The sequence below is a fragment of the Molossus molossus genome, unplaced genomic scaffold (genome assembly GCF_014108415.1).
Source record: "Molossus molossus isolate mMolMol1 unplaced genomic scaffold, mMolMol1.p scaffold_m16_p_14, whole genome shotgun sequence".
In the NCBI taxonomy this organism is placed as follows: domain Eukaryota; kingdom Metazoa; phylum Chordata; class Mammalia; order Chiroptera; family Molossidae; genus Molossus; species Molossus molossus.
The window spans coordinates 88,001,616-88,073,704 of NW_023425349.1; the positions used below are offsets into that span (position 1 = coordinate 88,001,616).

The window sequence follows — 72,089 nt, forward strand, 5'->3', positions numbered from 1 at the left end:
AGACCTGAGTAAGGAAGACAATTTTTGCTCATTTGGGAAATGCAACAATCCAAGTTGCCAGGGGCACAATCATAGACTGACACTGCTCCAAGAATGACCATGAATCTGCCTGACCTCAAATGGTGGTCACAGCTATAAAGCTCCTGGACTTCCAGATCTGGGTCTCCCATACTGTGCCCTTGGCGTGAGCACCACAAAAAGTGGAGCTGTACATATTCAGGACACTTACCAAAATTTCTTTATGTGATAGTGCTTTGAGTGTATGAAACTGAAAATAATATTGTAACTTACTATGGGGACTCACTCTTAGGATTAACAATGTAGGCATTGGCTTTGGAGTATTAACAAGTTATCAGAGAGCTAGAAAAATGGTGTCAGAGTGAATGGAAGCTACACAGATGATCTCCCAGGACCAAACTGAAATTACAACTAAAATAAAGACAAATGGCCAGGAAAAACCAACAGAAGAGCAGCTGGAGAGGGCCTGTATACACAGGGACAGAGAGAGGACACCAAATCAAGCCTGGTAGGAACTGCAGAGGTGTGTGGGGGCAGGCTGGAAGCTCACAGACAGCACCTGAGAGATGTGTGCACTTCCCACTGAAAAAGTGGGTTTTTAAAAAGCATCAAATCAGCTACAGCCACTCACCCTGAGCTCTGGCAGAGGGAGGGTGGACGGGACTGGAATCGTGTGGAGAGAGTCCAGGGCTCCTGGCTCAGGAGAGAGCCAGAGGGGTGGAAACTGGGAGTTCTGTACTGAATCACTCCCTCACAGGACAGTAGCCATCTTACTCAAAGAGCCCTTGGAGAAGCAACAACCCCGCCTGCAGAAATTTAACACCACCAGGCCAGGCCAGGAAATGCAAATTAAGGCTCATTAATATCTCAATTTAATGAGCAAGCATGTGCCCCACTAGCTGTAAATCCTCTTACAGCTGAGGGACTTTTTATAGTCAGCTGAGGACTGCAAATAAAAGCTCATCAAGTAACTGAGACTAATAGTCATCAGGCAAAAAGCTAGAGGATAACTGAAACTTTCCTTGGCTTACAAATCTACCCAGGAAAGTAAGACTTGATAGTGGTGTTTAACATGGGACCTCCCACACTCATCCAAGCCCAGTAGAGGGAGTCACTACCAGCAGAACACCAACACCCACAGGTAAAATTTGGCAGGCTTCAAAACCCACTGAGAGCCAGAATGGTGAAACAAAGAAGCAAATCCCAAATTAAAGAACAAAAAAATTTGTCAGAAGATGAAATAAATTAAAGGGAATTGAGCAAGATATCACAGGGAGAGTTTAGAGTAATAATCATAAGGAAGGTCAACAGTATGAGTAAAGATATAAAAGCATTAAAAACCAACCATTGGAAATGAAGATTGACATAGCAGAAATAAAGAACATATTTGAAGGAATAACCAGCAGAATAAAGGAAACTGAGGACTGGATCAGTGAATTAGAAGATAGGATAGAAAATATCACCCACTCAGAGAATCAAAAAGAAAAAAATCATTAATAAACAGGAAGACAGCCTAAGAGAAACTGTGAGACAATATGAAATATAAAAACATCCACCTCATAGGAGTGCCAGAAGAAGAACATGAGCAAGGGTTAGAAAATATATTTGAAAATATAGTGACAGAAAACTGCCCTAGCTTAGTGAAGGAAAAAGGCATACAAGTTCAAGAAGCACAGAGAGTAAGAAGTAAGAAGAACCCAAAGGGGCCCACACCAAGATACATAATAATTAAAATGCCAAAAATTAAGACAAAGAGAGATTCATAGAGACAGTAATAGAAAAGCAACTGGTTACCTACAAAGGAACCTTCATAAAGCTATCAGCTGACTTCTCAACAGAAACAATACAGGCCAGAAGGGAATGGCATATAGTAATCAAGGTAATGAAGAACAAGGATCTGAATTCAAGACCACTCTATCCAGCAAGGCTATCAGTCAAAATAGAAGGTAAAATAAAGAGCTTCCCAGACCAAACAAACAAACAAACAAACAAAAAAAAAAACAAGGCTAAGGGAATATATAAGCATCAAACAAGCCCTCCAAGAAATGTTAGAAGAAACAGGACATTCATAAGGAACAAATATGCAAATATGGCAATAAATAAATACATATCAATAATAACCTTAAATGTAAATGGATTGAATGCTTCAATTCAAAGACACAGAGTAGCTAAATGAATAAGAAAGCATGATATATATATATATATATATATATATATATATATATATATATATATATAATGTTGTTTAGAGGAGACCCATCTCATGATAAAAGACTCACATCAGTTGAAAGTGAAGGGATGGGGAAAAAAAATCTTCCAACAAATGGAAAAGACAAAAGAGCTGGGGTAGCAACACTCATGTCCAATAAAATACACTTCAAAATGAAGGCCATAACTAGAGACAATGAAGGCCACTACATAAAGGGTCTATCCAACAAGAGGACATAACCTTGGTAAACATATATGCACTGAATATAGAAGCACCAAAATACATTAAACCTTCTGGAGGATGTCAATGGAGAAATTAACAGCAATACAGTCAAAGCAGGGGTCTTCAACACCACACTGACATCAGTGGATAGATCCTCTACTCAAAAAATTAACAAGGAATCAGAGACTCTAAATGATGCACTAAATCAAATGGAGTTAATAGATATCTACAGAGAATTACATGCCATAACTGCAGAATTTGCATTCTTCTCAAGTGCACATGGGACATTCTCAAAGATAGAACACATATTAGGACAGAAACTAAGTCTCCAAAAGTTCAAGAAGATAGAAATCATATCAAGCATCTTCTCAGATCACAATGGCATGAAACTAGAAATCAATTACAGCAAAAACATTCAAACACACAGAGACTAAATAGCATGTTATTAAACAATGAAAGGGTTACCAAGGAGATTAAGGAAGAAATAAAAAACTTCCTGGAAACCAATGAAAATAAAAGCAAAGCAACACAATGTCTATGGAATGCAGCAAAAGCAGTCCTGAGAGGGAAATTCATAGAACTACAGGCCTCCCTCAAAAAACAAGAATAATTTCTAATTGACTTTGTAACCCTACACATTAAAGAACTAGAAAGTAAACAAGAAGAAAAACCCAGAGCTAGTAGAAGGAAAGAAATAGTAAAGGTCAGAGTAGAAATAAATAACATAGAAACAACCAAGCAAACAAAAACAATTTAAAAGATCAATGAAACAAAGAGATGCTTCTTTGAAAAGATAAATAAAATTGATGGACTTTTAGCCAGACTCACCAAGAAACAAAAAAAGAGGACTCAAATAAACAAAATCAGAAACAAAAGAGAAGTAACAATTGACACCACAGGAATACAAAGGATCATTAAAAAATACTATGAACAACTATAAGCCGACAATTTGGGCAATCTATGCGAAATAGATATATTTCTAGAAACGCACAGTCTCCCAAAATTGAACTAGGAAGAGATAGAAAACTTGAACAGACCAATGACAACAAAGAAAATTGAAGTTGTAATCAAGAAACTCCCAGGAAACAAAAGCCCAAGCCCCCATACGGCTTCATGGGGGAGTTTTACCATACATGCAAAGTAGAATTAACATCCATTCTCCTGAAACTATTCCAAAAAATCCAAGAAGTACGAAGACTTCCAAACTCATATTATGAGGCCAGTATAATTCTTATTCCAAAACCAGATAAAGAAACTGCAAAGAAAGAAAACTACAGGCCAATATGCCTGATAAAAATAGATGCCAAAATCCTTAACAAAATATTATCAAATTGAATACAGCAATACATCAAAAAAAATTATTCATCATGATCAAGTGGGATTCATCCCAGGAATGTGAGGATGGTACAATATTTGCAAATCAACAAATGTGATACACCACATAAACAAAATGAATGATAAAAACCATATGATCATATCAATATATTGAGGCCAAGAAAGCATTTGACAAAGTCTAGCACCTCTTTCAGATAAAAGTGCTCAGCAATGTGGGAATAAATAAATCATATATATATTTTTTGTATTGGATATTTTATTTTAAAAAAAAATTATTAATTTATTTTTGTTACAGATGTTTCTCCTTTATTCCCTCATTGACACCCTTCTCCCCATCCCTCCACCCTGTACCTACCTTTGTTGTCCAAGTCCATGCATATAAGTTCTGTGGTTTATCTCCTCCCTCCCCCTACCATCCCCTCTTCTGAGGGTTGTCAGTCTGTACCCTACTTTCACGTCTCTGGGACTACCCAATTCCTCAGACTGTTATGTTTATTATATTCCACAAATAAGTGAGATCACATGATACTTGTCTTTCTCTGTTTGGCTAGTTTCATTTAGGATGATACTTTCCAGGTCCCTCCATGTCATCTCAAAGGATAAGAGATCTTTCTTACAGCTGCATAGTACTCCATTGTGTATATGTACCACAGCTTTTTTATCCATTCGTCTGCTGATGGACACTTGGGCTGTTTTCAGACCTTAGCTATTGTAAATAGTGCTGCTACAAACATAGGGGTATATATAGTCTTTCTGATTGGTGTTTCAGGCTTCTTAGGGTATATTATTAGAAGTGGGATCACTGGGTCAAATGGAAGTTCAATTTTTAATTTTTTGAGGTAACACCATATTGTTTTCCATAGTGGCTGCACCAGTCTGCATTCCCACCAGCAGTGTACTAGAGTCACCTTTTCTCTACACCCTCGCCAACACGTGTTGTTTGATGTGTTGATGGCAGCCATTCTGACAGGTGTGAGGTATCACTTCACAGTTGTTTTATTTATCTCTCTGATGATTAGTGATGTTGAGCATTTCTTCATATGTCTCTTGGCCATTTGTATGTCCTGTTTGGAGAGGTGTCTATTCAGCTACTCTGCCCATTTTTTAATTGGGTTCTCTGTCTTCCTTTAGAGGAGTTGTATGAATACTCTATATATTTTGGAAATTAACCCCTTATCTGATATATTACTGGCAATTATGTTCTCCCATGCAGTGGGTTGCCTTTCCATTTTGATGCTTCTTTCTTTTGCTGTGCCAAAGCTTTTTAGTTTGATGTAGTCTCATGTATTCATTTTTTCCCTTTGTTTCTATTGCCTTAGGTGATGTATCAGTGAAAATTCTGCTGCGTATGATGTCCAAAATTTTGTTGCCTACATTTTCTTCTAAGATGCTTATGGATTCATGGCTCACATTTAAGTCTTTTATGCATTTTGAGTTTATTCTTGTGTATAGTGTAAGTTGATGGTCTAGTTTTATTTTTGTTCATGTAGCTATCCAATTTTCCCAACACCATTTATTAAAGAGGCTGTCTTTACTTTATTGTATGTTCTTGCTTCCTTTGTCAAATATTAATTGAACACAATGTCTTGGGTTCTCTGTTCTGTTTCACTGGTCTACATGCCTGTTCTTGTGCCAGTACCAGGCTGTTTTGATTACAGTAGCTTTGTAGTATAACCTGATATCCGGTGTTGTGATCCCACCTACTTTGTCCTTCTTTTTCAAGATTGCTGTGGCTATTCGGGGTCTTTTTGGTTTCATATGAACTTTTGAAGTATTTGTTCTAGTTCTGTGAAATATGTCGTTGGTATTTTGAAGGGAACTGCACTGAATCTATAGATGGCTTTGGGTAATATGGACATTTTAATGATGTTAATTCTTCCAATCCATGAACAAGGTATGTGCTTCCACTTTTTTATATCTTGATCTATTTCTTTTTTCAATGTCCTGTAGTTTTCTACAAATAGGTCCTTTACTTCTTTGGTTAAGTTTATTCCTAGGTATGTTAAGTTTTTTTGCCATGATGGTAAATGGGATGTTTTTTTAGTTTCTCTTTCTGTGAGTTCATCAATGGTGTATAAGAATGCCATCGATTTCTTTCTTTTATTCTTTTTTTGCATTTTATTTTATTTTTTATTTATTTTATTTATTTTTTATTAATTAATTTTTGTTACAGTTGTTTCTCCTTTTCCCCTCACTGATTCCTGCCTCCCCCTCCCTCGCTGCCCTATCCCCAGTTTGTTGACCATGTCCACTGTTCATGCATACATGCATATAAGTTCTGTGGTTTATCTCTCCCCCACCACCCTCTCTTCTGGGGATTGTCAGTCTGTACCCCACTTCCACGTCTCTGGGACTACCCCATTTCTCAGACTGTTATGTTCACTATATTCCACAAATAAGTGAGATCATATGATACTTGTCTTTCTCTATTTGGCTTGTTTCATTTAGGATGATACTTTCCAGGTCCCTCCATGTAGTCTCAAAGGATAAGAGATCTTTCTTTCTTACAGCTGTGTAGTACTCCACTGTGTATATGTACCACAGCTTTTTTATCCATTCGTCTACTGATGGACACTTGGGCTGTTTTCAGATCTTAGCTATTGTAAATACTGCCGCTACAAACATGGGGGTACATATATTCTTTCTCATTGGTGTTTCAGGCTTCCTAGGGTATATTCTTAGAAGTGGGATCACTGGGTCAAATGGAAGTTCAATTTTTAATTTTTTGAGGTAACACCATATTGTTTTCCATAGTGGCTGCACCAGTCTGCATTCCCACCAGCAGTGTACTAGAGTCCCCTTTTCTCCACACCCTCACCAACACTTGTTGTTTGATGATTTGTTGATGGCAGCCATTCTGACAGGAGTGAGGTGATACCTCATTGTTGTTTTAAATTACATCTCTCTGATGATTAGTGATGATGAGCATTTCTTCATATGTCTCTTAGCCATTTGTATGTCCTGTTTGGAGAGGTGTCTATTTAGTTCCTCTGCCCATTTTTTAATTGGGTTCTCTGTCTTCCTTTAGTGAAGTTGTATGAGCACTCTATATATATGGAAACTAACCCCTTATCTGATATATCATTGGCAATTATGCTCTCCCATACAGTGGGTAACCTTTCCGTTCTTATGATTGTATCTTTCGCTGTGCAGAAGCTTTTGAATTTAATGTAGTTCCATGTGTTCATTTTCTCCTTTGTTTCTATTGCCTTAGGTGATGTGGCAGTGAAAATTCTGCTGCGTATGATGTCTGAAATTTTGTTGCCTACAGTTTCTTCTAGGATTTTTATGGATTCATGGCTCACATTTAAGTCTTTCATCCATTTTGAGTTTATTCTTGTGTATGGTGTAAGTTGATGGTCTAGTTTAATTTTTCTGCATGTAGCTGTTCAATTTTCCCAGCACCATTTATTTTTATTTTTTTTATTTTCATTTTGCTTATTTATTTATTTTATTGCTTTGAACTTTATTTGAGAAAAACAGAACATAAACGTATCAAAAGAGCATACAGGTTGACAGGCTGGGATGTTCAGCAATTGCTATTGGGGGTTTTGAAGCAGGGCTAAACCCTTTACTTGGCTCCAGGCTGCTTGGACTGCCCAGCTTCTGGGCCCCCAAGCTGGGCACCAGCCTTGAAGGTGACAGGGATGGTAATCTTTGCTGACTGGCTGGCTCGCTGGTTTGGCATTGGGGCCTCCACCATGAGCGTGCCCTCAGGGGACAGGGAAAAAGACACCAGGGTGGGGTCCACACGAGGGGGAGCGTGTATTTTTAAGTGAAGCACCGGGAAATGTAACCATGTTCATCCCTTCTCTTCGTGCTTGCTGGTGATTTCCACCACGCCGTCCTTGGTCTGGACCATCAACTCCTGGAGGGCAAAGTGGCTGACATTCAGGGACAGTCGCCCAGGTGCAGTCGGCTTTGTGCTGGATCTCCGAGACACCGTTGCTGAGTTGTCCACTGAGCACGGCTGTAGGCGGGCGTGGTCATCTTTAGGGTGCTCTCCACGGTGGCCATGGTGAGTGGGCTCACGTAGCCCAGCCAGCCGCTGTGGCAGAAACACTGGGACCATTCGCCAGGCATCCACCGCCTTCTGAAGGCCTGCTGGAAGAGGCATCTGTGGCTTGGGTAACCAGTCGTGGAAAGGGTCCCAGATAGGGCTCTGCAAGAGCGAGAACGGCACGTGGCACTGGGTCATGCTGGCTCGGTTCCTGCGCTTCTGGCTGAGGCTCAGAGAAATGTCCAGCGCTGGAGCCAGCAGCACTTTTAAAGCTTTGCCTACTGCCTTTTAAAGTGGAGCATAATGAAAGGTTATCTCTTTGAGATCTATGACCAGGACTTACTCTCCCAGAATACCCAAGTACGTGGACAGTGGCTTTGATCATTTCCTTCTCCTCTATATTGAAAGGGAAGCGAATGCCTAAAAAACAATAAGCTTTCTAGAGGCTAGGCTTGTGTGCTTTATGGATGGTATGGAATTTGCCTAAATTATTTAGGTCTTTGTCTTAACATAAATGTTACCAAGGCATCTTTGTGGTGAAAGAAAGGTTTTGGAAATGTCTGCATAAATCTTAAAACCTTTTTGATCCAATCTGATTAACCTGTATCCTTTTTCAAATGAATAGATACATGGAATGATCCTTTTTATATTAGGATAATGGTACTGTGTTGCCCTCACCTGGTAAGGACGAATAGACTTTTTCTAAGATCACTCTGGCTTCCGCTTGGCACATAATCACCCAAACATTTTCTGTTCTTTATCCTGTTACAACACTAAAAACTTACAAAAGTCTACTCTTGCAAACCTTTTCTCCCCCCATTTTCCTCCTGGTAATCTAGATTACCATAAATCTCGGTTGGGATAAAATATAGTTGGTTAGGCAACACTGATAATTGTGCAAGATTATATATATATATATATATATATATATATATATATATATATATATATATATATAATTTTATTTAAATGGAGTTTGGCTTAGGGAGAGATAACTTTTTTTGATTCCTTATTTTTGGGAGGGTGAGTTTCATCCATATTTGTGGGTATGTATGAAGAAAGGTTTGCTCTCTGCTTCTTCCTATCCCAATCTGTAACTGCTCCCTGTTCTACTATAGTCTCTAGAACTCCTGGTAAATAATCTCCCCTATATTTCAGCCACTTCATAATATATTCTTTCTTCTTCCTTAATCTCAGCTGAAATGTGATTCCTCCCTGAGAGCTGTTCTCTAGCTGCTCATTCTCAGGTGGTGGGTTAGTGTTGAAAACTGCTTCAATCCCCTGGTGCCACTTTTCATTATTCCTTCAGCATCATAGAAATGCATTGATTTAAGTCTTATGCTTTCTGGTGATACACTTCCTATCCTTCCTCATTACTGTCATCAATGCCATTTTTGGGCAAGCCTCCCTCATTCTTTAAATAGGTTAGCATCAAACTACATGTTAGACCCATCCATCACCTTCCCAGCACCATTTATTAAAGAGGCTCTCCTTACTCCACTGTATGCTCTTGCCAACTTTGTCAAATATTAATTGAGCATATTGCCTTGGGTCCATTTCTGGGTTCTCTGTTCTGTTCCACTGGTCTATATGCCTGTTCTTGTGCCAGTACCAGGCTGTTTTGATTACGGTGGCTTTGTAGTATAACCTGAAATCTGGTAATGTGATCCATCCAACTTTGTTCTTCCTTTTCAAGATTGCTGTGGCTCTTCGAGGTCTTCTTTGGTTCCATATAAACTCTAGAAGTACTTGTTCTAATTCGGTGAAGTATGTGGTTGGTATTTTGATGGACATTGCATTGAATCTATAGATTGCTTTGGGTAATCTGGACATTTTAATGATGTTAATTCTCCCAATCCATGAACAGGGTATGTGCTTCCACTTTTTTATATCTTCCTCTATTTCTTTTTTCAATGACCTGTAGTTTTATGTGATTAGGTCCTTTATTTTTTTGGTTAAGTTTATTCCTAGGTATCTTAATTTTTTTGCAGCAATGGTAAATGGAATTGGTTTCTTAGTTTCTCTTTCTGTGAGTGCATCCTTGGTGTATAATAGTTTATTCCGAGGGTGCTGCTCATAGCTGAGACCACTGCTGTCCCTGAGATTCCAGCCCCCCTCTCATACTTCCTCAATCCTACCAGGATTGATTCAGTGTCCCTGGTTATATGGTCCTTGCAAGCTGCTTTTCTGTTGCTTTTCCCCAATGATTTGTCTTTATTTTAGTTGTAATTCCAATTTGGTCCTGGGAGATGGCCTGTGTAGCTTCCATTCACTCTGCCGCCATTTTTTGGTGGATCATATCTTGACATAATAAAGGCCATATGTGAAAAACCTACAGCCAACATCATACTCAATGGGCAAAAACTAAAAGCATTTTCCCTTAAGAACAAAAACAAGACAGGGCTGCATACTTTCACCGCTCTTATTTAACATAGTACAGGAAGTCTTAGCTACAGCAATTAGACATGAAGAAAAAATAAATAGGATCCAAATTGGAAAGGAGGAAATGAAACTGTCATTATTTGCAGATGACATGATGCTGTACATAGAAAACCCTAAAGACTCAATAAAAAAATCTACTAGATTTAAAAAATAAATTTGGAAAAATAGCAGAATACAAAACTAATGTCAAGAAATCAGTGGCATTCTTATACAAAAACAGTAAACTCACAGAAAGAGAAACTAAATCAGCAATTCCATTTACCATTGCAGCATAAAAATTAAGATATGGAGGAATAAATTTAACCAAAGAAGTAAAGGAACTATTCACAGGAAACTACAGGACACTGATAAAGAAATAGAGGAAGATATGAAAAAGTGGAAGCATATACCTTGTTCATTGATTGGAAGAATTAACATCATTAAAATGTTCATACTATCCAAAGCAATCCATATATTCAATGCAAACCCCATCAAAATACCAATGACATATATCACAGAACTAGAAGAAATTCTCCAAAAGTTTATATGCAACCAAAAAAGGCCCTGAATAGCCACAGCAATCTTGAAAAAGAAGAACAAAGTAGGAGGGATCACAATAGTGTCTATCAGATTATACTACAAAGCCACTGTAATCAAAACAGCCTGGTACTAGCATGAGAAAAGGCATATAGATCAATGGAAGAGAACAGAGAACTCAAAGATTGACCTAGGATATTATGCTCAATTAATATTTGACAAAGTTGGCAAGAGCATAGAGTGGAGTAAAGACAGCCTCTTTAATAAATGGTATTGGGAAAATTGGACAGCTACATAAAAAAAAAAAAAAAAGAAAGAAAGAAACTAGATCACCAACTTACACTATACACAAGAATAAACTCAAAATGAATGAAAGACATAAACATGACTTGTGAACCCATAAATTATAGAAGAAAATGTAGGCAACAAAATTTCAGACATCACACGCAGAAGAATTTTTACTGATGTAATGCGTAAAGCAAGAGAAGCAAAGGAAAAAATGAACATATGGGACTACATCAACCTAAAAAGCTTCTGCACAGCAAAAGAAATAAGCATCAAAATGGAAAGGGAACCCACTATATGGGAGAGCATAATTGTCAATAATACATCAGATAAGGGGTTAATTTTCTAAATATATAGAGTATTCATACAACTCAACAAAAGGAAGACAAAGAATCCAATTAAAAAGTGGGCAGAGGACCTAAATAGACACCTCCAAACAGGACATACAAATGGCCAAGAGACACATAACAAAATGCTCAATGTCACTAATTACCAAAGAGATGCAAATTAAATGACCTCACACCTTCCAGAATGGCTGACAACAAATTCTCAAACAACAAGTGCTGGTAAGGAGGTGGAGAAAAGGGGACTCTTGTACACTGTTGGTGGGAATGCAGACTGGTGCAGCCACTGTGAAGAACAATGTGGTGTTTCCTTCAAAAATTAAGAATGGAACTGCCATTTGACCCAGTGATCCCACTTCTACAAATATACCCTAGGAAGCCTGAAACACCAATCAGAAAGAATATATGTACCTCTATGTTCATAGCAGCACTATTTACAATCGCTAAGATCTGGAAACAGCCCAAGTGTCCACCAGTAGATGAGTGAATATAAAAGCCATGGTCCATATACATCAATGGAATACTACACAGCTGTAAGAAAAAAAAAATCTCTTATCCTTTGACATGACCTGGAGTGACCTGAAGAGGATTATCCTAAGTGAAACAAGCCAATCAGAGAAAGACAAGTATCATACGATCTCACTTATTTGTGGAATATAATGAATAAAACAAGTTGATGAACAAAATAGACCCAGAGACATAGAAGTAGGGTACAGACTGACAAACCTCAGAAGAGGGAGATGGAGTGGAGGGAAGAGATAAACCACGGAACTTATATGCATGTATGCATAACCAATGAACATAAACAACAATGCTGGGGGAGGGGAGGTGGGATCAGGATGAGGGTTTCAGTGTGGGAAATAGAAGAAACATCTGTAACAAAAATTAATTGCTAAAAAAAATAAAGTAAAAATAAAAAAGGGATTGTAGCCCTGGCTGGGTGGCTCAGTGTGTTGGAGCATCCTCCCATACACCAAAATTGTGGGTTTGATTCCTGTTCAGGGCACATACATAGATTGCAGTTTCCATCCTCAGTCAGGTGCATAAGAGGAAACTGATTGATGTTTCTCTCTAAAAGTAATAAACATCCTCAGGTAAGAGGTAAAAAAAAAAAAAAAAAAGAAAGAAATTACCACATGATTGCCTCCCTCCACATTGTGTTGTACAGTACCTGGTTTATTGAAATTAGTGTGAGACCAATTTTAAATAAAAAATTATTTTAGATCCAAATTTGTAATGTATCTTAAATATTATGTAAAGTCTTTTATCTTTAGATTAGAAATTACTTTATTTCCAGCAAAATGTTGATATAATTTTTTTTTTTAAATAAAGGGAATATGTTTTTATTTTCTTTAAGTTTTGATATCCATTTTGTCTGGTAATATATAAATGTTAAAAAAGGGTTATACAATTTACACTAGGTGAATCTTATTAAAAATAAAATACAGATGACCATAGAGTCTGGAAATAGTAATATCTTTTCATTTATTATTTATTTTTAATCTCCACCTGAGGACTTTTTTTTATTGATTTTTAGAGAGAGGGGAAAATGGGAGAGAGGAGAGAGAGAGAGATATGATATGAGAACATCATTGGTTGCCTCCCATATGCCAGAACCCAAACTATGTGCCCTGACTGGGAATTGAATAGAGACCTTTTGTTGTAAGGGATGACGCTCCAACTACCTGAGCCACACCAATCAGCACAGTAATATTTTTTTTCGTAGATTGAGCCTCCTGTTTTCTCATTTTTAGGTAAAGAAGCAAGTTTATTCCATGAAAATTAGACATACAAATTGTCTGCGGCAATGTATGAGAGATGAAAATGCAATGAGTGATGGAATGTTGTTTCAGTGCACATTGTTCACTGCAATTTTGCACAGCTTATTGAACTGTGAATTCCTGGAGGAGAGCACCCCATTCAACATGTCATAGTAACAAACTACCTATGGGCATTTTCCATGTTTCCACACTTTCTGCCCACCCTTAGCAACTTTAATTTCAATGATGAAAGAATAATTAGTTATCTCAACCCCATTAGAATAATCAAGTTGAAAAAGAAATTTTCCTCCATGAACTTTCCTCTAATTGACCCATTTTGTTCTGATGAATAAATGTAACCAGCATATGTTACACTGTAAAAATGATCCGATGGAATACTCAATGATAGCCATGACCACATTCCATCATTTTATGATTTGATGACTTAAGGGAATAGCATAGAAAAATTGATAGTTATACATTTATTAATTATGGAGAACAGAAAAATGATTATATTTTGTTGAAATGAATAGGCCAACAGAGCCCTGGTGTCAGCCCTGCTCTTCACAGAGAAAGGTCTGAGAGGCCATCATCCTGCTGGCTAATCTGAGATTTCACCAGTGGCTCGTACTTGACAATTGTCATTTAAAAAGATTTTACCAAGGCAAGGACAACAGGTTGCTTATTAGCAGTGAGAAATGCATAGTCTCATCAGAATGCACCTTTTGGAAAGTGCTGGATATATAATATGTGAGGCCTTTTACTGTTTGTAACTGTCACACAAAGGCTGATGAAATGCGCACTGCCTTCGATCAGATGTCAACGCTGCCCCTCCTCAGTGCCTTCCTTAGGCTGTAGTCCCGCAGCATGGACTAGGGGATATATTTTGTAATATTTCAAAACTATTTTAAGCATGTGTCCTTTTTTAGCTTTGTAATTAATACAAAATTGATGCTATCTATCTTAGAAACTGTGCATTTCATAGAATTATTTTTTTAAAAAAGAATGGCTCATTTTTTTTCCTCTGGACTGCAGGCCAGTGCTCTAACTGCTGAGCAAAACTGGCCAAGGCTGACTCATCCTTTTAAATATGTTAGCTGAGCTTTAGGACTGTGTCAATTCTGGAACATGTACAGTAATATCTGAGGGTATTACTACATTTTAAGGAATAAAATACTTAAGAAGTATAATTTTTCCAGACAATATAGTAAGAATATTGCCAGAATTTGACGTATTTGTGAGAAATCCTCATGAATGTTAGTTTGTTAAAAAATAAAAGAACCACCACAAATCTGATGCAAGCTGTTAATGTGCAGAAGCTGTGCTAGTGAGCTGGCCCCTGGAGGTGCGCGTGGTCCAGAGGATGCTTTCCTGGTGTATTTCACTCCTAGAGTCCACTTACTGCAAACAGTATGATGTCCCAAAGGAAACAAGCCACATAATGTTCAGGTCTTGTCCCCAACAAAATCATCTGGCTGGACAATAACTAAATTGGACAAAAGATATATTATCCCATCAGACACTGAGTGTTTAAAAATGTGTGATTCTTCAGCTAATGAAAACCTGTGGAACTGTTGATTGACAAATCTACACACGGAATTTGCAATTTTGTGTTCAGAGGCGATGATACTACAAAAGAACAAATATTCCCAAGCAGACACCCCACTGAGTGTCATACTGACAACGTCTAGTGGCTCGAAGATCTCAGGAGGCACAGCTGACTCCTCTTTGGTGCTGCTAGTTCGCTAATGGTTTTATATTTCCAGGAAGGACTTTCCAATGGGTGATGCTCAGGATCCCGAAGAATGGGTGTGAGGTCTCTGTGCCAGGTCTCTGTGAGGCAGTGGGACGTCACTGTGTCCTGTCTCTAGACGAAGTCTCTCTGTGAGGTTTCTGGGAGGTGTCTGTGAGGCCACATGTGGTCTCTGTGTATTGTCTCTGGGTGAGATCTGTGTTAGAGAGATGCTTGGGAGGAAGTCTCTGTGAAATGTGGGTGGGGTTTTAGTTTGATGTCTTTGTGGAAGGTGCCTGTGAGACGTGTCTGTTGGGAGATAGCTCTGTGAGGTCTCTGTGAGTTGTGTCTCTGTGGAGAGTGTCTTCGAGTCATCTTTGTGTGGGAAGTCCCTGTTAGGAGGTGTCTCTGAGGTCTCTGTGTCACCTCTGAGAGGTCTCTGTTGGGAGGTGTCTCTGTGAGGTCTCTCTATGTTGCCTCTGCTGGGAGTGTCTGTGAGGTCTTTGTTGTCTCTGTTGGGAGGTTTCTCTGTGGAGAGTATCTCTGTGATATCGCTGGTGAGAGGTCTCTGTTGGGAGGTGTCTCTGAGATCTGTGTCTTTCTGCTGGGGGATGTCTCTGTGTGTCATCTCTGTGAGAGTGGTCTCTGTGAAAAGATCTGCAAGGACTCTCTCTTTATGCTGGGAGGTGTCTCTGTGTGAGGCCCCTGTGTGGGTCTCTCCATAATTGACCTTCCTGTACCTCATGGAAGACTGAGTGGCATCAGCAGGGCAGAGGGACTTGCTCCTTCCTGTCTCATTTCCTCAGTGTCCCTGTCAGTCTGTGGTGATTCTGACAGGAACATGGGATCTGTGTTCAGCCCCGCCCCCTCCAAAAACTCACCCCTCTGTGCCTGAGAGCACCCAGCAGCAGCCAGGTCCAGGTCCTGAGCTCCTGAGGCCCGAGGCCCTCTCTGCCCAGGCTCTCACCTCCCGCAGGTCCTGGCTGAGCTGTCATGCTGCACCCACCCTCACAGTCACTCTGGAGACACTGCCGTCTTCCTGCTTGCTGTGTGGTGGGGGCGGGGAGGAGGGCTGCACTAGGAGCAGGGCACCGAGGGACCCCTCCTGGCTGCACCCCCCATTCTGGCAGGCCACGTCCACCGATCTGTGTGACAAATCCTGTCCAACGGCCTCTTGTGCCTGGCTCTGGGGAGCAGGACTAGTGCCAGGTAAGACTTCCTCCGGGATGGTGGGCCCGTCTCTCAGCCTTTCAAGTCCCCATATCTCCCATGGAGCAGTTCCCAGGCCGTGTGGGTATGTAAAGGTCACCATACTGGGTGTGACGTCCTGCATTCCCTCGTCCTGGCTCTTCCACCTGTCATCATCCTTTCTAGAATTCAGGAGGTGAGGATGTGTGAGCTTATTAACTATTGTGAAGACACTGACCCTCCCTGATCTGTTTCATTTTCACATGTGGCCCTAGAGATGGCTTCTTAGGGTCTGTGGCCTTGGAGCTGGAGAGGGTGAAGACCTGGGGTGCAGCCCTTCCCCCACTCCCAGGCCTGTGGATGGCGTGGGGATGTCGTTTCTCCCCCTCCGTCACTGCACATTTAGGAGCTCTCTGCCACTCTCTTCTTCCATGGATCCAAACCGGTCGGTTCTTCACCCACGTTCCATCTGAGGCTCACGGTGCCCGGCTGTCGGGTGGTCACCACAGTCACGCCCGCTCCATTCGGCAGAGCCCCTTCTCCAGGATTAACAGAGGAAGCAGGTGACCGTGGCCATGCCCTCTCAGCCACGGGGCGAAGGGGACACCGCCCTCTTTAGACCCCGACGCTCCCACTCACACACTCAGAGCGGAGGCGCCTTCCTCACGGGCTCCAAGTGTGGGAAGGGCGGTGGGGGGAGGGGAGCTGTACACTTTATCCAGGCTCAGCTACGAGGGGTCCATAGGGCCACCTCCACCCCAGCCTTCATCAGGGAGAGAAGAGGCCTTAGGGGCAGATGTTATCTATTTCCCACCAAGGATCCAGGGGCAACATGTCTCTCGTTTCTGAACTCTGTGCCCAGCAGCTTCCACTCCCCTCCCCACTGAGCCTCCATCCGCTGGGCTCCGACACTTCCTGGAGCCTGGGTAGCAGCGTCCAGCCCTGTGATGGCCCCGGGAAGCTGTCCCCACCACAGCTTCACAAAGTTCAAAGTACAGGGAAAACAGGAGAAAGATGGTAGAACCAGATCCGGGATAGGGTCTTCATGGTTTTTCTCATTTTGTTTTAGTTTTTTTGTGTGTTTAATGACAGGACTGTGGAAACAGAAGGTGCCATGAAGGGACGGGGGATGGCTGTGCTGGCAGAGCCATGGTCAGCTTCCCTCTCCGCCCTTCCCTCTGTGCCCAGTTAGAAGCCAAAGTGCCCATGGAGCCACCAGACAGAAGCCAGTGCACCGACCTCTTAGGGGAAGCAAAAAACGTATATTGAGGAACATTAAATATTTTGAATGTGAAATACTGAGTAATAGCCATGAGAAAATGGACTACGTTTTTTCCTGGAGACATGTTTACAGGTAACCAGGCAAGACACCTCTTCGAGAAAGATAGTGCCTCGGGCAGCGCAGATGGTGGCCTGGGGTACCTGGCATCTTTGGCCCATACTGCCAGGGACGGACTGAAGACATAGTTTTCTTGCGGGGCAGGGGTGGGAGGCAACTCAGGCCAGATAGCTCATCTTTGACTTTGACACCTGTTAAGGACTCTCTCTGTCTGACTTGCTTATCCCTGCTGGAACCACTCTGGGTGGGGGGATTGGCCTGGTGACTGCAGGAGGAATGACTCATCATGCTCCCTTTCTCTGGGTTGAAGGGAAGCCTGTGGTACCTACAACACCCATACACAGGAGCTTTGTGTTCCTGCTCATTTAACTTTGTGGAATGAAGTCCATGGTGAACGGCCATTCTCTCCTCTAGAATGTGTCCCACAGCCGCCATGACCGTCTGAGCCGCGGGGATCTTGCTGTCCATGACTGATCTGCATCTGCCTGGTCCTTGGCTCTGGGCACTGGCTGGTTTGGGCTTGTATTTCTGCAGAGCATCCTCACCACTGATTTCCTTATGGGGAGAAATCCACTGACAAAAGAGCCTCATTCTTTGCCTGAAGACACTTTCTGGAAAACCCTGACTCTTCTCTGGCCCAACAGCGTCTCCTGTTCCCTCAGCCTTGGCCGAGGGGCTCATTCCTGTGGCTTGAGAGGTCCCCAGTTTTTCAGGCCCTTCTGCGTGCTCTCTCGGGTTGGGCCTTCTGCACTCTTCTACCTTGTAGAAAGGGGCAATCATTTTTATCTGCTTCTTCCAAGTGTCCTGACCATGTGAGATCCTGGGTTCCTGCTTCCCTAGGCTGCTCCTTCGTGACCCTGAAAGGCCACACAACACATGGGAAGCTGGCCCGGGTGCAGTGGGCACTCTCTGGCTGTGGCCCTGGGGTACCTGAGAAGCCAGGTTGCCTGCTGCAAGGGGCATGTGCATGGGACAGTCTTGAGGCTGGTTCTTAAACGGTACCTTCCCTTTGGACTTAAATTCATTAAAATCCTCTTTGTTGAGGCACGGCTTTCCTGGATTGTGGAGAACAGACATTCGAGGGAACAGGGAGCTTTCACTGGTCCCTGCAGCTTCTAAACTCCTCATGTGTGCATTCATGTCTTCAGACTCCGCTAGAACATTGGTTCCCAACTCTGGTTGAAGAGCAGGAGACGAACTGGCCTCCACTGTCTCCCTGGCCTCTTTGGTCCTCGAAGACTGGGATCCTAAGTTCATGTCCAGCACTGTTACCCTATGGGGGGAGCCTTGTGAGGCCCCACCCCACCTTTTTCCTCTTGGCTCATTCCGGGCCATTGCTGAACTTGGACTGGGACCTAGGCTGCCCTTCTCGACCCACTCTACAGTCCTACTCTGCCGGGTGAGAGCAAGAGACTGAGAAGGTGGTCTGCCCTCCCATCTAGTCAGAGAGGCTGTTGAAGACCCATGGTCATCACCAGATGGGGTCCCCGCCAGAGCACTCTGCGTGTCCTCACACACAGGTGAGCGGGCCAGGAGAGGCCTCGCCAGGGTAGGAACTGACTCTTCAGTGTTCACTTTCTCTCCAGGACAGGCCGGAGGAGGTTTTCCCAGGGACCCATCAGACTTGACGACCGAGTAGGCCCCCGATGCACAGGTGGATGAAGGGACAAAGGCGAGCTGCAGACCAGGCGAGGCTGCAGCCTTTTTGACCTTAAAGAGGTTCGTGGCCTTGAGGAGCTTGAGGGGCAGGCCCCACCTGTGCCGCACTGAAAACTTTGTAAGATGTGCTTCCAGCTCCCTTCGACTGTCCCTGGGGAGAAAGGACACCCCGCGGCAGGTGTTCACGCAGGGTTCCCCACCTTCTATTGTTCCCAGGTTTCTGGTTTCCACGTGAGTGTCAGCGTTGGCAGAAGAGTGGCCCACAGCAAGCCAGGGCCGATGCACACCCACAGGGGTCAGATTCCGGCTCCCCTGCCCCAGCCTGCAGCCCACATGGCCTTTTTGGGCGTTTTCTAGATGTCTGTCTAAGTTCCTCGGTAACTCACTTCCAGAGTCACTCCTGGAAAGCGCCAAGTCACTTTCTGACTCCCCAGAGCCTACCCTCTGAAGCCCCACTAGGGAGCTTTCTGAGCCCCTGGGGAGATGTCCTGGGGCCTTCCCTGGACCCTGGCTGAGCGGGGGCCCCGCCTTCTGTGCATCCTTGCTGCTTCCAGCTGTGCATGAAGAGGGCTGGGAGGGCCCATGCTTGCCCGTTGCCTGACATGTCCCTGGAACTTCACTCTGATGTTGCCTTAGTTCCCGAGGTTCTCGGATCTTGGGGGGCAGCTCCCAGCCGTGTCGCATAGGCCACTTTTGGAGGTGATGCTCCTGTTGCTCCTGGCACTTGGGACTGATCGGAAAATTCTCAGGAAGGATGCTGTCCTTGGGGCAGTTGGAAGTGAAGGGACTGAAGACTTCCTGAGATCTTCTGACTGCAGAGGATGAATCCCACCCACTTGCCAGTTGCTTCTGCAACAAGGGCCTTTCTGGATGTTGAATTTTCCTTGGGATCCAAGGTTGTGGCTTATTTTGGTGTATTGGGCAAGATACTCCAAAGGCCCTAATCTTCGGTGGGTAAGAAGGTGGCAGGGCTGGTGGAGAGGACTGGAGACGGCCCCGGGTCTGCACCTGGGCCACAGGTGGGGGCTGGAATTGAAGCATGGATGGAAACAAGGGTTGAGGCGGGAACTCCAAGTGACCCTTGGGCTGCGAATGGGAAATCAGTGGAGATATTTTAGCCTGCAGTTGAGTTGGGCAGTCATTCAAGAATCTATTGAATGAGAAAGAGAGAGACTGCAGTGCAAAAGAATTCTTGGGGATCGAGGCAGTGGCCACCAGGGATTCACTGTGTAGAGAGGGGAGACCCCAAAAAAGCTGGTTAGAGAGCTGCTGAGGATTAGGCGGTTGTTCTTGTTTATCCTTCATGTTCCCGAAGGGCTGGGGGGTTGTGGTGTCCTGCTCAGCACCCAGTGATTTCCACGTATTCTCCAAAGAATTCAGGTGGAAATTTGGATTCATTTGCTCTGGATATAATGCATCTTTTTCATTTTCTTTCAAAATATTTACGTTGGTTTTCCTTGTGACTTGTATTTCCAGAAGATTCTGCTCATCAGAGCTGAGCAAAGAGAGGGTCCTAGACTTTGCCTGTTGGTCTGTGGGGTCTTCCTGGAGCGAGGCCTCTGGTGGATGGTGGGATGGGTGCTCTTGCTGGGACTTGCACTGTGAGGAGGCTGAAAGGTACAAGACTTTAGCAATTGCCTGCCACAAGGACAGGGATGAAATTGAACAGTTAATTGCCTGAGACCTGAGATGGCGGGGGTGGGAGAAGCCAACCGAGGGGTGTGTGGGATGAGCTATATGGGACGGTGCCCAGTGGCAGTGCCTTGAGTCCCACCAGGGAAAAGTCAGAGTGGTGTCTGGTGGTGGGGGGACAGAGGAGGCTGTTGGAGGTGAAGGGTGGGCCTCTGAGTCAGAGGGATATGGGGGGTATGGAGAGGGCAGGTGGTGGGGGACAACAGGCTGTCCAGGGGAAGAAAGGGCCCTGGTGGCTGAGAAGCACTCAGGGATGCCTGTGGACGACGGGAAACTGAGGAGACTGTCTGGCCTGGAGACAAGGTGGAGGCCAGAGGTAGTTAGCACTCACTCAGAGGAGCTGGGGAAGCCGACGGGGACGTGGCAGGAGCAGCATCTCCCACAGGCTCCCCGCAGGGCAGGGCGGCTCCCTCGGGTGCTGCTCTGCACACCTCACCGGGGGGGTCTCGACAGGAGAGCTGACGAAAGCCGCGCTGGTCAGGGGGCCTCCCCAGGTGGCTGCAGGGATGGAGCACAGGCTGCAGCCAGGAGCAGGAGGCAGGCCAGGGTGGGCACCTGGGCCCAGGTCCTCCATGGCCCGAGATTGACTTCCCAGTGCTCCTGCTGTCCCCCACCCCAGGGCCATCGCCACACCCCGTCCCCATAGCCCTTCTCCCCGGTCAGTCCAAGGCGGCCTGTAGGCCTGGGGTCACATCACAGATTCAAGAGGGTAAGGACCCAGGAGAGAAGAGGATGATTTCGTACCTTCCAAGAAGAGTAATCAGGCCCCGAACCTCATCCAGGTCCTGCAGGCACCCTTTGCAGGCTGGAAAGAGGAGATGGGTCACATGGTGGAGCAGGGCTGAGGGTCCTACAGGAGGCTGAGTGCAATGGCCCTTCAGGGGAGACACCTGGGAGAGGACTCAGGAGCTCAAGCATCAGGGTCACGGCCCCATGACTGCTGGCAGAAATGACAAGGCTTGTGACAGGTCGCACCTTGTCATTCACAGAGCTTCCACATCCACTACCTCTAGGGCCTCCCAACGTCCCTGTGGGGAAGGGACAGGCACCTCAGAGGAACCTGAGTGCAGGGACACAATGTGCCCGCAATTGGACCCAAGGTCCCAGTTCTCAGTTGGGCAGTATTGGTCCCTGACAGCCCAAACATCTCTTCTGGGACACCCCAAATGTCCCTGCTAGGACACCCCAAATATCCCTGCTGGGGCACCCCTGCTGGGGAAACACCCACTTCCAGGCCCTGGAGGCTTCATCCCTGCACGGAATCTGGGGGGTGTCTGCGTTTGACCTCCTTCCCAGCACAGACCCCAGGGCTCTGCTTCCGGAGAGACATCTCTGCTGCCGCCACCCTCCGGATCTGGCCCTGGGCCCTCAGGCAGGCAGATGGAGGCAAACTCTCCGGCGAGGGCCGAGGGGCAGAGGCTCACCTCTCAAAGCTCTACTCTTCTTCCTGCAGCTGCTCGTCCACCTCGGCTCCACTGGACGCTGAGAGACAGGAGAAAATGAGGTACTGGGACCCCCCTCCTCACTCCCTCTCTAGACAAGTGGCAGATGCTCATGTTCTTGCTCAACGTGACTTTCTGCCTTTACTAATGGGGCTCTCTGGTGTTTCCTCTTTTACTTATTTTTTTAGTATCAAAGTTTCTTTAATGCTAAAACATTCTGTGGATTCTTAGCTTTATTTTGTCTTCTCCAAAAATATTAAGAAATTCATGGTACAGAGACTATTCCATGATCAAAATAAAACCATCTTGATTTAAAAGCTGGCTTTTTATGTATTTTTAAAGTAGGTAAAATATTTTTATTTTTCTTCTTTGAAGAATGCAAAAAATAATTTTCTATGTGAGACCCAACATTGATTGCTTCCGTCACTGTTCTGCTCAAGAGACACACACATGCTCAGAACTACAGCCCATGGGAGCTCCCTCAGGTGGGACTCTGCTTCCTGAGGCCACAACTCCATCCCCACCTCTGCTCAGGTGCTCTCAGGGGCTCCCCACTGCCCTCCATCTGCCCCACAGAGGGGAGGCTCCTCTGAGACACCTGCTGTGGGAAGGCAGCTGATGAACCAGGGCTCTGGGCCTGTCCCCCACAGAGATCCAGCTCTTAGCATCCAGTCCTTGGCCACTGGTTACTGCATTGGGGGCTGTGCCCTGGAGCCCTCCCCCACACTGGACTCCTGGTCTAGATCTGTGGATAGAAGTCTTCATGCCCACTCTAGCCCCTGCCCTGCCTGGCTTGTTCCTAGAAGGATGGAGTTCTATTCTTTCCTGAGAATAGTCATTTTATTCTTTACCAACTAAGGTCTCTGTCTAGGTGATTCAGAAAAGTGGAAATAAGAATAGAAGAAAGATGATCTCTGTTGGGTCCGGGCCAAGGGCTCCTTACCTTCCTGATGTGCCCATGTCTCCTAGGTGGTGGAGAGGATGGGGCACTGTCCAACCAGGGGAGGAGGACGAGGAAGAGCACCACTCCACACACGATGACAAGATGGTGTCAGTCACCCAGGGAGGTATGGCACTCTGCCAGGTAGAAATAACGATTTTCAGAGAAAAGGGAGGGTCCTCCATCCTCTGAACCACAGTGCTGCCCTCAGGGAACAGCACTGGGAGCTCACTTGGGGGGTAGAAACCCAGGCCCGCATCACAGAGCTGTGGCCTCCTCACAAAGGTTCCTGAGGGGTGGGGGAAAATCAGAAGAGGAGGTCCCCCATCCCCCACCATCCAGCCCCCATATCCCTGTCCCCCTCTGGGCCTTCTTGATCCCTCCTTCCAGCTCTTCTCTCGTCCTGCCAGAGAGACCTTAGTCAATTTTCTATTAATTTCATCTGAAACCCAGATGTCACCCAGCTCCCTTTGTCCCTGAGAGATCTTGACTTGAGGCCCGCCAGTTTGATAAACCTTGAAAATCTGAAGTTGATCCTGAAATTTTGGCTATTTCCCAGGGATTTTTACTCTATTTCCTTTGTGCTCAACTCCAGCTTCCCCACATAATGTCTTTGTCTTGTATAAATCCAGGCACAGAACTTTACACCTACTTATTTTGTGAATTTTGAGTAGTGTTTGTTTTGTCACATTTTCAATCAGATCTACACACAAAAAGTCTAAGTAATTTATTATTCAAAATTTAGTAATCTAAGTATAAAAAAATTATATGTAATTCTTTTATAAAGTTTAAATAATAACTTTATAAAAATTTTAGCATTAATCTGGAATCAGTAAAGTTTAAACTGCACAAAGATTTTTGTGACGTATACAAACCAGGATTTTCAAATCCAAAAATCCTTAATTTTGTATTTGTGCTGCCTGCTCACATCACCTCGCTCTGATTAAATCAATGAAAGGCCGACTGTGGAGCTTTCAGAGGCAAACTGAGGAAGTACCAGCTGGCCTTGTACTCCTCTAAGTGAATGTGTCCTCTAAGCGATTTGTTATTTTTTAGAACTTAGAAAATAGAGTGAATAGCAGGACAACCCTGACCATAGATGTGTGCTGATGCAGTTCCCTCCCACCTCAGGTCCCTGCCACCTCCGTTCCCTCACGCTTATCACCAACTGCCTCCGCTTCTCTATTGCTTGCTTGCTCTCCCCCAAGCCCAACAAGAACTGTCAGTTGCAGAAATTTGTAACAAGCCCCCTATAAAATAAAAATGTAGCTGAAAGTCGGGGCTGATCTCCGAGAACTCGGGATCAGTCGCTGGCTGACTTTGTTCTCTATGTTGCTTTAATTTGGCTCTGGTGGTCTCTCAGTTCTCTTGCGCCACAACAGTATTTACAATTTTCTTCAAACATTGTTTTGACCCAGTCTTTAAACTTGTTTAAAAAAACAAGATTTTAAAAATGTTTTTATTATATAACTCATGAATCCATAAAAATCCTAGAGGAGACTGTGGGCAACAAAATCTCAGACATCATACGCAGCAGAATTTTTACTGACACATCACCTAAGGCAATAGAAACAAAGGAGAAAATGAACACATGGGACTACATCAAACTCAAAAGCTTCTGCACAGCGAAAGATACAATCATCAAAACGGAAAGGCTACCCACTGTACGGGAGAGCATAATTGCCAATGACATATCAGATAAGGGGTTAATTTCCAATACATATAGAGTGCTCATACAATTCCACAAAAGGAAGACAAAGAATCCAATTAAAAAATGGGCAGAGGAACTAAATAGACACCTCTCCAAACAGGACATACAAATGGCTAAGAAACATATGAAGAAATGCTCATCATCACTAATCATCAGAGAGATGCAAATCAAAACAACAATGAGGTATCACCTCACACCTGTCAGAATGGCCGCCATCAACAAATCATCAAACAACAAGTGTTGGCGAGGGTGTGGAGAAAAGGGGACTCTAGTACACTGCTGGTGGGAATGCAGACTGGTGCAGCCACCATGGAAAACAATATGGTGTTACCTCAAAAAATTAAAAATTGATCTTCCATTTGACCCAGTGATCCCACTTCTAGGAATATACCCTAAGAAGCATAAAACACCAATGAGAAAGAATATATGTACCCCCATCTTTGTAGCAGCACTATTTACAATCGCTAAGATCTGGAAACAGCCCAAGTGCCCATCAGTAGACGAAGGGATCAAAAAGCTGTGGTACATATACACAATGGAGTACTACGCAGCGGTAAGAAAGAAAGATCTCTTATCCTTTGAGACTACATGGAGGGATCTGGAAAGTATCATCCTAAGTGAAACAAGCCAAACAGAGAAAGACAAGTTTCATATGATCTCACTTATTTGTGGAATATAATGAACATAACAGTTTGAGGAATGGGGTAGTCCCAGAGACGCGGAAGCGGGGTACAGACTGACAATCCCCTAAGGAGTGGGGAGGTGAGGGAGGGATGAACCACAGAACTTATACGCATGTATGCATGAACAGTGGACATGGACAACAATCTGGGGAAGGGGCAGGGAGGGGAGGGGGGGGAGAATCAGTGGGGGAAAAAAGGAGAATCATCTGTAACAAAAATTAATCAATAAAAAAATAAAATAAAATAAAAATGTTTTCATTGATTTTTTAGAGAGAGGAAGGGAGAGACAGATAGAAACATCAATATGTAAGAGAAACCTCAATCAGCTGCCTCCTGCACGCCCCCTACTGGGGATCAAGCCAGCAACCCAGGTATGTGCCCTGACTGGGAATTAAACCCGGACATCTCAGTCCATGAAATGATGCTCAGTCCACTGAGCCACACCAGCCAGGCTCCACATAAATTTTGGAACATGTTGTCTTAGTCCATTATGGCTGATAGAACAAAATACTATAGATTGAACAAAATACTATAGATTGGGTAGATTGACTACAATAGAAATTTATTTCTCAAGTTCTAGAGGCTGGGAAGCCAAAGGTCAAGGCTTCAGGTCACCTTCTGGTAAAGGCCCTTTTCCTGGTTCATAGCTAGAGCCTTCTTGCTGTGTCCTCACATGGTGGGGAGAGGCTAGGGATCTCTCTGGAGCCTCTTTCATGATGCCAATCCCATTAACAAGGGCTTATAAGGACCACTCAATGGCTCTACCGCCTATTATCTTTAGGAGCTAGGATTTCAACATATAAATCTGGGGACAGAACACAACCATTCAGACATATGCATGTGTGCTACACCCAGAGACCAGGAATGGGTGAGGGTGAGCTAAGGTTACTGACCCTTAAGGTTTGTAGGGTGGAGGGTGAGAGAAGGGGTCAAAGCCTGGGCTGTTTTAGGTGTTAAGAAGCCTCTTCAGATATCGCTAGTGTGTTGTGTACATATTCTCTTTCCTGAGTGTGCCTTGTCTTTCCATGCCCTCCTCTCCAGACCTCTGGAGACTCACGTCCAGCCTGAACCACATAGAGAGCTCTGAGCACCATTCACACTTCCCCATGGGACCTTCTGCATCCCTTCAGCAGCAGTCATAAGGACTGAGGGATTCACATGGACACTGAACACTCCAGGTGCACTGAAAAATAACACATGTCCCCTGCTTGCTGGTCTAATATTTTTATTCAGCTTTATGGGAACAAGGGCATTTGAGTTTATTTGGCTGTATTGTCATGAATGAGCACCTTCACAAACACATTTTCTGTATCTACTATTGCTTGTATTGTCTGCAGTCTTTTCCTCCTTTGTGCCTTTCTTACCTTGAATTCAATCTTTTGTCAAAATTTGGGCTTAGGTCATATTTGCCCTCTATAGCTTTTAAATATGTTTTGTTTAGTTTTATAACATTCTGCCTGGCTGATCTGGCTCAGTGGATTGAGTGTCATCCCATGCGCCAAAAGGTTGCTGGTTCAATTCCCAGTTAGGGCAATGCTCAGGTTGTGGGCTTGATCCCCAGTAGGTGGCGTACAGGAGGCAGCTGATTGGTGTTTCTGTCTCATCAACGATTCTCTCTTTTTCTCTATTTAAGAAAAAAATTCGTCAACATTTAAAAAAATGTATTTTAAAAAATCTTATCTGACAATGTTTACCTTGATTCATTTAATATTGTTCTATTATAATTCATTTCTGCCATCTTGGTTTATACTTTAATTTTCCATACTTCGTTGTTTCTTTTTCCCCTCCTTTTGCATCTTCCACTTTATAGATCAAATGTTCTTTTTGTTTATGTAGAATTTGGAAAATTTTTACATTGTAATGATTTTATGTGATTAATTATGTTAATGTCCTCTTCACTTTCTTGTGTGTGTCAATGTTAGTATCATCTCAGCAAACCCACAAGACCTCCTGCCTGCTCTCACCTCCTCTGCTTCTGCTTCTCCATCTCCACAGCCCTTTTTCCAAGGGTATATTTTCTGGAGCTCTGATTCTGGGTTATTTGAATATGCTACACTTTCATCTACATTTTAGGATACAATAAAGAGTATTAGCAAACATTTTTTTTCCACGAAACTAATAGCACGTTCATAGGTTTACTTTTCTTCCTACTGGAGTATTTCCTCTAGAAATATTTTCAAACAGATTGATGTGAAATAAAATGTTGAGGCCTTATTTTCTGGTAACATCTTTTTCTGTGTCTTCGTGTTTAAAAGCTTTAGATAATCTAAGGCTTAAAAAGTGTTTCTTTTCACGTCTTTAAAATATGACCCCACTGATTTCCACACATTGCTGTTGAAAAGGCTGTTGTCAATCAAGTCCCTTTTTTCTTTAAATAATTATCTGACTGTCTATCATTTGACAGAATGTTACAAAATAGAGTGTAAATCACTTAACTAAGATATTAATGCAATATGAAAGAAATTAAAACCTTCTGGAGACATTCAAATTCACTGGAAAGTTAACTACCAAGCACTCATTCAGGGAAAGCATGAGAAAGACACTTGATGAAAGAGACAGTCATTAGATCCAAGAACAGTTGGAGGCACTTGGAATGAACATCCAAGACATTGGTGCTGACACCTGGCAGCAGGCCTCGTGAGCTGTCCAAAATCATTCATTTGTCAAAGAGAATAATAAGAATTACATTATCTTGGTGATATGCTACAAAAAATGTTATGTTTCATTTAAAATAAAGGTAAGTCAGGAATTCCAAAATGGTGGCAGAGTGAATGGAAGCTACACAGACCATCTCCCAGGACTAAACTGGAATTATAACTAAAATAAAGACAAATTGTTGGGAAAAAGCGACAGAAAAGCAGCTTATGAGGACCACATAACCAGGGACCTGACTCGATCCTGGTAAAATGGTGAAGGTGCGAGAGGGGGGCTGGGAGCCCAGGGACAGCAGTGCCCTTGGGGTTACACTCCCAAGTGGCTCCACAGCACAGACCTGGGTCAGAGCGCTGAAATAGCCACAGCCACTCACCTTGGGCTCCGGCAGAGGGAGGGCAGACTGGACTGGAACAGTGTGGGGACACTCAAGATTTGGAGGGCGCTCAGAGCTTTTGCTGAGTTGCAACCACACAAAACTGTGGCCATCTTACTTCTTCCCAGGGCTCTGGGGAGAGGCGGCGGCCACTCCCTCGGAGATTCAACCCATCCCTGTGGGCCATTGAAATGCAAATTGTGGCTCATTAACAACCAGCATCTGCCCCACCCTCGGGAAATCCCTTACACTGAACACTTGAAAGAGTTTTTCATTCAACCCAGAAAACAAGGTTCTTCATGTAACCATGACTAATAGCCTCCAGGCAAAAAGCTATAAGATAACTGAACCTTTTATTGGCTTGCAACTCTACCCAGGAAAGCAAGACTTGACAGTGGTGTTTAATGTGGGTCCTCCCTCGCTCATCCAAACCCAGCAGAGGAAGCCACAAACAGCAGAACACCAACACCTACAGAAAAAAATTGGCAGGCTCCAAAACCCACTGTGATAGCCAAAATGGTGAAACACAGAAACAAATCCCAAATGAAAAAAAGAGACCTCTACTGAAGATGAAATAAATGAATTGCAGTTAAGCAAGTTAACAGAGCTAGAATTCAGAACCTTGAGGAAGCTCAACAGCATGTGTAAGGACATGAGTAACATGAGTAAAGACATAGAAACATTAAAAATCAACCAATTGAAAATTAAAAACCACCAAAAAGAAATAAAGAATAACATAGCAGGAATAAAGAACATATTGGAAGGACTAAACAGCAGAGTAGAGGAAGCTGAGGACTGGATCAGTGAATTAGAAGATAGGGTAGAAAAAATTAACCAATCAGAAAACCAAAAGGAAAAAAACAATTAAAAAACAGGAAGACGGCCTAAGAGAACTGTGGGACAACTGAAAACGTAATAATATTCGCATCATACGAGTCCCCGAAGAAGAAGAAAATGAGCAAGGGTTAGAAAATATATTTGAAGAAATAGTGACAGAAAACTTCCCTAATTTGGTGAAGAAAGAAGGCATTCAAGTTCAAGAACCACAGAGAGCCCCAAGTAAAAAGAACCCAAACAGGCCTATACCAAGACACATAGTAATTAAAATGCCAAGAATTAAATACAAAGAGAGAATCCTAAAGGCAACAAGAGATAAGCAACAGGTTACCTATAAAAGAAACCCAATAAGCCTCTCAGCTGACAATCTAAGTGAAATGGACAAATATCAAGAAACACATAGTCTCCGAAAACTGCCCGGGAAGAGATAGAAAAATTTAACAGACCAATAACAACAGAAGAAATTGAAGATGTAATCAAGACTCTCCCAGCAAACAAAAGCCCAGGCCCGGACGGCTTCATGGGGGAATTTTACCGAACATTCAAAGAAGAACTAACACCCATTCTCCTCAAACTATTTCAAAAAATTCAAGAAGGAAGACTTCCAAACTTGTTTTATGAGGCCAGCATAATTCTAATTCGAAAACCAGAAAGAGTCATTACAAAGAATAAAAAGTACAGGTCAATATCCCTGATGAACATAGACAACAAAATCCTGAACAAAATACTAGAAAATCAGATCCAGCAACACATCAAAAAAATTATCCACCATGACCAAGTGGGATTCATCACAGGGATGCAAGGCTGGTAGAATATTCACAAATCAATAAATGTGATATACCACATAAATAAAATGAAGAATAAAAACCACATGATCATAGCAACAGATGCCAAAAACACCTTCGACAAAATCCAGCATCCATTTCTGATAAAAACGCTCAGCAATGTGGGAAAAGAGGGATCATATCTTGACATATTAAAGGCCATACCTAAAAGACCTACAGCTAACATCATACTCAATGGGCAAAAACTAAAAGCATTTCCCTTAAGAACAGGAACAAGACAGGGATGCCCACTTTCACCACTCTTATTTAACATAGTACTGGAAGTCTTAGCCACAGCAAGAAGATAGAAAGGAAAAATAAAAGGGATCCAAATTGGAAAGGAGGAAGTAAACTGTCATTATTCGCAGATGACATGATAATATATGCAGAAAACCCCAGAGATTCCATCAAAAATTTACTAGACTTAATAAATGAATTTGGTAAAGGAGCAGGATGCAAAATTAATGTCAAAAAATCGATGACATTTGTATACACCAATGATGAACTCACAGAAAGAGAAACTGAGATAACAATCCCATTTATCATTGCGGCAAAAAAATTAAGATACCTAGGAATAAACTTAACCAAAGAAATAAAGGACTTATTCGCAACAAACTACAGGTCATCAAAAAAAGAAATAGAAGAAGATATAAAAAAGTGGAAGCACATACCTTGTTCATGGATTGGAAGAATTAACATCATTAAAATGTTCATACTACCCAAAGTAATCTATAGAATCAATGCAATCCCCATCAAAATACCAACGACATACTTCATAGAACTAGAACAAATACTTCAAAAGTTTATATGGAACCAAAAATGATCCTGAATAGCCACAACAATCTTGAAAAAGAAGAACAAAGTAGGAGGGATCACGATACCGGATATCAGGTTATACTACAAAGCCACCGTAATCAAAACAGCCTGGTACTGGCACAAGAACAGGCATATAGACCAGTGGAACAGAACAGAGAACCCAGAAATGGACCCAAGGCAATATGCTCAATTAATATTTGACAAAGGTGGCAAGAGCATACAGTGGAGTAAAGACAGCCTCTTTAATAAATGGTGTTGGGAAAATTGGACAGCTACATGAAAAAAAATGAAACTAGATCATCAACTTACACCATACACAACAATGAACTCAAAATGCATAAAAGACTTAAATGTGACCCGTGAATCTATAAATTCTAGAAGAAAATGTAGGCAACAAAATTTTGGACATCATATGCAGCAGAATTTTCACTGATACATCACCTCAGGCAACAGAAACAAAGGAGAAAATGAACACATGGGACTACATCAAACTAAAAAGCTTTGGCACAGCAAATGAAACAACTACCAAAATGGAAAGGGAACCCACTGTATGGGACAGCATAATTACCAATGATATATCAGATAAGGGGTTAATTTCCAAAATATATAGAGTACTCATACAACTCAACAAAAGGAAGACAAAGAACCCAATTAAAAAATGGGCAGAGGAGCTGAATAGACACCTCTCCAAACAGGACATACAAATGACTAAGAGACATATGAAGAAATGCTCAACATCACTATTTATCAGAGAGATGCAAATTAAAACAATGAGGTATTACCTCACACCTGTCAGAATGGCTGGCATCAACATATCATCAAACAATAAGTGTTGGTGAGGGTGTGGAGAAAAGGGGACTCTAGTACACTGCTGGTGGGAATGCAGTCTGGTGCAGCTGCTATGGAAAACAATATGGTGGTAGCTCAAAAAATTAAATATTGAATTGCCATTTGATCCAGTGATCCCACCTCTGGAAATATACCCTAATAAGCCTGAAACACCAATCAGAAAGAATATATGTACCCCCATGTTCATAGCAGCACTATGTACAATAGCTAAGGTCTGGAAACAACTCAAGTGTCCATTAGTAGACAAATGGATAAAAAAGCTGTGGTAAATTTACATAATGGAGTACTATGCAGCTATAAGAAAGAAAGATCTCTTATCCTTTGAGACAACATGGAGGGACCTGGAAAGTATTGTCCTAAGCAAACAAGCCAAGCAGAGAAAAACAAATATCACATAATCTCATTTATTTGTGGAATATAATGAACATAACAGTCTGAGAAATTGCGTAGACCCAGAGATGTGGAAGTAGGGTAGAGACTGACAACCCTTAGAAGTGGGGGTGGTGGGTGGAGGGAAGAGATAAACCACAGAATTTATATGCATGTACGCATAACTGATGGACATGGACAACAAAGCAGGGTATGGGGTGGTGGGGTTGGGGAGGAGGGTGTCAGTGGGGAAAAAAGGAGAAACATCTGTAACAAAAATTAATTAATAAAAAAATATAAAAAAATAAAAAATATAATAAAGGTAAGTCAAACTCCTGGAAAATAAGAAATAATGTACCATAAATGTACAACATTGGAGTAAAACTGCCATATTTTTATGTATTTAAGATGATATCTCATTTCAGAAATGTATTTTACAATTGATGGCAAATAATTTTAGAAATGACATTTCAAACAACTAATGAAAAGAAAAAAGATAGTTTCTCTTCTTGACTCTTAGAACCTGGAGTGTTTTGGAGGCTTAGGTGTTTACACATGATTTCATTTCCTTCAAAGAAGTCAATTCACCTCACCTGCACTTGTGGTTAGAAAGCAGCAACTCCATAGTCATGGTGCCTTATTTTATTTAAGATTCCATGATCAACATCAACATATGGATACTGTATTACAGTATGGGACACTAATATAAGTACAAAAAGAAATGCCAACTATATACACGGTGACCCTATAAACATGGACCTACCTAAAATCTGAAAGCTACGATGGAGAATGTTGTAAGAGAGGAAAAGTTGGGCACTAATCTCTTACTGAGCCAGCCAATTTTGGTCAAAATGCAAGGACACTATATTATCTAAGCATAAAAAGTATATTATTTAAGTATAGTAAGTATATTATAAGAAAAGAAAAATTGTTTTAAAAACCTTAAAATTTTAGGTTAAAGAACAAATATATAATGTGTTTTAGGAGGTGAAAGTGGGGGAAAATGAGCTATCTTCTCTATCATTTATAAAAGTCAATAGATTTTACTTAAAATTGATTAAACAAATTAGGTGATTATATAGAATTTTTTAGACTTCAAGGGACTAGTACAAAGTGAAAAAAGAAAATGGTAAAAATTACTGACCTCTGAAGAGCAGGTCCTGGGCCTGTGGAAGGAAAACACATGTTCTTTGTTTGTTTGTTTACTTGCTCATCAAAGTGTTTGAATGATTTTGCGTGCACACGTACTGCTTCCATTTAAAAAATATATTTTGACCCAGTGATCCCACTTCTAGGAATATACCCTAAGAAGCCTGAAACACCAATCAGAAAGAATATATGTACCCCCATGTTCATAGCAGCACTATTTACAATAGCTAAGATCTGAAAACAGCCCAAATGTCCATCAGTAGACAAATGGATAAAAAAGCTGTGGTACATATACACAATGGAGTACTATGCAGCTTAAGAAAGATCTCTTATCCTTTGAGATGACATGGAGGGACCTGGAAAGTATTATACTAAGCAAAACAAGCCAAACAGAGAAAGACAATTATATGATATCACTTATTTGTGGAATATAATGAACGTAACAGTCTGAGGAATGGGATAGTCTCAGAGATGTGGAAGTGGGGTACAGACTGGCAATCTCCAGAAGAGGAGGTTGTGGGGGAGAGATAAACCACAGAATTTATATGCATGTGTGCATGAACAATGGACATGGACAACAAAGATGGAGACAGGGCCAGGAGGGAGAGGGAGGGAGGAACGGTGGGGGGGGGGGGGAGGAGAAACATCTGTAACAAAAATAAAAAAATTAATTTAAAATAAATAAATAAATAAAAAATACTATTCTAGGTAAAAAAAATATCTTACTGCTGGGTCTCTTTGGAATAGTCTCTAATGGCACATATGTGTCAAATTATGTTTCCATTAGACAAACGCGTATGAAAAATAAGTGACTCGTCTATTACTTTATAATACTTGAAGTTAGATGTTATTGAATTATAATTTTTGGAGAAACATAAATATACCCATAAAACGGCTAGGACTTGACTTGATGCTCTGGTTATCTGAGCAGTATAACTCGGGCGGCGGGCGCTGCGGGCGGTGAGTGTAGAGGCCCAGCCATGGCTGCGGAGCTCCAGCTGCTGCATCTGCCGCCTCTGCCGCCTCTACCAGAGGAGCCTTGATCCCTGCGCTCGGGACACCCCAGCCTCGCCATGGCTTACCAGCTGACTGAGGAGCGGATGGAAGAGTTCAAGGAGGCTTTCTCCTTTTTTGACAAGGACAGAGATGGCACTATCACCACCAAGGAGCTGGGGAGGGTGATAAGGTCCCTGGGACGGAACCCCCCCAAAGCAGAGCTGCAGGACCTGATCGACAAGGTGGTGGCTGATGGGAATGGGACCACTGACTTCTCAGAGTTCCTGACTATCATAGCCAGAAAGATGAAGGATACTGACAGCGAGGAGGGGATCCACGAGACCTTCCCTGTCTTTGACAAGGATGGCCATGGCTACATCAGTGTGGCAGGGCTTTGTCATGTAATGACAAACTTGGTGAGAAGCTGACCAATGAAGTGAATGGGATGGCTGACATTGTCATGGAGGCCAGGTCAACTACGAACAGTCTGTATAGATGATGACCACAAAGTTAAGGCCCAGACAGCCAGTGATGCCCCTTTTCTTGATTTCTCTTCTCCAGCGTGCACTCTCTCTCCAACACTCCCGTGTTCTGGTTCTAGCGAACACCAGTCCATTGACAGAATCCGATACAGCAACAAAAGGTTGTCCCAAGCTGCATGACTGCTATTCCTCCTTCCTCCCTGCATCTCCTTCCATGCCCCTCATCTCTTCCTTTGCTCTCCCTCTTCCAGTGACCTCTGCCAAGGTATGATGCATTTATAAAATGAATTCCCCCTTCCTCCTGGGGAGCCTCTGCCCTCCTCCTCCAGCCCAGGTGGCTCTCTTCCAATTTGGTTTGTTTCCTTCCATCTGTCATCTTATTTTGGGAGCTGAGGTGGCTGCCAGCCCTGTCCCAGGACCTGCTAGACAGGGGACAAGGCTCTCGCTCAGGCAGAAGAGCACGTGTTTGTCCTTGCAACCAGCCCTGTGATCCGTGTGCAGACTCCAGCAGCCTTTGGGGCAAGGGTGCCCAGAGAGGGTTCCAGGACAGAGGGGTTGTGGTGTTGGCTGAATGTGGCCCTAGAGGGGGTTGAGGGGCAAGGGAGTCTTGGAAGTTGGCATTCTTTTACCACTTGAGGGGCCAACTTATAGAAGGGATTGGACCCGGTGGACAACACTCAGACCCCACTGGCTGCTATTCTGAAACCATCTCATCTCATTGGCTTCCTGACACTGGAGTGGGTGGGGGCTGCTCAGTTGGCCACCATACCTGCCTGCATTCCTAAAGAGATCTCAAGCTGTTCTGTAAACACCTGTTGCTAACATCCCATGCCCCTCCATCATGCCACACAGGCCCACCCAAACTGCGGTTCCCTCATGGGAACCAATGTGTGGGGATGGTGGGTTTGTAAAGTACTGGTTATAGTGTCATTTTGTTTATGTCCCTGAACACTTAAAATTTTGTCAAAAACCATGCCAGGCTAGCTGAAATGTGGGAAGGAAGATGCTTCCCACCACACTCTTGAGAGAAAATACCTGCAATAAACAATCTTGTAGGCTAGCTGCCTGGAGAACCAGCAACCCAGGGCTGCTCTGCTTCCTGGTCAGTGACCCCTCTGCTTCTCCATGGTGACTTGGCTGGCTCCCTCACATCTGAGCTGCCTCTGTGCCCTCCCTTTCCTGGCTCCCCTCACCCACCTGCCTGCTTCCACACTCCCTGGAGGAGAACATGATCTGTGACCTTGCTTCTGACTTTCGCCTCTGGGACAAGTAAGTCAATGTGGGCAGTTTAGTGGTCTCCCCCACCCCCCTTTTCCAATTCATTTCATCTGCCTCCCAACCTCAAGGTCCATCAACTGATTTTCCTGAAACCTGACCAACTTTGACACCCAGCCTCTGGGAGAGGGGAGAAGAGGGATGGGACATGGTGGGGAGACCCAGCCAAGAGCTGAGGGTAAGGGCAGGTGGGGTGAAGCTGTGAACATTTTCAGAATGCTTGATTTTTTAAATGGACTATATTATGTTCAGTTCAAGCTGTGAATAAAAATATATATCAATGCTTTTAAGTGACTACCTGAAAAAAAGTATAATTCTTATAATAATAATGATGAGTTTCACATTTTATAAGGAACATTTTTTTATAGAAATGATAATTTTTCCTTGTAATCAATGATAAAATAAAGTCAATTAAGTTAAATTTAACATTTGTATTTTCAAATTTTCATATTTATATTGTGCTATGTCCTGGGGCTCCCCTTGTTTAAAAAATATCCAATCAAATGTTATGACATCTCCAGAGTTCTTGGAACTAAACCTATCAGCCAGATTCCCTCCATGCAGTTAGTATTTTTTACTCCCAACTCTGAACTCTCTTTCTTCCAACAAATATACTCACTCATCAACCTGCAAAGGCACATGGTTTGGGCTTTGGATTCCAAGAACAAAGCACAGTAGATTCATTTACTTATCTCAAGTAAGCAACACATATCTCAAGTATTCTGAATAAATGTCAAAAGTCGAACCTGGAAAATTTTCACATCCAGGGCTCTCACTGGGCCAGAATGCTTGTCATTTTGGGCAATCACAACTTCCTTGTCTCCAGCTATAATTTTAGAAGGATTATAAAGAATAATATTTCCATTTTTAACACCTGCAATCAGAACTCCAGAGATATTTCCTTTGGAATCCATCTTATGAGGCCCCCAAATCAACTTGTGATACCTTTAATAGAGAATGAGTAAAAATAACTAAGAAGATAGATTGTAGAACTGTATACCTGAAACCTGTATAATTTTATTAACCAAAGTCATCCCAATGAATTCAATAAAAAATGTATATTGTGACATATTTCTATCGATGTTTAAGCACAGAATGTTTAAAGTAGCTGTTTGCTTATTGATACTTTCTTATTCTGTAATTGGCATCACAAGTCATCTGTTTAAATTTTTTTGTTTTTCAATTACAGTTTAAAGATGTTATTTTTTTTATTGGTTTCAGGTGTACAGCATAATGGTTAGATAATCATATACTTTACAAAGTGGTCTCCTCGCTATTTCAAGTAACCACCTGGCACTGTACATAGTTATTACAGTATTATTGACTATATTTTCTACGTAGCACTTAACATCCCCCAACTATTTTTTAGTTACCAATTTGTCGTTCTTAATCCCTTTCTTATTTTTTAACCCAGACCCCCAACCCCACTGTCTCGGGCAACCCTTAGTCTGTTCTGTGTTTCAATGAGTCTCTTTATTTTGTGTTTGTTAATATTGCTTTTTGTATCCCACATAAGTGAAACCATATGGTATTTGCCTTTCTCTGACTAAATTATTTCAATTAGCATAAAACCCTATAAGTTGATCCATGCTCTTGCAAATGGTAAGTATTCATTCTTTTTCATGGCCAAGTAATGTCTCATTGTATATATGTACCACCACTTTTTTATCCACTTGTCTATTGATTGGAATTGGGTTGCTTCCATATCTTGGCTATTGTAAATAATGCTACAATGAACACAGTGGGGTACATATATCCTTTCAAATTAGTTTTTGTGTTTCGTTGGAAATATATATGCCCAGAAGTGAAAACATTGGATCATAAGACACTTCCATCTTTTTGTTGTTGTTGTTAATCCTCACCTGAGTCTATTTTTTTCCACTGATTTCTTTAGAGAGAGAGAGAGAGAGAGAGAGAGAGAGAGAGGTGTGAGAGAGACATCAATTGGTTGTCTCCCACATGTGCCTGACTGGGGCCAAGAATTGAATCTGCAACTCAGGAAGCTGCCCTTGACCAGGAATCAAATCTGTAACCCTCTGGTCTGTGGGAAGACACTCTAACCACTGACTACCACCAGCCAGGGCAAGATAGTTCCATTTTTGTTTGCGGAAACCCCATAATGTTTTCCACAGTGACTGTACCAATCTGCACTCCCACCAACAGTGCATGAGTGTTTCGTTTTCTCCACATCCTTGCCAATACTTGTTGTTTATTGAGTTATTGATGATAGCCATTCTGACAGGTGTGAGGCGATATCTCATTGTGGTATTAATTAGCATTTCTTTGATGATTAGTGACATTGACCATCTTTTCATGTCTGTTGGCCATCTAGTATGTCTTCTTTGGAGAAGTGGATTGTTTTCTTTGGTTTTGACTTGCATGAGTTCCTTATAAATTTTGGATATTAACCCCTTATTAATGTATCATTGACAAATACCTTTACAATTCAGTAGATTGGGGATTTTTTCTTAGTTTCTCTTTCTGATAGTTCATTATTAGTGAATAAAAATGCAAACAATTTCTAAATTTTATTTTGTACCCTTCCAGGTAATATATTTATTTATCAGGTCTAGTGGTTTTATTGACAAAATCTTTAGGGTTCTCTCTGCAAATAATGACAGTCTTACTTCTTCCTTTCCAATTTGGATGCCTTTTATTTCTTCTTCTTGTCTGATTGTTATGACAAGGACTTGCAATACTAGGTTGAATAAGAGTGATAAAAGTAGACAGCTCTGTCTGGTCCCTAATCTTAAGGAAAACATTTTTAATTTTTCCCCATTTAGTATGATAGCAGCTGTAAGTTTGTCATATATGGCCACAATTATGTTGAGGTATGTTCCCTCTGTTCCCATTTTGCTGAAAGTGTTTATCATAAATGGATACTGGATTTTGTGAAATTATTTTTCTGCATCTATTGATATGATTTTTATTCTTCATTTTGCTTTTGTGATATTATATTAATTGATTTGAAGATATTGAAACAACCTTTCCTCCCAGAAATAAATCCCACTTGATGATGGTGTATGATGTTTTTTATGTATTGCTTAATCGTATTTGCTAATATTTTGTTGAGGATTTTTGCATCCATGTCCATCAGGAATATGGACCTATAGTTTTCATTCTTTGTAATGTCTTATCTGGTTTTGGAATCAAGATAACGCTGGCCCCATAACATGAGCTCAGGAGTCTTTCTTCCTTCCACTTGAATTTTTTGCAACAGCTAGAGAAGAAAAGGTGTTCATTCTATTTAGAATGTTTGGTAGAATTTGCCTGTGGGGCCATCTGGTCCAGGACTTTTGTTTGTTCTTCTTATTACTGCTTCAATTTCATTGCTTGTAATCAGTCTGTTCAGATTTTCTGTTTCTTCATGATTTAGTCTTGGAAGATTGTATATTTCTAGGAAGTTATCCATTTTCCCACATTGTCCAATTTGTTAGCATATAATTATTTGTAGTATTTTCTTATAATCTTTTGTATTTCTTTGATGTCAATTGTTACTTGACCTCTTTTATTTCTGGTTTTATTTATTGAGGTTCTTTCTCTTTTTTTCTTGATGAGTCCAGTTAAATGCTTATCAATCATGTTTATCTTTACAAAAATCAAGACTTTGGTTGATTGTCTTTTGCAGTTTTTAGACACTGTTTTGTTTATTTTCATTCTGAGTTTTATTATTTCTCTCCTTCTACTCAATTTATTTTTAGTAGTTTGTTATTTTTCTCATTCTTTCAAGTGTAGGTTTAGATTGTTTATTTGAGATTTTTCTTGCTTCTTGAGGTAGACCTGTATTACACTGAATTACCCTCTTCTGACAGTTTCTGCTGTGTCCCATACATTTTCGCTTGTTGTGAAGAGAGAAAACAAGCTATTATAAACTTATTTGAGGAGATAAAGACTGAAAACTTCCCTAACCTGGTGGAAGAAAAAGAAACACAAGTCCAGGAAGTGCAAAGAGTCCCAAATAAGATGAATCCAAAGAGGCCCACACAAAGACACATCATGATTAAATAGCAAAGGTTAAAGACAAAAAGGGAATCTTAAAAGCGGCGAGAGAAAGACATTTGTTTACCTGCAAAAAAGCTTCCATAAGACAGTAGCTTATTTCTTCACAAATCTTTTCAGGCCAGAAGGGATTATCATGAAATATTCAAAGTGAAGAAAAGCAAGGACCTACAATTAAAAGCACTCTATCCAGCAAGGCTATTATTTAAAATTGTAGGTGAAATAAAGAGCTTCCCAGACCAAAACAAAAACAAAAACAGAAACAAAAAAAAAGCTATAGGACTTCATTACCACCAAGTCAGTATTGCAAGAAATGTAAAGAGCCTGCTTTATGAAGAAAGAAAAAATAAATTGAGAGAGAAACATAGGTATAAGTAACAATAAATAAGTACCTATCAATAACTTTAAATGTAAATGGATTAAATGCTCCTATCAAAAGGCATAGGGTAGATGAAAGGATAAGAAAACATGACCCATATATATGCTGCCTACGAGAGACCTATCTCAGAACAAAAGATACACACAGGCTGAAAATGAATAGAGGGAAAAGCATTCAATGTGAGTGGAAACAAACACAATAGAAGCTGGGGTAGCAATACTTACGTGAGACACAAGCCATAACAAGATAAAAAGAATGACATTACATAGTACTAAGGGGATCAATCCAACAAGAAGATATATCCCATGTAAACCTATATGTACCCAAATCAAAGCACATAAATAAAGAAAATCTTGGTAGACATTAAGGGAGAGATTGACAGCAATATAGTCATTCTTGGGGATTTGACACCCCATTGGCATCAATAGATAGATCTTCCATATAAAAAGTGAACAAGGCAATAGCAACCTTAAATGACACACTAGACTGGATGGATGCAATTGATAGTTACAGAACACTTCATCCCAAAGCAGAAGAATATGCATTCTTTTCAAGTGCACATTGAACATTCTCTAAAATAGAACACATGTTAGGACACAAGATAAGGTTTAATAAATTCCAGAAGGTTCAAGTAATATCAAACATTTTCTCTGACTGCAATGGTATGAAACTAGAAATCAATTACAATTACAAAAAAACCCCTCAAAACATGCAAACACTTGGAGGCTAAATGACATGTTATTAAACAATGAGATGAAGGAAGAATCAAAAGGTACTTGGAGAAAAATTAAAATGAACACAGAAAACTCCCAAATGTATGGCACACAGTGAAAGCAGTCCTAAGATGGAACTTCATAGTAATACAGGCTTACTTCATGAAGCAATAAAAATCTTACATAAATAATGTAACATTAAACTTAAAAGAACTAGAAAGGACAAACAACGACCAGAATAAGTAGAAGGAAATAATAAAAATTGGAGTGGAAAAATATGGCATAGAGACTAAAAATTGATACAAAAAAAGAAATGAAAATAAGAGCTGGTTCTCTGAAAAGATAAACTAGACTGACAAACCTTTAACCAGACTCATCAAGAAAGAAAAAGTGAGGACTTAAATAAATAAAATTAAAAATGAATGAGGAGAAGTAACAATGGGCACTACAGAAATACAAAAAATTACAAGAAAAGCTGTGGTACATATTCACAATGGAGTACTATGCAGCTGTAAGAAAGAAAGATCTCTTATCCTTTGAAACGACATGGAGGGACCTGGAGAGTATTATCCTAAGCAAAACAAGCCAAGCAGAGAAAGACAAATATCACATGATCTCACTTATTTGTGGAATATAATGAACATAACAGTCTGAGGAATGGGGCAGTCCCAGAGACATGGAAGTGGGGTATAGACTGATAATCCCCAGAAAAGAGGGTGGGGGGAAGAGATAAATCACAGAACTTATATGCATGTATCCACGAACAATAGACATGGACAACAAAGTTGGGTACAGGACGGGGAGGGTGGAGGAGGGGATTATCAGTGGGGGGAAAAGGAGAAATATCTGTAACAAAAATAAATTAATTAATTAAATAAAAAAAGAAAGAAAATATAGCAAGCAACTATATGTCAACTAATGGGACAACCTGCATGAAACAGATAAATTTCTACAAATATTAAACCTTACAAAACTGAATCAAGAACAATTTTAAAGTCTTAATCAGCTATTTAAAATGATGAAATCAAAGCAGTAAGAAAAACTTTCCAGCAAACACATGTTTTGGACCAGATGGCTTTACAGGTAAATTTTACCAAATATTCATAAAAGAGTGAACACACATATTTATCCAACTATTCCAAAAGATTCACAAAGAGGGAAGACTTACAAGCTCATTTTATAAGGTCAGCATTATCTTAATTCCAAAACCAGATAAAGACACTAAAAAGAAAGAAAATTATAGGTCAGTATCCCCAATGAACATAGATTGTAAAATCCTCAACAAAATATTAGCAAACCAAATCCATCAATATATTAAAAAGATCATACACCAAGATCAAGTGGGATTTATTCCAGTAATGCAAGGTTGGTACAATATTGGCAAATTAATAAACGTGACACATCACATAAACTAAATGAAAGATAAAAATCATATGATCATATCAATACAGGCAGAACAAGTATTTGACAAAATCCAGCACCAATTTATGATAAAGACTCTCTGGAAAGTAAGAATAATGGGGTAATACCTCAACATAATAAAGGCCATATATGACAAACCCACAGCTAACGTCATACTCAATGGGCAAAAATAAGTGTTTTTCTTAAGATCAGGAACAAAAAAGTATGTCAACATTCACCATTCTTATTTAACATAGCACTGGAAGTTTTAGCCACAGCATTCATACAAGAAAAAATAAATAAAAGGCATCCAAATTGGAAAGGAGGAAGTAAAAATTGTCATTATTTGAAGATGACATGATACTGTATATAGAAAACCATATAGAATTAACCAAAAAACAACTAATAAATGAATTTGGTAAAGGACACAAATTAATACTCAGAAATTAGTGACAGTTTTATACATCAATAATAGGTCAGAATAAGAAATTAGGAAAACAATCCTGTTTACTATTGCAGCAAAATCTAATATATCTAGGAACAGATTTAACCAAAATGGTAAAAGACCTGTACTCAGAAAACTATAGGATACTAAAGAAAGAAAATGAGACAAGTACAAATAAGTAGAAGCATATACCATGTTCAAAGGTGGGAAAAATTAACATCATTAAAATGTCCATGCTATCCAAAGCAATCTACAGATTCAGTGAAATTCTTACTAAAAAAACCCATGACATATCTCACAGGTCTAGAAAAATATTCCAAAAATGTATATGGAACCACAAATGACCCCAAATAGCTGAAGCAATCTTGAGAAAAAATAACAAAGTTTGAGGCATCACACTATGTGACATCAAGCTATACTACAAAGCCATAGTAATCAAAAGAGATTGGTACTGGCATAAGAACAGGCATGTTGATCAATGGAAGAAGACAGAGAGCTCAGAAAGAAACCCACTCCTTTTTGGTCAATTAACGCTTTACAAAGGACACCGGAACATACAATGAGGTAAAGACAGTCTCTTCAATAAATGGTGTTGGAAAAATTGGACATGTACATGCAAAACAATTAAACTAGACCATCAACTTGCACCAAACACAACAATAAACTCAAAGTGGATAAAAGATGTAAATGTAAGTGTGGAACCATGAAAATCCTAGAAGCAAATGTAGGCAGAAAAATCTGACATCACACGTAGCAGAATATTCACTGACACATCGCCTAGGGCAAGAGATACAGAAGAAAAAATAATAATTGGGACTACATCAAACTAAAAAGCTTCTGCAGGGCAAAAGAAATGAGCATCAAAATGAAAAGTGAACCCACTCTTTGGAAAAAACATATTTGTCAATGATAAATCAGTTAAAGGGTTAATATCCAAAATATACAAAGTACTCATACAACTCAACAAATAAAAGACAAAAAGTCCAACTTAAAAAAATGGGCAGAGTACCTAAATAGACACTTCTCCAAACAGGACATACAAATGGCCAAGACATATTTTAAAATGATCAATATCATTAATCATCAGAGAGATGAAAATTAAAATGACTATGAGATACCACCTCCCACCTGCCAGAATGGCTCCCAACAACAAATCATCAAACAACAAATGCTGGCAAGGATGTGGAGAAAAGGGGACTCTAGTACACTGCTGGTGGGAGTGCAGACTTGAGCAACAACTATGGAAAACAATATGGTGTTTCCTCAAAAAATTAAAAATTGAACTGCCATTTGACCCAGTGATCCCACTTCTAGGATATACGGTAAGAAGCCTGACACCAAACAGAAAGAATATATGCACCTCTATGTTCACAACAGCACTATTTACAGTAGCTAAGATCTGGAAACAGCCCAAGTGCTCCTCAGTAGACAAGTGAATATAAAAGCTGTGGTACATTTACACAGTGGAATACTATGCAGCCATGGAGGGACCTGGAGAGTATGCTAAGTGAAATAAGCCAGTGAGAAAAAAATAGGTACCACATGATCTCACTTATTTATGGAATATAATGAACAAATAAGCTAATGATCAAAACAGATCCAGAGACATGGAAGTAGGGAACAGACTGGAAGACCTCAGAGAGAAGGGAAATGAGAGGGCGGGGAAGGGGGAATGATAAATCAAAAACTTAAATGTATATATGCATAACCAATAGACACAGATAATAGTGTGAGGAAGGGAGGATGAGGATGGGAGGAGGGGGAAAATGGGGGACATCAACAATACTTCCAACAATAAAGATTTAGAAAAAGACTGGTATACCCCATTCTAAAAGAAAAGAGGAAGAAGAATAAATTTAAAATTAATTAAAGACTTAAATGAAAGTTGAGAAATCATTAAAATAATAGACATTTCTCACAGCAATATTTTTGCTGATATATCTCCTTAAGCAAGGAAAAAATAGGGAAACAAAGGGAAAAAATAAACAAATGAGTCTACATTAAACTACAAACCTTTGCACAGCAAAAGAAACCATCAATAAAATAAATAGGTAGCACACTGAATGGAAGAACATATTCACCAATGCTACATCTGATAAAGGGTTAATTCCCAAAATATATTAACTCATCATCACCATGAAAACAAACAATCTAATTTAAAAATGGGCAAAGGATCTGAATAGACAGTTCAACAAAGAGGGCATATAGAGTGACAACAGACATATGAAAAGACGCTCAAAGTCACTAATCATCAGAGAGATGCAAATGAAAACCACAATGACATATCACCTCATAAGTGTCAGAATGTCAGCCATCAAGAAATCAACAAATGGCAAGTGCTGGTGAGGGTGTGGAGAAAGGGAGCCCTCATGCACTGTTGATGGGAATGCAGACTGCTGCCCCCACTGTGGAAAGCAGTATGGAGTTTCCTTGAACAATTAAAAATGAGACTGGCTTTTGACCCAGTGATTCCACTTCTGAGGCTTTATCTGAAGAAACTCAAAACACTAATTCAAAAGAATATACGCCCCCCTATATTCATTGTAGTGTTAACATTAGTCAAGATCTGGAAACAGCCCAAATGCCCGTCAGAAGATCAGTGGATGAAAAGGTGTGGTACGTTTATACAGTGGCATACTACTCGGCCATAAAAAGAAGAAAATATTAGCTTTTGCAATAGCATGGAGGGACCTGTGGAGTATTATTATGCCAAGGGAAATAAGCCAGTCAGAGAAAGACAAATACCATATGATCTCACTTATGTGTAAAATCTAATGAACAAAATAATTTAAGAAAAAATAGAAGCATAGATACATAGAACAGTCTGACATTTGTCAGAGGGAGGGGCATTGGATTAAAAATGTGTAAATGGGCTCTGGCTGGTTTGGCTGAGCGGGAAGAGAGTCGGCCGGCGGACCAGAGAGTCCCGGGGTCAGTTTCTGCTAAGGGCACGTACCTTGGTAGCAGTCTGTCACTGGCACCGGTTGTGTCGTGTGGGTGGCAGCCACTTGCTATGTCTCTCTCACCTCGATGTTTCTCTCTCTCTCTTCCCGAACTCTGTTCCTCCTGCTCTATCTGAAGATAAATGCAAAAATGTCCTCGGGTGAGGATAAAAAAAAAAAATTGTAGCCCTGGCCAGTTTGGCTCTGCGGTTAGAGCGTCGGCCTGCGGTCCGGAGAGACCCGGGTTCGGTTCCCGCTAAGGGCATGTACTTCGGTTGCAGTTTGTCCCCGGCCCTGGTTGGTAGTGCGGGTGGCAGCCACTCGATGTGTCCCTTCACGTCGATGTTTCTCTCTCCCTCTCTCCCTTCCTCTCTCTCCCTCCCACTCTATCTGTACAAAAAGTGGAAAAATATCCTCGGGTGAGGATAAAAAAAAAAATGTAATGGACTTAGAAAAAATAAATGCACACACATACACACACACAGACAACACTATGGTGGTAGCTAGAGGGAAAGGGGCTACAGGTAGGTGGTAAAGGGCAAAGAAAGGATAAGTGGGGATAGAAAAAGACTTTACATTAGACAATGGGTGCTAGATGCAGTATGCAGGTGATGCTTTTTTGAGTTGCATACTTGAAACATGTATGATTCTGTTAACCAGTATCACCCAAAAAATTTCAAAAAAGCCCTCTACCCTCCTCCACTTTGTCAAACCTGCTGCTGTGAGCTTCACTAATGATTACTTCCAATGGCCACTTGACATCGCTCCTTGTTATCTAGTGTAAAATATTTATGTCATAAAATAAATTTTAATTATTAAGCTATCGACATATTGTACATTAGTTTTCAAAATTCCATTTAAAAGACATATCTTGGTTCTACAATGTGCAAATGGGCTAAATGTGTCTCTCCCCCAAATTCATATGTTAAAATCCTAACCCCCTATGTGATGATTTTAGGTGATGGGGCCTTAGGGAGCTAATTAGATCATGAGGGTGGAGCACCTATGAATGGGATTAGTGCCTTTATAAAAATGATTCTAGAGAGTACTCTTGTTCTGTTTCCATCATGTGAGGATACAATGAAAAGTCTGCAACTGAACCAGAAAAGGTCCTTTATCTGAGCTCATGCTGGCAACCTGATTTTACCCTTTTAGCCTCCAGAACCCAGAAAAATAAATTTCTGCAGTTTATAGGCCACTCAATCTCTGGTATTTGGTTATACCGGAGAGAACTAAGACATGATGTAAGACCGTGACTGTCCGGATTGTTTGTATTCCATAAACCAGTTTCCTTATGTATAATGTGTTTCAAATTTAGACATACTTTGGATCAAAGATTACTCTCTTGCACAGATATTTTATTAGTAATGAACAAAATAAAATTTGAATTTCTCTAGTCAAATAAAATGTACTAAATAAATTAACTAAAGTTCTTTGTTAGAGAGAGTCCTAAAAGTTTTTACTCAAGCCAGTTGCCTCAGCCTAATACCATCAAATAATACAGGAGCAAATGGAGAACTGACTCACTGAAGAATAGCAGCGCGCATGTTGGAATACGTAGCACTACTATCTTCCCAGCACTGTTCTCAGTGTTTTATAAAGGTTAACCATCTAATAGTGTAAAAATTAATAGCAGAAATAAAGGTGTTTTCAGTTTTATTTATCTCCGGGATATAAAGGCATACAAACCATAAAAAAAAAGAAAAAAAAGGCATCACCAGCAAAATCATGAAATGTAGTTACTAGCAACAATACAGCAAATAAACTTCAGTTCTGCATTTTGATGAGGAATTTTTACTAACAAGTTTCTGGCACCAAACTCTTCCATCAAACCTGGATCTGTGGCTTCCACGTTGTGAAAGAGCCTCTCATTTTATCCTTACTTTGCTTGAGTCATTCCTACATCTTCACCTTCCTATCAGCTCTTTTATGTCAACCATGTATACAGGCTGGGGTCTAAGCTACCCAAAGCAACCTATAGTCAATGCAATACCTATCAACATACCAACTGCATTTTTCACAGAACTAGAACAAATAATCCTAAATTTTATATGAAACCACAATAGATCTTAAGTAGCCAAAGTAATCTTAAGAAAGAAAAACAAAATTGGGGGTATCCTGTTACTTGATATCGAACTATACTATAAGGCTACAGTAATCAAACAGCATGGTACTAGTATAAAAACACATGCACAGATCAATGCAACAGAAGAAAGATCTCAGAAATAAACTCATGCCTAGTACTGGTCAATCAATACATGGTAATGGAAGCAGGAATATTCAATAGGTGAAAGACAGTCTGGTCAATAAATGGTGTTTGGAATACTTGACAGATATATATAAGGATAAATTCAGAATGGAGTAAAGACTTATATGTAAGACCCATATCCATGAAATTTGTAGAAGAAAATATAGGTCCTAAACTCTCTGATATTATTCTTAGTAATATTTTTTGCATATGTGTATTTGGGCAAGAGAAACAAAATATAAAGTAAACAAATGAGACTACATTAAACTAAAAGGTTTTTGCACAGAAAAGAAAACCATCAACAAAATGAAAAGACACCTACTGAATGGGAGAAGATATTTGCCAATGTTATATCTGATAGGAGGTTAATATCCAAAATATATAAGGAAGTCATACAACTTAGCACAAAGAACACAGCCCAAATAAAAAATAGGCAGAAGACCTGAATAGACATTTCTCCACAGAGGACATTGAGATGGCCAACAGACATATAAAAAGATGCTCCACGTCACTCACCATTAGAGAAATGCAAATGAAAACAACAATGAGATATCAGTTCACACTGGTCAGAATGGCTAAATTAATATATAACAGGTGTTGTCAAGAACATGCAGAAACCCATTTCTTGTACTGTTACTGGGGTTGCAAACTGGTGCGTCCACTATGGAAAACATTATGGAAGATCCTTAAAAAATTAAAAATAGAACTACCATAGTACCCAGCAATCCCACTTCTGGTTATTTATCCAGAAAAACCCCAAACAATAATTCTAAAAGATATATGTAATCCTATGTTCCTCACGGCATTATTTACAATAGTCCAGGTATGGAAAGAAGCTAAGTGTCCATTGATATATGATTGGATAAAGATGTGGTACATATATACAATTAAGTATTACTTGGCCATAAAAAAGAATGAAATCATACCATTTGCAAAGGACAAAGATTGATGTAAAGCAGCAATTTTCAATGTTTTTCATCTCATGGCACTGAAGTACCTAAGTACTGAAATTCTATGGCACAGTACTATAAAATATATTGGCAAAAATATATTTATCTGACAAGCAATAGGTATAATGTTGATTCATGCATACAAGAGAGCTATCGTTGTGTTGGTTGTTGTCATTTTTAATTTGAAAATCTAAGGGAAAAGAGGTCAGTGTCCCTAATTCAATAGAAAGGCATTGAATGTTCTAAAAATTCTTGCATCACACTTGTTGAATATTGCTGAACTAGAGTGTAATTACGCTAAGTGAAATAAGTCAGACATGGAAAGACTCATATGATATGACTTTGCTTGTCTGTTAAATCTGAATAGCAAAATAAATGAAAAAACAAAACTAAAACAAACTCATAGACACAGAGCACAAACAGATGGTTTCCAGGTGGAGAGGAGGGTGCTGGGCTGAGTGAGAAAGGGGGAGGGTTTGGAAGAAGAACCTGGAAGTTACAAAACAGCCACCAGGATGTCCAGTCCTGTGTAGGGAACACAGTCAACATTATTGTAATAACTTTTAGGATGTCAGGTGGGTACAAGAACTATCAAGAGGATCACTTTGTAAATTATATAAATGTCTAATCACTATGCTGTACACCTGAAACTATTATAATATCAACAGTGCACTTTAGTTTAAAAACATTTTAAATAAAAAAAAACATAGTACTTCCTGCACCACGACAGTGGCTACTCTTCTAATGTTTGAGTAACAGAAGAAATTTTCTTCATCTCTTGTTGACTTTCTTTTGACCAAATAATAGGAATTTGTAGTTTTCCAGTTCATTGTCTAAAATTCCTTCAGCACAAAGTCAGGAAAACATGCATAGTGACCCCATTGTGAATGCGGAAAAGACACGGCCAAGGAAAGAAAATCAGCATTATCAGACCTCGCTACAGGGCCCCCAATCACTGACTGACCTCCCCTCCCCCAACACAACATGGGGGAGTGGTGCCAATTCCCTGGCCTCAACACCAGGGAAGTGAGCTGTGTGGGGCACTAACACACACCTGGGAATGAACAGCTCACAGTGTGAACGACAGTGACAAGGGGTGACACCTGTGGGGTGACGAGGTTGCGCATCCCTTACCTTCTTGTTTACGTAAGGGAACCTTGAGGTCCCCATGCCAGACCTGCGCGCACCCAGGACGGCCATTGAGAAAGCTCTCTGTTCGTTAGCGCATGCGCACATACCAGAGCCAACTGCTGCAACTGAAGTTTGGAGTCCATTCAGGACAGAGCCCCGCCCCCAGGGGGCGTGCTTTTGCAACCTGGCGCGAGGCCCACTGGGAACTGGCCAGGCTGTGCCTGCAGGTGTGGAAAGAAGTGGAGGGTGGGGGCTCCCTGTGAAGCCTCTGGGGCAAATCCTCTTCCTGGGTAACCTCCCTGACTGTCTCTCATTCAATCCAGCTATAGTGAAATGAGCACTTACGATTATAAAATTACAAACATACAATCAGTGAACATAGTTACCACCCTCGTGAAAGAGTTTTGCAGCGGTCCTAACACACATGTCCTCAGATAGGGGCAGTGCCTTCGTGCCCTTTGGACTGCATTCCCATGGTTTCTGAAAGAGTAGGTGCTCTCTCCCAGCAAGCCCAGGTGTCCCATCACACAATTCTGGACGAGAACTTTAGACCTGGTAACACTGTGAGAGATACTTTCCCCTGACTGTTTTCCCAAATGTATTTATTGGACCGGAATGTTTGTCTTAGTGTATTCACTAGTACGTGGAGGTTTTTCAATAAATGTGGATTGAAGGTTGTTGCTATGACATTGGTCAACACTTGGCTGTCTGGGCCAGTTTCAATAACATAGCAGGTTGTATGAAAACAATGTCACCCTCTCCTCCCTCCTTTTTTGAATTATGAAAAATTTCAGTTGGCAAATACAGACATATATTATTAGCAATTACATATATAGCAAATATATATACATATATATGCAAAATAAATTTTTTTTATTGATTAATTTTTGTTACAGATGATTCTCGTTTTTTCCCCCACCGATTCCTCCCTCCCCTTCCCCTCCCTGCCCCTTCCCCAGATTGTTGTCCATGTCCACTGTTCATGCATACATGCGTATAAGTTCTGTGGTTCATCCCTCCCCCACCTCCCCACTCCTTAGGGGATTGTCAGTCTGTACCCCGCTTCCGCGTCTCTGGGACTACCCCATTCCTCAAACTGTTATGTTCATTATATTCCACAAATAAGTGAGATCATATGAAACTTGTCTTTCTCTGTTTGGCTTGTTTCACTTAGGATGATACTTTCAAGGTCCCTCCATGTAGTCTCAAAGGATAAGAGATCTTTCTTTCTTACCGCTGCGTAGTACTCCATTGTGTATATGTACCGCAGCTTTTTGATCCCTTCGTCTACTGATGGGCACTTGGGCTGTTTCCAGATCTTAGCGATTGTAAATAGTGCTGCTTCAAAGATGGGGGTACATATATTCTTTCTGATTGGTGTTTTATGCTTGTTAGGGTATATTCCTAGAAGTGGGATCACTGGGTCAAATGGAAGATCAATTTTTAATTTTTTGAGGTGACACCATATTGTTTTCCATAGTGGCTGCACCAGTCTGCATTCCCACCAGCAGTGTACTAGAGTCCCCTTTTCTCCACACCCTCGCCAACACTTGTTGTTTGATGATTTGTTGATGGCGGCCATTCTGACAGGTGTGAGGTGATACCTTATTGTTGTTTTGATTTGCATCTCTCTGATGATTAGCGATGATGAGCATTTCTTCATATGTTTCTTAGCCATTTGTATGTCCTGTTTGGAGAGGTGTCTATTTAGTTCCTCTGCCCATTTTTTAATTGGATTCTTTGTCTTCCTTTTGTGGAGTTGTATGAGCACGCTATATGTATTGGAAATTAACCCCTTATCTGATATATCATTGGCAATTATGCTCTCCCATACAGTGGGTAGCCTTTCCGTTTTGATGATTGTATCTTTCGCTGTGCAGAAGCTTTTGAGTTTGATGTAGTCCCATGTGTTCATTTTCTCCTTTGTTTCTATTGCCTTAGGTGATGTGTCAGTAAAAATTCTGCTGCGTATGATGCCTGAGATTTTGTTGCCCACAGTCTCCTCTAGGATTTTTATGGATTCATGAGTTACATTTAAGTCTTTTATCCATTTTGAGTTTATTCTAGTGTAGGGTGTAAGTTGATGGTCTAGTTGCAATTTTCTGCAAGTAGCTGTCCAATTTTCCCAGCACCATTTATTAAAGACGCTGTCCTTACTCCACTGTATGCTTTTGCCATCTTTGTCAAATATTAATTGAGCATATTGCCTTGGGTCCATTTCTGGGTTCTCTATTCTGTTCCACTGGTCTATATACCTGTTCTTGTGCCAGTACCAGGCTGTTTTGATTATAGTGGCTTTGTAGTATAACCTGAAATCTGGTATTGTGATCCCTCCAACTTTGTTCTTCCTTTTCAAGATTGCTGTGGCTATTCGAGGCCTTTTTTGGTTCCATATGAACTTTTGAAGTAATTGTTCTAATTCTGTGAAGTATGCCATTGGCATTTTGATGGGGATTGCGTTGAATCTATATATTGCTTTGGGTAATATGGACATATTAATGATGTTAATTCTTCCAATCCATGAACAGGGTATGTGCTTCCACTTTTTTATATCTTGATCTATTTCTTTTTTCAAAGACCTATAGTTTTCTGTGAATAGGTCCTTTATTTCTTTGGTTAAGTTTCTTCCTAGCTATCTTAATTTTTTTGCCGCAATGGTAAATGGGATTGTTTTCTCAGTTTCTCTTTCTGTGAGTTCATTATTGGTGTATAAGAATGCCATCGATTTCTTGACTTTAATTTTGTATCCTGCTACTTTGCCAAATTCATTTATTAAGTCTAGTAAACTTTTGGTGGAGTCTTTGGGGTTTTCTATGTACACTATCATGTAATCTGCAAATAATGACAATTTCACTTCCTCCTTTCCAATTTGGATCCCTTTTATTTTTTCTTCCTGTCTGATTGCTGTGGCTAAGACTTCCAGTACTATGTTAAATAGGAGTGGTGAAAGTGGGCATCCTTGCCTTGTTCCTGTTCTTAAGGGAAATGCTTTTAGTTTTTGCCCATTGAGTATGATGTTGGCTGTAAGTCTTTCATATTTGGCCTTTATTATGTCTAGATATGATCCCTCTATTCCCACACTGCTGAGTGTTTTTATCAGAAATGGATGCTGGATTTTGTCGAAGGCTTTTTCAGCATCTACTGATATTATCATGTGGTTTTTATTCTTCATTTTATTTATGTGGTGTCTCACATTTATGCATTTGCGAATATTGTACCAGCCTTACATCCCTGGGATGAACCCCACTTGGTCATGGTGGATAATTTTTTTGGTGTATTGCTGGATTCGATTTGCTAGTATTTTGTTCAGGATTTTGGCGTCTATGTTCATCAGGGATATTGGCCTGTAGTTTTCTTTCTTCGTAGTGTCTTTTTCTGGTTTTGGAATTAGAATTATGCTGGCCTCATAGAACGTGTTTGGAAGTCTTCCTTCTTCTTGAATTTTTTAAAATAGTTTGAGGAGAATGGGTATTAGTTCTTCTTTGAATGTTCGGTAAAACTCCCCTGTGAAGCCATCCGGGCCTGGGCTTTTGTTTGCTGGAAGAGTTTTGATTACATCTTCAATTTCTTCTGTTGTTATTGGTCTGTTCAAGTTTTCAATCTCTTCCTGATCCAGTTTTGGGAGACTATGTGTTTCTAGAAATTTGTCCATTTTGCTTAGATTTTCGAATTTGTTGCTGTATAATTGTTCATAGTAGTTGTTCATGATATTTTGTATTTCTGTGGTGTCAGTTATCTCTCCTCTTTCATTTCTGATTTTATGTTTTTGGGTTCTCTCTCTTTGTTTCTTGGTGAGTCTAGCTAAGGGTCCATCAATCTTGTTTATCTTTTTGAGAAACCAGCTCTTTGTTTTATTGATCCTCTGAATTGTTTTTTTGGTCTCTATGTCGTTTATTTATGCTCTGATCCTTACTATTTCTTTCCTTCTACTTGCTCTGGGGTTTTCTTTTTGTTTGCTCTCTGGTTCTTTAAGTTGTGAGGTTAGATAGTCTATTTGAGATTTTTCTTCTATTTTTGAGGTAGGCCTGTAGTGCTATGAACTTCCCTCTCAAAATTGCTTTCGCTGCATCCCATAGATTTTGTGTTGTTATGTCTTCATTTTCATTGGTTTCCAGGAATTTTTTGATTTCTTCCTTGATCTCCTCGGTGACCCATTCATTGTTTAATAACATTCCATTTAGCTTCCATGTGTTCAAATGTCTTTGTATGTTCTTCTTGCAATTGATTTCTAGTTTCATACCATTGTGGTGTGAGAAGATGCTTGACATAATTTCAATCTTCTTGAACTTGTAGAGACTTAGTTTGTGCCATAACATGTGGTCTATCTTTGAAAATGTTCCATGTGCACTTGAGAAGAATGTGAATTCTGTAGTTTTGGGGTGTAGTTCTCTGTAGTATCTATTAAATCCATTTGGTCTAGTGCTTCATTTAGAGTCTCTGTTTCCTTGCTAATTTTTTGTCTAGAGGATCTATCCAGTGATGTGAGCGGGGAGTTGAAGTCCCCTGCTATGATTGTATTGCTATCGATTTTTCCTTTGAAGTCCTCCAATAGTTTTTTAATATATTTTGGTGCTCCTATATTGCGTGCATATATGTTTATCAAGGTTATATCTTCCTGTTGGATAGATCCTTTCAATATTACGTAGTGGCCTTGTTTGTCTCTAGTTATGGCCTTCAATCTGAAGTCTATTTTATCAGATATAAGTATTGCTACCCCAGCTTTTTTTTCTTTTCCTTTTGCTTGAAAGATTTTTTTCCATCCCTTCACTTTCAATCTATGTGAGTCTTTTGTTGTGAGGTGGGTCTCTTGTAAACAACATATAGATGAGTCATGATTTCTTATCCAATCAGCTACTCTGTGTCTTTTTATGGGAGCATTCAGTCCATTTACATTTAAGGTGATTATTGATATGTACTTATTTATTGCCATTTTTGTTTAGTGTGGTTCTATTTTTCTTCCCATTTCTACTGCTAATTACAGCAGTCCTTTTAACATTTCTTGCAGTGCTGGTTTGGTGCTAATGTATTCCCTTAGCCTTTTTTTTGTCTGAAAAGCTCTTTATTTGACCTTCTATTTTGAATGATAGCGTTGCTGGGTAGAGTTGTCTTGGATTCAGATCCTTGTTTTTCATGACCTTGATTACTTCATGCCATTCCCTTCTAGCCTGTAGTGTTTCTTGTGAAAAGTCAGTTGAGAGCCTTATGGGGTTTCCTTTGTAGGTAACCTGTTGCTTATCTCTTGCTGCTTTTAGGATTCTCTCTTTGTCTTTAATTTTTGGCAGTTTGATTACTATGTGTCTTGGTGTGGGCCTGTTTGGGTTCTTCTTACTTGGGGCTCTCTGTGCTTCTTGAACTTGAATGCCTACTTCCTTCACCAAATTAGGGAAGTTTTCTGTCACTATTTCTTTGAATATATTCTCTAGCCCTCGCTTACTTTCTTCTTCTTTAGGGACTCCTATGATGCGAATATTATTCCGTTTCCAGTTGTCCCACAGTTCTCTTAAGCTGTCTTCCTGTTTTTTAATCGTTTTTTCCTTTTGGTTTTCTGATTGGTTGATTTCTTCTAGCCTGTCTTCTAATTCACTGATCCGGTCCTCAGCTTCCCCTACTCTGCTTTTTAGACCTTCCAGTGTGTTTTTCATTTCTGATATGTCATTCTTCATTTCTTCCTGTTGGTTCTTCATTTCCAGCTGGTTTATTTTCAACATTTCTATGTCTTTACTCATGTCGCTCATGTCCTTACACATGCTGTTGAGCTTCCGCAACATCATGGCTCTAAATTCTAGTTCTGTTAACTTGCTTAAGTGCACCTCATTTATTTCATCTTCTGTAGAGGTCTCTTGTTCTTTCATTTGGCTTTTGTTTCTGTTTCTCACCATTTTGGCTATCACAGTGGGCTTTGGAGTCTGCCAAGTTTTCCCAGTGGGTGTTGGTGTTCTGCTGTTTGTGGCTCCCTCTCCTGGGTTTGGATGCGCCAGGGAGCACCCACTTTAAACAACACCGTCAAGTCTTAGCTTTTCTGGTTAGTGTTGCACGCCCAGGGAATGGTAGTTATCCTCTAGCTTTTTTTTTTTTTTTCTGCCTGGAGGCTATTAGTAGAGGTCACCTGCAGACCCTTGGTTTCTGAGTTGCCTGGAAAACTCCCTCAGGTGCTTAGTGTATGAGGATTTCCTGAGAGTGAGGCAGGTGTTCGTTGTTAATGGGCCTCAATTAGCATTTCAATGGCCACCAGGTGGGGTTGAATCTCTGAGGGAGGGGCCACCGCCTCTCTCCAGGGCCCTGAGAAAAAGTAAAATGGCCACAGTCCTGCGTGGCTGCACTCAGCGAAAGCTCTTAGCACCCTCCAAAACCCGAGTGTCCCCACACAGTTCCAGTACACTCTGCCTTCCGTCCGCCGGAGCCCAAGTTGAGTGGCTGCTGCCAATTTAGCCTCTGTCTGGACTGTGCGTCCTGGAGCCACCTGGGACTTTTAACCTGAGGGCGCTGCTTCCAGCCAAGGGCGGCTGCGGTGGTGGCACCAGCTGAGGGGGTTGCACTCAGCAGAAGCCCCAGGACTGAGCCGCAGTAGTGGGACACTGCAGAGGTGCAGTAGCCTCCAGCACAGTCCCCTGATCCACGCGAGATTGCGCGGCGCCCGCCGAGGGCTTAGCACGCAGAGTTTGCAAGACTCAGCCTTGGTAGCAGAATCACGCCGAGTCCCCTGGTGCCCGCGAGTCTGTGGGGCTCCAGCCGAGAGCTTAGCAGGCTACAGAGTTCCCAGGGCCCATGCAGGGTGGCAAGGGAGATGGTAGGATTAACTTCCCGACGAGTCCCCTGGTCTCCGCGAGTCTGTGCGGCTCCAGCAGACAGCTTAGCAGGTTACAGAGTTCCCAGAGCCCATGCAGGGTGGGAAGGGAGGCAGCAGGAGTAACTTCCCGCCGAGTTCCCTGGCCCCTGCCCAGGCTGCTGCAGACCCTGGGCTCCCGGTCCCCTCTCGCGTCCTCGCAAGCCTACCAGGATTGAGTGGGTGTTTCTGGTTAAGTGGTCCTCAAGATCTGCAAAACAAATTTACAAGACAGAAAAGAGGCCAGAGATAGACACGTCACTGCATTTTTCATTTTGCAAAATTTGTGAAATATGCAAAGGCATTACTTGTTCAAAACATTACAATAAAATCATTTTATTTATTATTATTTTTTTTTCATTTTAAAAAGTAAAAATTAAACATTGAAGAACACTATACATTGAGAAACAAAATGTAGTGATTTCTGTTCTTGTCGTGCAGGCTACAGGGCCTTGTGCTATTGGACCAGAGCAAAGGGGATCGTGTGTAAAGCTGGGCCAGCTGCGGTCTGAGGAGCTTCCAGGACTGGATGGTACGTGGGGTCAGAGGACTGCTTCCTAAAGAATGACGAGAACACAGCAAGCGAACATGCTGGGTCTGCTGAGTCAGTCCTAATTCAAACACTGGGTTCCCTCTGGCCATGTTTCCATCATTTTATTCAGGCTATATGTTCTTCATTTTGTTCAGAAAGTGGAGCGTGTGTTGAAGTAAGTCATGAGCCAGAAAGGAAGCAGGTTGAGGGGCCCAAAACTAGCTTGATGGATCAAGAACTGAAATTAAGGGCCCGTCAAGTCAAGCCTCTGTGCTGTGAACCTGAAAACACCGATGTATACATTGCTAAAGAGGCACACACCAATGGTGTTGCCACTAAAATGTGAAAGTAACTGCAGGTTCCTGCCTACCTGCAGAGCCCTCCATGGAATGTCTCTCCAGCCCCTTTCACTCAGCCCCAACTGCCCCTCCCCCTCCCCCCACTGTAGAATGTCTAGGGTCCTGCATTCTGCTGTTTAAATTCAAATCCTAACTCCTTCACTGGATGCTGAGCATCTGTTGGAGCAGCTCATTCTCTGGGCTCTGGATTGAATTTTCTCATTGTGGAGGTTACTAGGTGGCAGTGGTCAGTGCCTGAGCCTGTGCAGATGGCTTCAGTAGGAGGTAAGGGTATAGATTGGAGGGGGTGTATTTTAAAGATTGAACTGTCCCTCAAAACGTGGGTTTAAAATGTGATACTTCCACTTGGGAAACACAGTTTAGACTGAAGTAGGGGAAGGAGACAGCACTGGACCTCCAAGTTCTTGTCACCAAGGGAGGCTGGGACCCAGTGGAAACCTGTGACCACACTGGACAGGAGGGCTCCTAAGAGGTGGATCAGGATGACTCAGGGGAAATGTCTGGGTGTGGAGAAGGGAAGGCAGCGGGCACGTGGATTCTTTCTAGAGGGAGACAAGCCCCTTTGACCCGTGTGTGTAGGAACCAGTGGGTTATGTGGTAGTGGCTCAGGGAGGGTCATGGGGAAGCTGGTCCTGTTCCCTGGGGACCTGGAGCTTGCCCCACAATTTCTGTCTAAGGGATTTGAGCTGAGTACACTAGTGGCAGTGGGAAGAGGTGGTCTTAGCCAGAAAGTTGTGCAGTGGGGCTGTCCATGGCCAAGTCTTTATTAAATGTCCTCCCCAAGGTCTACACTAGAAGGTGCTCCAATTGCTGCAGCTCAGAGCTTCTCTCCTACTTCCAGCCCTGAGCTCCCTTCTCCTCAGTCCAGGGAGCTGCTTGTCTTGGGCTCCACATTGGCAGGACAACCAAGTGACGTCCACCCAGATAGCGCTCAGTCCCTGAGCTGTCCTGAATTGCTCCCCCTCTGTGGCCACTCAGGCCTTCAGACCTACATCCCTCACCATGTGTCCCATGGTGCACCCTCTGCTCTGCCTTTCACCTCTGAGCTGAGGGGTTTGCTCAACGACCACGTCCAGGACAGAAAACAGATGCGGATGTGCTTGGTTTTCTCATGGAACGCTTGTGAGGGCAGATTCCTGTATAAAGGGGGAAGGGGAGCAGCCCGAGGCAGGAAGACGATCTTCTGTGTCATTAGGACACATCCGAGGACGCCTGTGCTGAGCCATTAGGGGCCCGCGGGATGTAGCTTGTTCTCCTGGACTAGGGTCTGCGTGAGTTCCTCTGGGCAGGGCTGTGTTCCCGACCACTGTGTCCCACTGACACCTGGCTCACACCTGGTTCTACTGCACCTTCACTTTCCGCTGTTGGGAGCTGGAAGGGAAGGACCACATACAGGCTGCAGTCTTAGGACCAATGAAACATGACAGTGCAATGGAAGTTTCTGAAAACCTCTACTGTGAGCCTCATTTTGCCCCAATCTCCTGCCACCCTGTAGCTCTCTGCAGCCATTGCTGGCTATGACATGACAGAATATCTGGGACACAGCGTCTACTTCCCAGAGCCCTCTCCTGGGAACAGAGCTCCTGAGGGTGGCCATTCATCTGAGCGCTGGGGCTGGAGTGGCAGAACCTGGCCCATGTCAAGTGCTCGCCATGGTTGCTTCTCACACACGAGTGCAAGCTGGGCTGCTGTGTTTAAGGTTATGTCAGGGTTCCTGCCGCCTCCTGTAGAGAGCTGTCACTCAAGTGTTTATGTTGTTGGGCAAGACCAGGAAGGAAAGAGAGTGACTAGTGTTGAGGAAAAGAAACATGAGGAGGAGATGGGGCCGTAATATTTAGACACAACCTGTTCTAGAAGGCCCTTTGAGTGCCTAGAACTTACCTTGGAGAGGGTCACACCACTAGTGTGTCTGCCCAGGGTCGTACCCACAGAGCAGATTCTGCCCAGGGTCGGCCTTGGGGAGCAGCCTGTGAGGCTGGCAGGGTTGGTGCCAGGGAGTCTGTCGGGAGGCTCTCAGAGTCAGCACTGGCTGGGGCTCTTCTATCTGCAGGGAGTGGCAGAGAGCCTGGCACATGGGAGCAAGCTCTCCAGTGGATTATGTCTCAACCGGAGGTCAGAGCACGGCAATGACCTGAGGACATTCGCAAACTCCACATTTGCTCCATCCAAATGGCCCTCACCTGTTGAGACGCACCTCTCTGATTCCCCAGGGGCTAAAGGGGACCCAGAGCACCTCAGTCCTGTTTGTTGATTCTCCTTCTCCATTAACCCCTTTCCTTTGTCTCAACAGCATCTGCAGTGCTGGGAGCAGATGTGACCATGGACCCTGGTGCCTCCAGGATTCCTTTCATGGAACTGTCCTTTCCCCCACCCATTGCCGGCCCCGCACACCGGCCAACATTGGAGCAGCACCTGCCTACACTCACCACTGGGTCATTCCCTCCTGAACCCCCCACCCCCCCGGTGCTGCCAGCTCTTCCCAGGACACCTCTGGGGGGAGGAGATGCATGTCAAGGCCTTGCTGGGACTGGGGTGGCAACATCATAGATCAGGTCAGATCAGAAACAGAGCAACCACAGCGCCCCCAGGATCAGACCATTGTCTCGACTCCTCCAACTGGAATGCTCCAGGGGCCATCTATGAGGGTGCTGCGTGTCCTGAACCCCTCTTCTTGGAGGCCTCTGTGGTAGAGATGATTATGCCTGGCTCAGCTTTTGGAGGCACCCAGGCCAGCCAAGGAAGCTGGTGTGCAGGCCTTCCTTCTGAAGCTCCACCACCAGCTGCCCAGCTGGCTCCCATCATCCCCCCAGTGAATGCTGGGCCATGGCCGCATAGGCCTTCCAGGGAGGGTGGCCTGGCCACCTCCCAGCCCAAGGCCTCGCCGGATGATTCCTGTAACCCCCAGATTCTGTACGAGGACTTCCGACGTTGGCAGCTCTTCAAGGCCCTGGCCCGGGGGCACCTTCCCCAGAGTCCGGATGCGGAAGCTCTTTCCTGCTTTCTCCTGTGAGTGCGCTGGGCAGGGCACGGGGCCCCCCTGGAGCTTCCCATCCAAGAGGAACGTGGGAGGGACATGCAGGCTGGCTGATCCTGGGGTCCTGGCAGGAGGGCTGAGGCTGATGTCCAGCTCTAGGGTGCAAGTGGACAGTCTGCCTCCAGTCCAGGTTCATGTCTGGTGTGAGTGTGAGGCAGTAACAGCAGGAGCTGGGAAGGTTGTCTATGTGCAGACACCTCCTCCCCACTGTCGGTGCTCAGTGATGCTGGGTGGGGTGGGAACGTCTGCTCCTCAGAGCCAGGTGGTCAGGAGGGTGGAGTGCAGGCTGTAGCCTGTGACTGACCCTGAGGTATTACAGGCCAGTGCTCCGGTCCCTGTCCCGCCTGAAGCCCACCATGACGTTGGAGGAGGGAATTGGGCAGGCCGTGCAGGAATGGGAGAGCACAAGCAACTTTGACCGGATGACCTACTACGACATGGCAGCAAAGTGAGTCAGGGTGCTTGGTCCCCACAGCACTGGGTTGCTTGCTGAACACAGTGAGGGTTAAGGGGGGTGATTGTAGCAGGGTTGAGGGGTGCTGAGTGCAGGGCAGGGTCCAGCTGTGGTGGTTCTCAGCAGAGAGGATGTAGGGGACAGGGCTGTTGGTCAGCACAGGGTTCTGACAGCCCAGAGGCCCTTCCCTCCTCTGGAATCCTCTCCCTCACCTTCAGACCTGGGTTATTCTGCCCTACATCCCTTGGGAGCTCCACCCTCCTCTGATCTTGACCCATCCTTGGCTGGACATGACAGCTCAAGACAGGTGTGGGTGAACGTGCCAAGCCCAGTGGGGTCAGACTCCAGCCAGAGAGGCTGTGCAGGGAATGTTCCCACCAGGCAGCCTCCTGCCTGCTCGGTGCCTTGGCCCTGACAGCCCCAAGGCCCTTGCTCTCCACCCCCCCCCCTTACTGCTGCCTTTGCTGGGCTCTGGGTGCCTCCTTCTCAGCACGGCCTGTGTCTCCCTCTCCCCCAGGTTCATGGAGTTTGAGGAGGAAGAGGACATGCAGCTTCAGAAGTTGCAGTTGACGAAGGGGGCACAGGGTCAGCCTCTTCCAGCCCCACCGAGACCTGATCCTCAGGGTTCCCCCGCCACAGTGGTGGGCCCGCAGCCATGTAAGTCAGGACGTTCCCACAGGAGCCCAGGGAGAAAGACAAGAGGGACCCGGGACAGGTCACTGTCCCCACCCTTTTGGTCCTTTTCCTTCAAAGATGCTTTGGTCTTTCAACTGAAACACCATGAAAGCCGGGGCCTCAGCTGCCCTTTGTCACCATGGGGTCTGGACCTGGTCACCTCTCATAACCCCTCTCCTATCTCCCTGCCAAAGGCCCCAACATACAGTGTGCTGAGAAGTGGGTTGAAGGGGGACCCTTGGAGAATCGGTGGTGAGACATGTCCTCACACGTGACTGTCTTGCATGCTGCCTCCGTCCTCTCCCCTCACAGGGTCACAGGGCTTCAGGTGGTCCTGACCGGCCGCACCCATGTGAATGCCCCCCAAACACTGCCCTCCCCTTCACATGCTCGGGAGGTGGAAGCGTTATCCCCTCACGCTCCTTCCTCTTCCCTCTCTGCCCAGCGAACACTCCCAGCACCAAGTGCGCCCACCCACTGCAGCATCCAGGGGAGACCCAATGGCATCCCCCCTGAGGCCGTGCAAGAGTACATGGACACCGTGGACTATTTGGAGGGGCTGGCGCACTCAGCCTCGGGGGAGCCAGGAGGAGAACGGAAAGAGGACACTAAGGAGTGGTATGAGGAAGAAGGTTTCCTGAGCTTCCTTGACGAGCTGTGCTCCCAGAATGACTTTTTCACCCAGGTGGGCTGGCTCAGAGCTCCGGGTCCACAGATTCCAGAGGGTGGCTCTCCAACAGTCAGACCTGGGTTCTGCCCAGGCCAATGGATTGAGCTCTGTTCTTGGTTCCTGAGCTGGGTGCATGCGTGGGTGTCAGTGAGTGTGTCTGTGTGTGATGTGCATGTTGTACGTGAGCGGTGTGTGCTATCTATGTGCATGTGGGTCTGCCCTTGTGCTCGTATGTGTATGTGTTCCCAGGTGTGTGTGTGGCTGATGACTAAGATGGAGTAAAACACCCACCTTGTGCATGAGGATGGGGTGGGGGTCTGCTTTTCTACTTGTCCTCGGGTCCTGTTGACTCATAGGTTACAATCTTGCAAGGATGCTCACAGCTTCTTTCTTGTCTCCCAGTTGGAGGAAGTCATTCACCCGCTATTCACAGCACGAGCACTTTCCTCAGGAGCAGACATGGATCTCTTGGACCTGGCTGAGAAGATGGAGCAGGAAGAAGGAGTCACTCTTGCCCAGGTGAGCCGGGGGAGGGTAGGACCTTAGGAATATGGAAGGGAGACTGCAGGTGAGCCAGGGGAGGCAAGGACCCCAGGCGAGTTAAAGGACAGAGGGACCCCAGCTAACAGAGTGGATGGAGGGTCCCAGTGTGAGGCAGGGAGGGAGGGATTCCAGGTAGATTGGGGGTCGAGGAATCCCAGATGAGCCATGGGAGGGTGCACCCAGGTTAACCAGAGCAGGAAGCATCCCAGAACAGGGGTGTACAGGACTGTGCACCCCACCATGCTGGTAAGCTTCATGCCCAGGGGCCAGCTCCGGGTGTGTGCAGTCAGGATGACGAAGACAGGACTAGAGAGAGAAGAGGATGATGGGAAGGAGAGGGTGTGGAGCCCAGAGGGGAAGCAAGGACACAGGCTGGGAATGTGGCACAGGGGACAGCAGCAGAGCCACATGTACGGTTTTAATCTGAGTCACTGTGCCACCCTCTGCCTTCCTCCCCCCAACGCCATTGTCCCATCACCCTGCTCCTCCTCCTCTCACAAGCGTGTGCAGAGCCAGTCACTGTCCCCTTTCTCACAGCTGGTAGAGGAGCGGCTCCTGGCCTCAGAGAAGACAGAGGGTGTGCAGGCATCCCCGAGTCACGGCGCAGCCCTGTGGGACTCACGTCCTTCTCAGTCTGTGGCTGGCCACGATGCCCAGAGCTGTGACCTCGGCCCCCAGCTGGGGGGCAGTGAGAAGGCCAGCCCACCGGAGACTGACTTCAAGGACCGTCCAAGGCCCCATCTAACAGACGCCCACCTGTCGGGGCCCAGGGCTTCTGCTGTCTCTTCAGGACGTCAGGAGCACCCACCTCTCCTGGCTCAATGTCCCCCCTCAACTGCCCAGGATCGCGGGTGCACTTACTCTGGACTGGGACCCAGAGAGGCCTCCATTCCCAGAGAGCCCCCTCTTGTTCGGGAGCCTCACGGGCCAGTGGACAGGTCCAGGGAGGATGAGTGGGACCTGCCCAGCCTGGCCTTCCTCTTGGCCTCTCCTAAGAGCCTGCTGCCCTGTGTGCTGTCCCTGAGCCCTGTCCCTGCCTCGGGCCGTGTCTGCCCTGGAGCTCGGGGCCCCCGGGGAGCTGCCCAGTCCCGGTTCTATCAGACACTAGGCCTCAGCCGAGCTCCACCCTCAGCTTCCAAGTCCAGGAAGCGTGCTCTGGGTGGAGGCCTGGTCCATGCTGAGAAGAACCCCCTCCCAGGGGCAGAGCTCGGGGTCTCTGGGAGGCCGGCACTGGCTCTGGGGCTGGGTAGCTCCTCACAGCCTCAGAAGAGAAAGAGTGACCAGTCTGTCCCTGGGGGTTGGGCGAAGCGGCACTGCAGCCAGAATGTAGCTGTGGGGTGTTCCTCCCGCTGCCAGGCCCCCCAGGAGCCCTGACTACATGTGACCTGGCTGTCCCCCAGAGGAGCCAAGAGCTCCTTCTCATCCCAGGGCTGATCCTGGCTGTTCTCCTGACATGGAGGGTGGAGGCAGGGAGGGGGGCAGGGCCGTTAGGGTAGGGGTGGGTCTGGGGGTGGGGTAGGAACAACACCTTGGGGACATTGTGTCAATTTTGAATAAAGATGGTTTTGTTGGAAAACGTTTTGGGGGCTGCTGTCTCCACGCTCAGATCTACGATGCTCCTTAGAGAGGGGACCCGAGAAGGGGAAGGATGCGGGGTGTCATTGGTGCTGTGGATCCACAGGTGACCCTTCAGTCCCTGCTTCCAGACTGACAGGGATTCTCCCCACTGTTCCTGAGAGCACACAGCTCTTCACTTCCAGGCACCCCTCCCGTCTCTTCTGCTCCCCACTGGGTCAGGGGCCCCTGAAGTGGTCAGACAATGGGGTGAGGGATTCTCAGCTCATCCAGGGTGTCCTGTGTGGGTGGCCTGACCGGAGAGGACAAGATTTGGCCTCAGGGGACAGGGTGTCTGGCTCTGGGCCTCCTGGCAGGAGAAGCATCCTCTAGACTCAGTGGGATGATTGAAAGTGCAGGGTGGTGGAGGGGTGAGGCCGGAACACGGGGTGACAAGCCTGGTAATGGTGGGTACGTGGGAAGGGACAGTGGGTGGGGCAGACACCAAGTCCCATGCTAATTTCTGTGTGGGAGCATCTTGTCCGACTGAGTGGAGGGCCCATCTGCTGTGGCTGAGGGACGGGGCTCAGGGACAGTGGTCTTCAAGGACACCCACAACTACTGTCCCTTTCCTCCTACCATGGCTGCACTCAGTGTGAGGAGATGCTGCACAGATGTACACTCACGTGGAAACAGTTCCTACTCACAGACTCACCCAGTGTCACAGCACAGCCAGCAGGGGCTGCAGGGGCCCAGGTGTGTGTGGCCACAGGGCTGGTGGGAGCTGGAGATCCAGGCTGAAGGAGGGTCCCCAGTCAACCTGTTCTGGGCACTCAGAAAAACTCAGTCTAAACAGGGGACCCGAACCCCAGCTGTAGGAGTGAGATGAGCCAGCAGTGAAGACAGGAGCTGAGCCCAGGACACCCGTCTGCAGAACTGCCTGGTCCCAGCTCTGCTCCCACGGGGCCACGCCCTGACCCTTACCCCTTTCCCCTGCCCGGTGCCTCCTCTCCAGGATTGCAGTTCTGATTCCTTCCCTGGGTCAGGTGCTGTCAGGACCACTGAGCCTCCCTGAGCATGGCCCGGCTCCACCCAGCACGCAAAGCTGTGGCCCAGGACTGTGGTCCAGCAGCAGCGACAGGAAGGGGCTGAAGCCGTCCAGTTCCACAGGTGGCCTGGGCCCCACAAAGAGCCTGGGTGAGAACGGACTCATGTCAGGGCCTCGCCCCTCCCACAGATCGCAGATCAGCCCACAGGCCCTCGCTGCTGCCTTCCCTCCTGCTGGGCGGAGGGCAGCACCCACGTCTCCCCGCCCACCTGGGCACTTTGTGAAGGACAAGTCTCATTTGGCCACACTTTCCCCAGCTGCTGCCCCCTCCCTGTCCAGCTGGGCCACAACACAAAGAAAGTGGCTCAGAAGTTGTGTAGACTTGGTGAGTGTTGGGGGTCTGGTCCAGGAGCTGCCACCCCTCGTGGGTGAGCATCCTCCCCACATGCCCACCCAAAGTGACCCTGCCTAGGGTGGCAGGCACTGGATGCAAATGTGGTGGGTGATGGACAGGGCCTGGGCTCTTTATTCACTGGTGGGAATTAGTCCTGTGACTTCTCTGTTTTCAGGGTCTTCATGGTGAAACAGGGTAACGCACCCCCTCTCAGGGTTGTTAGAGACACCGAGTGAGTGGTGTTTGAAGGGAACTTATTTGCTCCACCCGTGTGTGTGCTGGGTCCTCAGTCACCAGCATCAGGTTCACACCAGGCCCTTGGGTGTCTCTGCCCCTGTCCTCACTCACCTGATTGTTTCTGTTTGGATGAACAGTTCCCTGGGGGAGGCAGGACCTGGGCTGCCTCCACCTCTGACCCTGGAACACTGACATCTCCCTGGAGCCTGCACAGTGGGGCCGACTGGAGGCCCATCGCTGCTTCATCCGTGGGCGAGGCCAAGTCCACGGGCTACATGGATTCTTGTAGAGATTTGCACTGGAGGCTTTGGAGAACACTAGGGTAGGTCCAATGGGAAGAAAGGGGAGACGTGTTTCATATTTTCATTGCGGCCGACCATCTTTATTATAGAGAAACAGACTTGGCAGGACACTTGGGAGGACTGAGCATGAGGTAGGAAGCTGGGCAGCGATCCTAGTGACTGAGGTAGAAGCTGTGGAAACAACAACCCCGTCTCCTCACACTCCATGGAAATCACAGGGCTCACACAGGGAAGGTGCTCCCTGGGTGCTCGGCGCTCTCTGCTGCTCCCCTTCCCTGTAGCTCGCTGAGGGTCCATGGAGAACCTGGGAGACCGCGACGCGTCCCCCGTTCTTCTGTGAGCAAACTGAGCTTGGGGATGTCAGGGGACTGAGTGCAAGTCACACACCAGGAACTGGGACAACCCGGGTGGCACCACGCGTGTTTGGGTGCAGAGACTTTTTGCCCCTCCACTAGGAACAGATCCCCTGAAGAAGCCATGGCATCCTGGGGACATCCCAGCGATAGAGGAGCAGGACCTGTCACCACCCCCGTGGTTCTCAGTGCCATCTCAGTGTGGACGGAGGTGGTTTCCCTCGTGTTGAGCATCTGTCCCTGCGTTTACTGGCCGTTTGTGTGTGTCTTCTGCGGAGCAGTGTCTTCGTCCTTTGCCAACTTTCCATTGGTTTGTCTTTCATTGTGGAGCTGTAATAGTTGTCCATACATTCCCGTTAAAAGTGTCTGTCCAGAGATACGATTTCAACCAAATTCTCCCATTTGGTAGGTAGTCCATTACTTTCTTGGTAGTATCTGTGGGACGGGAAGAGCTGGAAAGTGGAGCCCCCACAACGGCAGGCTTTGAAAAGCATCAAGGGCCCAGTCTTGCTGAGAGACAGGGCTGCTGTAGACCCAGGCGTCCTCTTAAAGGGCTTCATCACAGACTCCCACGCTCACAAACACATGCCCTAAACTCCAGCCAAGGGACAGCAACTCAAAAAGCACCAGCGACATGTGGGGAGGAAGTGAATTATCTAGCTTTGGGATTAGGGTTGGAGGGGCAGCTCTCTCTGGGACGAACGTGCCAGGTGGCACCACTTTTCCTTTGTGGATCCTTGCTCCCGCACACACAGCCTGCCGGCACAAGTGAGCACCACGCAGGAGTCTCCATTAACACGGGTAACACAGCTCTCACCCTACACTGGTGATTCTTTGAGCCTCGCCCCATACATTTCATCGTCCAAGCAGAACTCCTTTAGGAAGTTAATTCAACGCATGCTGGAGTGGGTCAGTGGTTAGAGCATCAGCCTGCAGACCAAAGGATCGTGGGTTTTATTTCCAGTCAAGTGCACGTACCTAGGTTACGGGTTCAATCCCTGGCCCCGGTTGGGGTGCGCGTGGGAGGCAACCAGTCGATGAGTCTCTCTTACATCTGTGATTCTCTCTCTCTGTCTCTCTCCCCCACTCCATCCTTCCCCTTCGCACGTTCTAGAGAAACCAATGGCAAAAATATGTTCAGGTGAGAATTAACAAACAAATAAACAAACGAAAAATGCAGCTCATCCACACAAGTCATTGGCCTGGGCCCACACTGCTGACTTTCCTAAAATCTGCCACAGGTTACAAACTCCAATAAGTAGCACTCATTCATGCACATCTTCTCCCAGACTTTCACAAACACATATTTATGTTCTGTTTATATGACGTTGACAACTTTAGACAAGAGATACACTTTATATCAAAAGATATGCACAGGATTAAAATAAAGTGCTAAAAAAATTATGTCATGGAAATAGATATAAAAACAAGCTGCAGTAGCAATAATTATATCAGACAGCATAGACTTCAAAACAAGGGCCATAGCAAGAGAAAAGTAAGGTCAATACATACCACTGTAGTGATCAATCCAACAACAGGATATAAACCTTGTAAATATCTATGCATCATATGTAGGAAGACCTAAATATATAAAGTAAATCTTGGTAGACGTTAAGGGAGAGATAAAAAGTAATACATTCATTGTAGGGGATTTCAACAACTCATTGTCATCAATGGCTAGATCTCCCAGACTACAAAGAAACAAGGAAATGCTGACCTTAAATGACACTCTAGAGGGAATGGATTTAATCAATATTTACAGAATATTTCACCCCCAAAGCAGGAGATTATTTGTTCTTCTCAAATTCACAAGGGGCATTAAAAAGATAGACCACATGTTAGGATACAAAATAAGTCTTAACAAATGCAAAAGATTGAGAACATATGAAACATCTTCTTGGATCATAATAACATAAAATTGGAAATAAACTTCAATAGAAAAAACTTAAAACATTCAAACACAAGGTTGTTATATAACATATTATTGAACAGTGCATCAGTTAACAATAGGATAAAGAAAAATTAAAAACTACTCAGAGACAAGTGAACAGAAATGCACAACAACCACAGATCTATGGGACATAGTGAAAGCTGTCCTCAGAGGGAAGTTCACTGCGTTACAGGTCTACTTGAAGAAGCAAGAAAAATCTCAAATAAACAGTCTAACCCTACACCTGAAAGAGCTAGACAACAAAACAAAACAAAACAAAACAAAACAAAAAGCAGAGTAAGTAAAAATAAAGAAATAATAAAAATCAGGGTCGAGATAAATGATAAAGAGAAGCGGTTCTCAACCTGTGGATCGCGACCCCTTTGGGGGTCGAACGACCCTTTCACAGGGGTTGCCTAGGACATAACAGTAGCAAAATTACAGTTATAAAGCAGCAACAAAAGTAATTTTATGGTTGGGGGTCACCACAACATGAAGAACTGTATTAAATGGTTGCGGCATTAGGAAGGTTGAGAACCACTGATATAGAGACTGAAAAACAATACAATATGAATGAAACCAACACCTGGCTCTTTGAAAAGATTAAAGTGATTGAAAAATGTATAACCAGACTTATCAAGAAATAGAGAGAGAGGATCCAAATAAATAAAATTAGAAACAATAAGGAGAAGTAACAACTGGTATCACAGAAATAAAAAAGGATTATAAGAAAGCACTATGAACAATTATATGCTAGCAAAGTGGACAACCTAGGTGGTGAAGAGATGGTTTACAGTGTGAGTACACAAAACACAGAGTTTATTCTTGTATTAACTGGAAACCTGCTTGCCTCATCCTGTATTGTCTATATGAACAGTGCATGACATTACTAAATCATGTATTCGTCCCCCACTATCCCAACACATGTATTTGTTAAAGTTCCATTCAAAGACCAATAGACAGTTGTTTTTTTTTAATCCTCATTTGAGGTCATATGTTTATTGATTTTAGAGAGAGAGGATGGGAGAGAGAAACATACATGTGAGAAATATTGATCGGTTGCCTCCCATGTGTTCCCTGACCAGGGATCGAACCCACAACCCAGGTGTGTGCCCTGCTCAGGAATTGAACCTTCAGTGTTTGGTGTTTGGGATGACGCCCAACCTGCTGAACCACTCAGCCAGGGCAAAACCAACAGACTTTTATTGGGTAAAAAACACACAACATAAAATTTACTACTTTGGCCATTTTAAGGCCCAGTTCAGTAGTTACACACAGTCACATTGTTGACACAGATCTTCAGAACTTTCCCATCTTGTGAATCAAATTTTATCCTCTTTAGTCAACTCCCTTTTCTCTCTCTCCTTAACGCACCATTCTATTTTCTGTGTCTGTGAATTTGATTATTTTATATATTTCATAAGTATTATATGACATTTGTCTTTGTGACTGGCTTCTTTTTCTTAGGATAATGTCCTCAAGGTTCATTCATGTTGCAGCATGTCAGGCTGTTCTTTCTCTTTAAGGCTGAATGCCGCTCCATTGCACGTGTGCAGCATCCTTGTTTATCCGTGCGTGCACACTTGGCGTTGCTTCAACCTTTTGGCTACTGTGATCAGTGCTGCTATCAACATGGGTATACAAATATCCCTTAAGGACACTGCTTGCAAATTTTGGGGGTATATACCCAGAAATGGAATTACTGGATCATATGGTACTTTTTTTGTTTAGTTTTCTGAGCTCCATACATACAGGTACTGTTTTCCATAGTGTTGGTAACATGTCACAGTCCCACCAACTGCACCAGGGCTCTCGTTTGTCTATATTCTCACCCATGCTCATTATCTTCTGTTGGTTTTGATATGCATTTCTCTGATTATTAGTGGTTTGGGGCATCCTTTTGATTATTGGTATGTTATTTTAGCAGAAGTGTCTATCCAAGGCCTTTGCCCATTTTTTTGATCATGTTAGTTGATTATTTTGTTGTTGAGTTGTAATAGTTTTTTTATATACTGGAGATAAATGAGTTTTAATTTAAATAACAGTATGACAACTTTATGATGATTACTTTGCCAGTGACATGTAAGGAGTTACCACATGCTCAGTTCTGACACATTGTGATAAAAGGATATCAAGAACTGTCTGAAAGATTAATAGAATGCTACTACTTTTTCAACAAATATCTTTCAATAGAAAATATGACAGATTGAATGCTAACTGGATATGAGAATCTAGCTGACCTTTTTTAAAGAAGACATTAAGAGATTTGCAAAAATGCACAATTAGGGCACTTCTTTTTACTAAATTTTTATTAAAAGATAGTTATTTTCATTAAAAATATGTTCATGTAGGTATTTTTAAATAAATGTTTTTAGATTGACCATTCATAATTTTAAAAATAGTTTATATTGATAGTTGTCATCCATATAAACACATGCTCTTTTGGGTCCTCAAAAATTTTTAAGACTGTGAAGTAGTTCTGGGATTAGAAGTTTGAGAACTTTTGGTCTGAAGGAACTCGTGGGACTTTGTTTTAACATTATGCACAGTGGGGAATTCTGTGTACTTTTATTAATTATCCCGTAATTAAGCAAAGAAAACCACCGCCTGTTTTTAGAATGTCTTGATAAATTGGATAAGCAGCATCTTTACCAAGAAATTCTAATCTTTGTTCCTTTGAATTTTATTTAACAGAAAGAAAAGCAATCATGAATAAAATAGGGTTGCTAATTTATTTTAAAGACTTTTTGTCTAGAACTGAGGCGAAACCTTATAATCAGTAAGAATCTTCATAGTTTCCCAGTTGTAGAAACATGAAGCTGTAGTTTTTG

At 43.2% G+C, this 72,089-nt stretch overlaps 1 protein-coding gene and 2 pseudogenes across 1 annotated transcript; 2 read left to right on the plus strand and 1 right to left on the minus strand.

Moving 5' to 3' along the window:
- Nucleotides 1-7,355: 7,355 nt before the first annotated feature.
- Nucleotides 7,356-7,982, minus strand: LOC118630281 (annotated as a pseudogene).
- Nucleotides 7,983-34,462: 26,480 nt separating this feature from the next.
- Nucleotides 34,463-35,047, plus strand: LOC118629368 (annotated as a pseudogene).
- Nucleotides 35,048-60,567: 25,520 nt separating this feature from the next.
- On the plus strand, nt 60,568-64,814 carry LOC118629369 (NUT family member 2G-like). Its single transcript, XM_036260379.1, has 6 exons — nt 60,568-61,070; nt 61,418-61,546; nt 62,070-62,193; nt 62,673-62,912; nt 63,300-63,416; nt 63,978-64,814. Exons 1-6 carry the CDS (start codon nt 60,568-60,570, stop codon nt 64,812-64,814), a joined length of 1,950 nt encoding a protein of 649 aa, XP_036116272.1.
- Nucleotides 64,815-72,089: the final 7,275 nt, after the last annotated feature.

Bases quoted from the DNA above. Each gene is read 5' to 3' on its own strand.
- LOC118629369 (XM_036260379.1), top strand. From the start codon at position 60,568: ATGCATGTCAAGGCCTTGCTGGGACTGGGGTGGCAACATCATAGATCA. The intron at 61,547-62,069 runs GTGAGTCAGGGT...CCTCTCCCCCAG, and splicing joins TACTACGACATGGCAGCAAA to GTTCATGGAGTTTGAGGAGG. The intron at 63,417-63,977 runs GTGAGCCGGGGG...CCTTTCTCACAG, and splicing joins AAGGAGTCACTCTTGCCCAG to CTGGTAGAGGAGCGGCTCCT.